General features: G+C 37.1%; 1 protein-coding gene and 1 long non-coding RNA gene across 2 annotated transcripts; both read left to right on the top strand.

The window, feature by feature from the left end:
- Nucleotides 1-38,865: 38,865 nt before the first annotated feature.
- On the top strand, nucleotides 38,866-57,761 carry LOC140150028 (medium-chain acyl-CoA ligase ACSF2, mitochondrial-like). Its single transcript, XM_072172033.1, has 11 exons — nucleotides 38,866-38,949; nucleotides 47,231-47,425; nucleotides 50,006-50,134; nucleotides 50,886-50,939; nucleotides 51,948-52,060; nucleotides 52,483-52,536; nucleotides 54,270-54,393; nucleotides 54,507-54,614; nucleotides 55,896-56,041; nucleotides 56,894-56,985; nucleotides 57,679-57,761. Exons 2-11 carry the CDS (start codon nucleotides 47,252-47,254, stop codon nucleotides 57,759-57,761), a joined length of 1,077 nt encoding a protein of 358 aa, XP_072028134.1. The 5' UTR covers nucleotides 38,866-38,949; nucleotides 47,231-47,251.
- Nucleotides 57,762-68,161: 10,400 nt separating this feature from the next.
- LOC140149710 (uncharacterized) lies at nucleotides 68,162-69,877 on the top strand. Its single transcript, XR_011858711.1, has 3 exons — nucleotides 68,162-68,222; nucleotides 68,903-68,971; nucleotides 69,449-69,877. It is a non-coding gene; the product is annotated as an uncharacterized lncRNA (long non-coding RNA).
- Nucleotides 69,878-72,089: the final 2,212 nt, after the last annotated feature.

Genomic DNA, 72,089 nt, shown 5'->3' with positions numbered 1-72,089 from the left:
CTATTTTCTCCAACATGGGTCAATTCAATTTCAATTTCTTGCTTTATGACCTTCCATGGTTTATATTTTTATATCTTTGCATGTGTCATTTATGTGTAATTTTGATATTGTGCAATATTTTATATGTATATGTGTATTTTTGCTGGCAAATAAAATGATATGATATGATATGATATGGGAAGTGACACAAAAATGGAATTGTCTAAACAATCGAAATTTATCCAGAAAATAATTAGTTACTTATTTTCTTTTGTATTTATATATTCTCTGGGTTGGCAATGCTACGTCTTCAGGAATTATTCATTTTAAAAAGATTGATAGACGATGTAATTATTTTGCTTTTACCAAATTTAAAATAACATCCGTTGAGTAGCAGTGTGTGCAGACTAATTTATTCCGTGTTAGTGGTCGCCATTTAAAACGGAAAACTAAAAACTCTATCCCGATTAAAATAGTAAGAATTGCCTAGCTACTTGTATATTGGATACTTGGGCAATGTAGCTCCATACATTATGTGAATGCAATAAAAGAAACATGCTGCGTTGTCAGCGATGTAGAGTCCAACATGAAAGTCCAGAATGGCTTTGCCATTGAAACAAACTTTATTACATATATTTGTAGCTACACACATGTACTTTAATGCATGTTCCTGTCAAAAATATGCCTCTGAAATTGGAGGAATGTCCAGGGACTATAATGGGATAAGTTTGTATATGTGGCATTTATATTTATTTTGTTGGCACATCCAGACATGCGTATGCTGATTCGTTATTATGGCAATTTCAGCGTAAATTAATATATTGAAAACAGTCTGCACGAAGCGTAAATTAATATATAGATTGATAGATGATGTCATTATTTGGCTTTTACCAATTATGACTTCAATTGAGTGGATAAGTACACCGTTGAAAATCAGTGACGTAGATTTCTTTTTGACATTTGGGGATTGGATTTGGAAAAAATTCTACAAGGATTGTGAATCCAGCACCTTTTGACGTCAAAAAGTGTCCAAAATGAAGCAAACGTCGCGCGAAGTGTGCTAAAATGGGCACTTGTTAGGGCTAAATTTGCCAAACACGAGGTTCGAAACCCACATACAGGCATCAGCATGGGGGACCGGGGAGGCCTGGGAATTGTTTAGTGGGATTCATCCCCGATCCCTCAGCATCTACACCTATGTTGGAACTTAAAATGGAACAAATTAATTAAACGGTTTATTTGGTTTTTCTTTCAGGAGCTAAAAGTATTAAAATTTTTGGAGAAATGGGTGGATAGGGCAAAACATGAAAATGGTGAACAAATCTGCAAATTACACACAGTCATGTATAACAGTAAATTCAGTGCTTTTACAACATGACGACATTGTTTCCATTCCGATTGGTTATAGAGAATACGAAATAATTTGGGGGCATCCGGGTATTTCTATTTTTGAAAATTAAAAAAAAATCTTAGATACAATAGGAATATAATCATCTTCTTAGAAACCATATTGGCAAAAATGATACTTGACATTTAAATTTACGTATCAGTTTATAGTATGAATTTTTTTTAAATCTGATTGTTGGCATATTTGTAATGTTTACACATGTCCCATTCCAACTTACATCTAAATGGAATAAGCTAAATTTGTTGTGTTCGTCAGGTCAACAGAACAAAACGACACTATGTCGTATTTAGACATGTAGGGCGAATTTCTCGACGGGTGGCTTAGCAATTGGCTTGTCTAGCCTCAAGGCTTAAGAGGTTGTAAGACCAGGCTTAACTGAAAACGTATTTCCCGAAGCACGGCTACCATAGCCTCGAGGCTTCGTTAGCCCGTGGGCCAGGCATGTAGGATTAGCCCCCAGGCTTCAGTAAAATTTGCATTTCTCGAAATCAGTCTTCTGTAGCCGTAGTCTACGCAAGCCTGTTAGACCAGGCTTACAGCGGCTTTTCTTGGCACTGCCTCAGAGCAGGTCTTAGGTCGTAAGCCTTGGTCTATTTCAATTTACAAATTATTTAAATTGTAACGCAAAGTTTATCTTTCATATTTTTGACGGTCTTTCAATTAACATGGGTAAGCAGTCGCGTAACTGGGGGGGGGGTAAGCGGGGGGGCTCTTACCCCCTCCCATGAAAAAGGTAAATTAGGCCTACTTCTGAGCTACTAGTTCCATGTTCTGAGAGTTATTAATTAACCTCATATTTGGTCATTTTAAGGTTAAATAAATTGCATTTATCCCACTTTTGTACCATTGGCCTTTATGTCACCAGCTTTAATAGCTTAAATATTGCATTTGTACCATTTTTTTTCAATCCTACCCCCCCCCCATGTCAAAAAAGAAATTATACACCAATGTTCCGGGGACACATTCCAAGCAGATCCCATAACTCCTCAGACCCACTCCACCCCATACAAACCCAAACAGCATGAACGATGCCTGCCCCTCATTTTATTATGTTTTCCCCCGCTTTCCCCCACCCCACCCCCAAATGAAAATGTCTAATTACGCCACTGTGGGTAAGTAATTGTTCGATTTAGTTGATCATTTCAGCATTTTATTTTAGTGTTCATTTGAGTTAGTTGAATTTTTTTAAGGGGGCCTAGCTGTTGCTATCATAAGACCTACTCATTTTGAATGATAATTTTTTTTCACAACGAATATAATTTAAAAAATCATCATCATCATCATTATCATCATCATCATCATCATCATCATCATCATCATCATCATCATCATCATCATCATCATCATCATCATCATCATCATCATCATCATCATCATCATTATCATGAAGACCTATATGATACCACCTGTCCCTATCCAAGCCTTAATAGTTTGATACTCGTACTTTTCATAAGTAGGCCTATTACAATATTATTTTGGAGTGCCTATCAATTATACCAGGTTGGACATCAATTTAATACAATAGAAGAAGGACAAAATTGGTAAAGATATAGTAAATATTTGACACGAAACAATAATGCATGCAGTATTAAAACTGAATTTACGGATAAGATGCATATAATATTGCTATATCTTCTACCTAAATAATTATAAATATTGTACCAACAGATAACTTCATGTGAGATCTGAGAAGACTACTGATATCAGCAGTAGATAGCACGTTGGTTGCTTTCCTTTTTAGGGGAATCACAGATTCCTTTCCATTAGGCTTACAGTTTTACCCTTTTGGGATGCAAAGAAAAAATCACGAGTATAAAGCAAAGACGTATCATTCATACAAGTTGGACTCATAAAAAGTCAAGTGGAAATAAAATAATATATAAAAGACACAAAAACAGACACAATATTCTTGCATCAAATGGTGTACGGTATAAGCCCAAGCACAAGACCGCGGGTCCAGGCTAGTCTTTGCGCCGGGAACATTGCGATAATGAGACGACAACCTTGTTAGTACGGTAAACCGTGAGGACCACAGCTTATGTACATCTACCTCCAACAGTCTATACAATTAAGTCGCTGGTTGAAAGGGACGAGGTTGTCAAGCGTTAAGCCTGCAAGGCCACTAAGACTAGGCTGAATTTGCGTTGAAGAAATCCGGCTTGAATTAAGACTCGGGCTTCGAGAGCGGGCTAGGCTTAGTAGCCTCAAGGCCACCTTAAGACTACGGCTTAATAAGACTCCTGTCGGGAAACTCGCCCTCTGAGTCCTCCATAAAATTGCATGTTAAACCGTCAAATAGCCAGTGAGGATTTTTTCACTTTACCTTACTATTTTAGCTTCAAATGGACAGAAATCTTTCCTGAAAATTATTACTAATATTATTTCAGCATTTTGAGTGAAGAATAACACAATAATTTGATGGAAATCATACATTATGGCTTCAATGATGCTAACGATTGCATTAGCTTGAATGAATAGCTTTTATTTTATTGGCATACAATTTAATTGAGGTAAAGTGGCTCAGACGATCCTGATGAAAAAAGCGTTAATATAATGGTACTATACACTTAGCCATGACGCATCAAATTAATGGAACTAATACAAACAAGCCCATCACCAACATCAATTTATTTAGGTTTATCATAGACAATATCGTCACGAGGACTACGTTCATAATTGTCATTGCACTTTTTGAGAAACAGCAGTGTAGGTTTTTTCATCATATAAAAGTGACATATCGATCACCAATCTTTGTCAAAATGGATAACTTTTCACTTTCATCTGTTGCGAATACTACATACATGAATACTGCTGATACTACTGATACTGCTATAATAGTACAAGTATGGTTTTCAACAATCATTCAAGTCATCAACGCCATTTTAGCGTTCGTTATAATTGTTGGAAATGGCTTTAGCCTTATAGTTATCATGCGAGGAAACATTAAACCCGGGGACTCCAAATATGTCACCAAGTGTTTTCTCTCTTCACTATTCTGGGCCAACATTTTTGTCGGCTTTGGATTTGTCGTGCCGCAGTCTATAATCATCCGTTGGGGTAGCACAATGGACATCACTGTTGCAACTCACATCTGTCAAGTATCAACCGGTGTTAGTTTATCAGGCGCAGCTGCCTCGGTTATTTCTTTACTTTGTGTCAATTGTGAACGTTACATTTCTATTGAATGGCCCCTCCGCTATCACCGTTGGCTAACGCGAAGAAACATTACAATAGCGATAGTCATAAAATGGATTCTAGTCCTCAGTGTTCTCATTATTTACGCAACCCTAGTTGAGCATCTTCCACTTTACGATTCTCAATGGCAAATGTGTGTAGCGTTTCCACAGTCTTCAGATATTAACAAGATCAAGATTCTAGTGGCTTGTTCTCTGTTTATTTTCACGTTCGTGGTTCTACCTGGTATGATTACTATAAGCATTTACGCAAGAATTTTGATTCTTGTTCGACGGTTGGCCCATAGGAAAGGAAAAATTACCTCTAGCCTTCCTGTGATAAACAACCGAAGAGGAGATAGAAAGGCTTCTTTGACTTTCATAATGGTAACAATTTCTTTCATAGTAACATGGTTGCCATTTTCTATTATAAGCTTTTACAGATTCACAGAGGGTGATCATTTATTTCCAGAACTAGAACTAGTTGCTTGTTTTACTTACGTGTCAAGTCATTGGTTGACAATCGTCGTGTACGTAAGCAGAGACACGTCTTTCAGAAAAGGTGTGGTTGAGACGTGCTTGTCTAGAAAGAGGAGAACTTGAAGAGCCACGAAAGAAAAGGCGACTCATTTTGTGAAGAAATTTTTTTGCCGTAGGTGTACTTTCTCATATAGTCTCAAACATTAAAAAGGTAAAACATGGGCAATTATTACAGTAGTTGCATTTGAATGACATGCACAATAGTGTGAGATTTTACTCTGAAGCGACATTGTACTGGTTCATTACAGAAACGCATGGTCGATCAACTGTATTCAGCAACAGCATTCAAGAAATGTTCTTTTTCTTTTACAGCAAATGAGACGCCGCATTGTCACATAGATAAAGAGGTCAAGCTAAAAACAATCCATCTTGGTAAGGTGGACATGGTGGATCAGATTGACAAAATTTTAATGGAATTGTGGACGTTTTGTTTTGAATCGTTTGTGTGACCGAGAAAATAATACCAAAAATCAATGGTATTGTATTTGATGATTGTATTCTAATAGGAAACAAACTCGTAAACCCTTTATAAAAATCTTGACATGGTTGTAATTTTGTACTTTTAAGCTTATTATATAGAAATTGATCCAGAACCAGACGTAGATTTATATTCTTTAATGTCATATATTCACTGGTTGACAATCGTACGTCTTTATAATGAAAGACAAAGATAAAGAGAATTTATCGCGTCTGACGTCATCGAGCACGGTTTGTTTACAAGTGTCGTGATGATAATGATTTGCTGAACGCGGATTTATAACCGGCCGCCTTATTGTTAATTTTGCACCTTTCGACATGCAAACCATCTTTATAGTAGGAAACTTTTCTTAACCGAAGGCACCATGTCCACAATGCCTAGAAAAGCTGCTTTTTGCCTTGTAAAAGTACGTAATTTTTTCGCCATTTGCTGCTATTCCTTTTCTCCGATCAGCACCAGATAGATCGGTCTTCCTTTTACGCGCTGATTAACCTGTGTAAACCAATCAAGGATTGTAATTGACAGTGACATCAGACGCGATAAATTCTGTCTTTAATTATAAGAATAATTCATATTAAATAGATGATTTCCTTAGTTTGCTTTTACCAAATTTGAGATGACATCCGTCAAGAAGCAGTGTACGCCCTGGACTAATTTGTTACGTGTTAGTACTCGGCATTTGAAACGGAACACTAAACTCTATCCCGATTAAAATGGTATGAATTTTATATGGATATTGAATTTGATATAGTAGATACTGTCATTTAGGAAAGAAACTCTTACCTCCTATTTTCCTGTATGAAACAGCCAAAAAGGAGATAAAAAGGCTTCATTAACATTCAAGATGGTAAATGTTTTCAAATTTCGTCGTGACGTGGTTGCCATTTTGTATAAGCTTTTACAGATTTATAGAGGTTGATACATTACTAGAATTAGTCGCTTACTATTGATAGATGATGTCATTATTTTGCTTTTACCAATTGAAAGATGACGGATTGTCCATTGAGTAGCAACGTATGCATTAAAACTAATTTGTTCCGTGTTAATGGCCGCCATTTGAAACGGAACACTAAAACTCTATCCCAAATAAATTGGTGATATTTTACTAGCTGTATTTTGATATTTAGGTGAAGTAGGTCTATAACAGGTGAATAGTGTGGCAATAAAAAAACCACTCCGTTGTGTGATCGATGCAGGTATTTCAGTTTCAAAGAGATTAGCTTAGATTACCTGAAATGGACGTCTCTATTTGAAATCTACACCCAATGTGTTGGGGATTAATGTCATTTCTTTCATATCGTGTGTATGGATTTCAACTGGAATAGCTCAATCAATCTTATCTGTATGTAAAGTCAGATTCAGACTTCACATCGCAGCGCGATGCGATGCTGCGATGCTTTTTAAAAACTAAAATCTGAGCCAGGTTTTTCGAGCTATATTTATAACAAAAATGTTGGAAAATACAAGCAAACAATTAATATAAATGCTTGTACCCAAAATAATAATGAACGCATCCGAAAGCACTGCGCGTAGTATGCAGATCGAGTGCGCATCCGAGCATTATACACAATGTATGGTTCGCATTTTTTAATGTTTGCTCTGATTGGTTCTCGCTCTCTAAAGGTGTATGAAACATAAACCACCAATACTAAAGAGGTGCTAATGAATAAGATTTACACATGGCTATGCTTATTTTTATTGGGATATAGTTTGAGATAAAGTTACCACGACGAACATGATTAAGAAATCGTTCAAGTTTGAGGATGTAAGCTGCACTTAGCACTCCGCTTTAAATTACATGTAGTGGAACTAAACAATAACATGATTATGACCATGACTATAACGTACATCACAATATATACTCTGCTTACCATCGACCTTGGTCAAAATGGATAATATTTCACTTTCGCTTGGTGCAACTACCACAAATGATACTACTGATCCTACTACAGTAAAATTTAGGTTTTCAACAATCATTCAAGTCCTCAACGCCTCTCTAGCGGTCATTATCATTGTTGGAAATGGGTTTAGTCTTATAGTTCTCAGGCGAACAAATATGAGGCCCGGGGACATTAAATATGTCACGAAGGTCTTTCTATCGTCTCTCTTCTGGGCTAATATTTTTGTCGGTCTCGGATTTGTCGTACCGCAGTCGATCATCTTCAGATGGGGTAACAAGATGGACAACGATATTGCAACTCGCATATGTCAAGCAGCGACCGGTGTTGGCTTATCAGGCGCCGCTGCATCTGTTCTTTCTGTACTCTGTATCAATTGCGAACGTTACATCTCTATTGAATGGCCCCTCCGCTACAACAATTGGCTGACGCGAAGAAACGCCGCAATAGCGATGGGCTTAAAATGGATGCTAGTCGTTGGTGTTCTCATAATTTACGGAACTCAAGTGGACCTGCTTCCACTTTACAATTCTCAATGGCAAATGTGCGTAGTGGTCCTGCTACCACAAAATTCAGTGAATAACCAATTCCGGATTCTGCTTCCTCCTTTACTGTTTATTTTCACGTTTGTATTTTTACCTGCTATAGTTACTATAAGTATTTACGCAAGAATTTTGACTCTTGTACGCCGACGTCTGGCCTGTAGGAAAGAAAATATTTCTTCCTTCATTCCGGTAAGAAGCAACGAAGGAAGTGATAGAAAGGCGTCCCTGACATTCATGATTGTAACCCTTTCCTTCATCGTGACATGGTTGCCATTTGGCATTATAAGCTTTTACAGGTTCATAGATGTTAATCCAGAACTAGAACTAGTTGCTTATTTCACCTACGTGTCCAGTCATTGGCTAACACTCGTCGTGTACGTCAGCAGAGACAGGTCGTTTAGAAAAGCTGTGGTTGAAACGTGCTTATCCAGAAAGCGGAAAGCTTAACAGGTTGCGAAAGAAAAGCTTAGCAAGTTTGTTGTGAAAAAATGGTTATTTAAACCAAATTTACTATGCCGATGTAATTTTGGAACATTACATGTTTACTTGGTTTTCTCACTAACATCTTCATATGTGCGTTGTGCTGAAGTCCAGACGATATTCAGATTGGGTCATTGGATGAACAAGAATTTAATTTTTGCCGCAGATGTGGTACAAAATGAATCATAATCTCAAATATTGCAAATGTAAGTTAAGGGCTGTGCAATAATTATGAGCCCTGGGGAGGATAAACTTGGGGGGGGTCAAAGAATTTTTGGCGAGTCAAAAGGGGGGGGGACAAAACATTTTGGCCAGCCGAGAGGGGGGGGGCAAGCGATAAACCATTACAACCGGAACGGTAGTTACCCTCCAAATGGCAGACATCTCAGAGATAATTATTGGCTACATGTACTTAAAGCGAGATTTGAGACTTGTGTCTGTAAAGTGTGCTGAGGCTTGTGGGTAGCCTGTGAATAACTCACTATAAATCATTGCGATTTTTTAGTTCCAGAATTAAATCATCTGTTCGAATCATGTCTCAGATACTTTCTCTGGAAACCATCTTGGAGGATAACGTATAAGGTCCCTGTTCATGCAACTTGTCCATAAGTAGAGAGAGATTAGCTAAGCTATGTTTTAGGTCAAAGCAAGAGGTTAAAAGGTCACAGATCAAACGTCATTTGAGGTATTTTTCCAGCAGTAAGTAAATCTGTATAGTATGCCCTATACAAGTATACATTTTCTGAAGGGAAATTTCATGGGGAGTTCCAATATGATGTGAAATCAAAAGTAGGGGTAGAGATTAAAAAAATTGCTTGAAAGATAAAAAATGAAAAATGATATTTAGCTGGATATTTCTAGTCTAGACAACTTTGCCCTACTTCCTACAGTTTTATATCATATTTGGATTCCTCATGTAATTTCCTTTCAGAAAATGTACATGTATACTTTTGATGGGATGAGGTGCGTATGTAAAATGTTATGTTGGTTTCAAGCTCCAAAGATGTAAATATACTCAAAAAGGCTGCGTGACGCAAAATGGTGCGAGTTCAAGACACATGGCCATGTGAAGAGGCGCGGTGTCCAGTGTCCCTCCTCCACTTTGAAAAGTGAAGTGTGCTGGGAGACGTGTTACCCCGTCCAAACCCGATTTACGCCCTTGGCTTTTACGAAATCCCAGCAGCAAGTTTCACAATAGTTTTTCTTGGGTCCTCCGGTATTGTCAAAACCCGAACAATTCAAATAATAAAAACAACAACAATTGTTCGCCATGGTGTTTTAGGAGGCAAATATTTTATAAAAAGGAAAGTAAAGACGAGCGTAAACAGGATTTTGTATGCATGAACATGTAAATAAACATAATTATGTAGTTTATTGTGTACAAAACATGCAAGAATAATGTCTAACATGTCTGATACTTGACGCACCAAGAATGTTCTTCTTGACAAGTCTGCTTTAAATACAGTCGATTTATTTTGAATGGCTAGGTCTTACACCAGTATTCAAATTAATTATAAAAAGACTTTTCTTTATTAATTGCTCAGAAAACTTGATTTTAGACAACATGTCAAGTATTTACGTCTTTTATACGTTTTATTCGTTTCGTTGAGTAAACTTTTGTGATAATAGTGCTATAAAGTACAATTTTGATTTCTAAAATAACACCATGGAATAATATCCTCACAGATGAAATACAGCAATGCATACAATTTATTTTGAATGGTTAGGTCTTACACCAGTATTCAATTTAATTACAAAACAGTAGATGCAGAAAACAACTTGATTTTAGACAACATGTCAACAAGTATTTACGTCTTTTATACGTTTTATTCGTTTCGGTGAGTAAACTTTTGTGATAATAGTGCTATAAAGTACAATTTCGTTTCTAAAATAACACTTTGGGATACTATCCTCACAGATGAACTACAGCAATACATACAATTGATTTTGAATGGTTAGGTCTTACACCAGTATTCAATTTAATTACAAAACAGTAGATGCAGAAAACAACTTGATTTTAGACAACATGTCAACAAGTATTTACGTCTTTTATACGTTTTATTCGTTTCGGTGAGTAAAGTTTTGTGATAATAGTGCTATAAAGTACAATTTCGTTTCTAAAATAACACTATGGGATACTATCCTCACAGATGAACAACAGTATACAAATACAACACGTTTTGAGGGGAAGTAGTCAAAACTACTGGTCCCGAGGTGTTGGATGATTTGACTACTTCCCGACGCGACAGCGGAGGGAAGTAATCAAATCATCAACACCGAGGACCAAGTTTTGACTACTTCCCGAAATGAAACATGTTGTATTTGTTTTACTATACCTCATAAATATTTTCACTATCACGGCCTAAAATCGTAAACAAAAGTCAAAACACACACCAATCAACGTGCCGGTCGGCATGGTAAAAGCTTAATATTTTGCTTGTAACCTGATTTTATTGCAGGATTTCTGTTCAATTAGTATTTACATTTTGACCTACATTATTCTAATTTTCTTTTTAACTTTCCATAAATAACATTTTGTTTCATAAAACGTCTAATTCGCGTGTTATTATCCCTCGGTAATCTCGGCAAAGTAACTGCAGCAGACGCCATTTTCACGATAATCGCATCTTCAGAATCGCCGTTGTGTAGCATAACGCTACGTCTGAAGGAACGCTGACGCGCGGGGTCGAGACACCGTGTGGTAGTAGGGGTGCGGAAGTTTTACTACTTCCCCGCGTTCGCGTAATTGCACAGGCGCGGTGAAGTAGTCAAAATACCGTACTCGGACGCTGGCGTTATTAACCAATAAGATGTCGGGATTACCTAATAAATATTTATGAGGTATAGTAACAATACATATAATATATTTTGAATGGTTAGGTCTTACACCAGACTCCAAATTAATTACAAAAAGAATTTTCTTACTAGATTATTTAATTGCTCAGAAAACTTGATTTTAGACAACATGTCAACAAGTATTTACGTCTTTTATACGTTTTATTCGTTTCGTTGAGTACACTTTTGTGATAATAGTGCTATAAAGTACAATATTTTTTAGTTTCTAAAATTACACTTTGGAATACTATCCTGATAGTATCCTCACAGATGAAGTACAGCAATACATACAATTTATTTTGAATGGTTAGGTCTTACACTAGTATCCAAATTAATTTCAAAAAGAATTTTCTTACTAGATTGTTTTTTGCTCCGAAAACTTGATTTTACACAACATGTCAACAAGTATTTAGGTTTTTTATACATTTTATTCGTTTCGGTGAGTAAACTTTTGGGATAAAAGTGCTATACTATAAAGTACAATTTAGTTTCTAAAATAACACTATTGAATACTATCCTCACAGATGAATTACAGCAATGCATACAATTTATTTTGAATGGTTAGGTCTTACACAAGTATCCAATTTAATTACAAAAAGAATTTTCTTACTGGATTATTTAATTGCTCAGAAAACTTGATTTTAGGCAACATGTGAACAAGTATTTACGTTTTTTATACATTTTATTCGTTTCGGTGAGTAAACTTTTAGTGCTATAAAGTATAATTTCGATTTCTAAAATAATACTACGGAATACTATCCTCACAGATGAACCACAACAATACATACGATTTATTTTAAATGGTTAGGTCTTACACCAGACTCCAAATTAATTACAAAAAGAATTTTCTTACTAGATTATTTAACTGCTCCGAAAACTTGATTTTAGACAACATGTCAACAAGTATTTACGTCTTTTAATACGTTTGATTCGTTTCGTTGAGTACCCTTTTGTGATAATAGTGCTATAAAGTACAATTTCGTTTTTAAAATTACACTATGGAGTACTATGCTCACAGATGAAGTATAGCAATACATACAATTTCTTTTGAATGGTTAAGTCTTACACTAGTATCCAAATTAATTTCAAAAAGAATTTTCTTACTAGATTGTTTTTTGCTCCGAAAACATGATTTTACACAACATGTCAACAAGTATTTACGATTTTTATACATTTCATTCGTTTCGGTGAGTAAACCTTTGTGATAATAGTGCTATAAAGTACAATTTCGTTTCTAAAATAACACTATGGAATATTATGCTCACAGATGAAGTACAGCAATATATACAATTTATTTTGAATGGTTAGGTCTTAAACCAGTATCCAAATTAATTACAATAATTTTCTTTTTAGAATATCTAATTGCTCAGAAAACTGAATTTTAGTAAGCACGTACTATCGAGTTTTTACGGATATTATTTTCCAGTTACTATACAAATTATACACTTAGTTTTATTATAATAATTATAGAATATGGATTAAGATACAGAATTGTGTTAATAACGTTCGAATTATACATCTACAACTTCCTGCTGAGATCAAAGATACAAATTGCCATATCTAGAGGGGTCTTCTGGAAACACCGATCTGATCGTCTCGCATACGCTATAGATACATGCTACTTTGTACATACGCTAGCTACCTGCTACTTTGTACTTAGTACCACGATTTAGAAATATACCTGTTGAGTGAATGTGAAAGTTATTTGCTATCATGGTGGCAAAATGTAGGAACTTTCTTAATTACGCAGATGCTTTTACGCCTGGTTAATTTGCCGGGTTATTTTTTTCGGGCTTCGATAAGTTGCAAAATAGTATAGAGAAACGGATTCAGGGCCGAATTAATAGGTAAGATAAAGGCAACAGCCCACGCGTAAAACACGGGGCTAATTACGACTACATCAGATTGCACAAATATAGAGAGAACTATAAGGGGCATCCACGTGCAGAAATCAGTCAGAACAATCACCGACATCTTCATAGCCATTCGTATTTCGCGTTTTCCATCAATCTCTCGGCTGGCGCGTCTCGAGGTTTCTCGTGCAGTCTTAAAGATGAGGACATACATGACGGCAATAAGAATAAAGCATATTGAATTGACGCAAATGAAAATAACAATAGAGAAATACGTTGCCAATTGATAGTTTACAATTTGTAAACTCGCATACAGAGATGACAGAGGTATAGATCCAGGTATTACCTTGGTATGAAAAACACTTCCCTCAATCCACCCATATCCGTCTCTACCGCGTGTAATTGCATTCACAGTATGAACATCCTCTACCTCCTTCAGAAAACCTATCCGACAATACCACTGGGATGATACTTATTATGAGCCCGACAAACCAGATAGCAATCAAATTAAGTTTTGTAGAAGTAGATTGTAGGCGCTTTGTACTTAATGGATACATCACTCCTCGGACTCTATCGAAACTAATTAAGACAACAAGAAAAACAGAGACCTCACTTGATAGCACGGATAGTGTACTTGCTAATTTGCAAACTGGACCTTTTCTCCATAGTTCTGAATAGGATGGAAAATATTCTCCATAGAACAAGTCGGCCACGGCCAATATAATCATATTGACGCCCATTAAAAAATCAGAGAAAGAAAGATGCAATATTAACAATCCTTGGACTTTGTTTGATTTGGTATCAAAGTAACGAAGATAGAAAACAACACCATTACATACAATGGCAAATAAACCAACAACCCACATTGATATACGTAATGAAATATCATCTAGCATCCTCTGACATGTAAGATATACTGGTCGAGGCAATTGAGGAACGCAAATTGCATTTGAGCCAATAAAGCAACATGTTGCACTATTATCAACAATAACATTTGTGTTATTCAACCCTTCGTAACTTACTTTAGCGATATGTAAAAGGGAATTGGATCTTAAATCGATAATCTTAATATTTTTGCTAAATGTGTCAATACCAATTTTGTCAATTACGTTGTGTGAAAAATTGATAAAGCTCAGCGATGTTAAATTATTAAATATTCCTTTTCGTAATTTTACCAATCGGTTGTTTTGTAACCAAAGGCTTGCCAGCTTCTGTAAACCCGTAAATGACGCAGAAAATAATTGTATCAGACGATTATTTGATATTCGCAATGAAATTAGCTTTACTTGTTTAATAAAAATATTAGACTTTATTTCAGTAAGATAATTAAAGCTGATATCAAGAAGTACCAATTCTTGTAAGTCGTATAGCATGTCATCAGGTATCTCAATTAAGTCGTTATGATCTAATTTAAGAATACGCAAAAGCGGGGTTGGAAATGTAATGCTTGATTTCAAAATATTTCTTCCAAAATCTAGAGAATACAAGTTAGGAACGAAATCCAAATTAGGCAGAGTCAGTAGTTGGTTATCAGAAGCATTCACATAGACTAAATTTTCAAGCGCTTTAAAAACTGTGTCTGATATTCGCTTCAATCTGTTTTGAGCAACAGTTAGGTAAGCCAGGTCTACTGTATTGTTAAACAAACCTTTGGACAAACTAGTCAAGTTGTTATTATTTAAATACAGTTCTCTAAGATTTGTTAATTGTCCAATACTCCTAGGCAAAGAGGACAATTGGTTATTTTGCAATAGAAGTTGCATTAGTTTTTGAACCGAAACAAATATGTCATCTGGTAAGGTCGTAAATGAATTGTTATTTAACCGAAGGAAGGCGAGAAAAGGCGTATGGAGGAATACATCTTCTGCTAATTGCGTCATCTCATTATTATCAAGGAATAGTTGCTGCACCTTAGAGTTGTTAAAAAGATTGACAGGGAATGACGTTAAGTCGTTTCCACCTAGCCTAATTGCGAATAGCCTTCGAGGACCATCAAACGTATTATGATGGAGTGACGAAAGTTTATTCTTAGAAAGCTGTAGAAAGGAAAGCAAGACACATCTTGACAATATACCGCCCGGCAATGAGACAAGACGATTGCTTTGTAATTGCAAGGTCTCTAGTGAAACTAAATCGACGAAAACATCAGGGGATAGCCATTGCACCTTATTGAAGGAAATATCCAATGATAACAAGTTTGTCATATTATAAAAACAATTCTCACCCAATAACGACACACTGTTATTCCGTAAATTAATCACTTGCGCATTGGGAAACCCGTATTTACCTGTACAAAACGATGTAATTTTATTGTTTTCTAAGTTCCAATCTTGTACTTTCATAAGCCCTTGTACGATCTCAAAATGAAAAGGCAACATGATTTTATTCTCCGTCAAAGAAAACTTAAGTAATGCAGACAATTCTTTGAACACCTCAGTCGGCAAATGGGCTATACTATTGTAGGAAAGGTCCAGGGCTTTCAAATGTCTTAGGTCATGAAATTGCTCATGGTCAACAGATTGAAGCTGGTTATGAGAAAGGTCTAACCATTGTAAGTGATACAAACCATGAAATACGTCAGAAGGAATAAACATAATTCTATTATAGGCCATGTATATATTCTCCAACATTTGCGTATGAACGAATAATCGTGAAGGTATAGTAGACAAATTATTGAACTCAAAAAGCATTGTCTTTAAATTAGAAAGATTACTAAACAGACCTTCTGGAAGAGACAGCAGGCGGTTTTCATTTGCATACAGATATTCCAATGAACCAAGTTCTCCAAATATATCAACGGGAAGAGAAGTTAATTTGTTCCCAGCAAAACTTAAAAATCGTAAACGAATCAATCCCTTGAACAAGTCTGCTTTAAATAAGCCTATTCGATTAAATGAAATGTCTACATGTTCTAACTTAGTTACACCTTGAAATAATGCAACAGGTAAGTTCGTCAATAAATTAGTCAAACTGCAAGAAAATTTGACAAGATTTAGCAAACCAGTGAAAACATTAGATTGTAAACTTGTCAACATATTTCCTTCAATCAAAAATTCTTCCAAAACAAGCAAATCCACCAACAAACCAACAGGTAGAGATGACAGTCGATTAAAACCAAGATCTAATTTTTTGAGCCCCTTCCCTAGTCCGGAAAACGCTTTCGGAAATATTTCGTCCAAGTTTTTCCACATAAAATTAAGCTCTTCAATACCATGTTCATATATTAAAAGGGATGTTACAGCATTAGTACCATCACATTTTTCTGTCCACGTTCTAAAATCTAGTGAACACCAACAAAGGGTTTGGCATTTTTTTACATCAAACTTGGTTACCATAGGTGAGCGATAACCAGAACTTGTAACCACCTCGTCATATGTGGAAACGTTGCACCTAGGAACAGATAACAAATGCGGATGTGATCGCGTCACACATTGGGGCAATGTTAGAATTCAAAAAATGCACAGAATATGAGCCTGACGGAATATATTCAACGCATGGCGCTAAATCTAGTGTAAATGAGACATACTTATTCATGCATAAAGCATTGGTGTTTTCAGATTCATATGGCAACCTGTGTCTTTTTATATAAAAGTACGAAAACTTATCGTTTTTTACTGTATCTAAATATGTAACTGACAGAGTACTATTCATATTTACTACGCTTAGATTCAATTGACAATTGAGTGTCACACTTTGCTCTCTAGTTGTGGCAGTGTTTACCCTTTCTTGGTCGTAGTTTGCTTGAAATTCACTTGTTACAGAGACAGACTCTGTGAGAGTATTGATTGTTGGCTTTTGAGTACCTTTATTGGTGACATACTCCATAACTCCGCTGGTGGCGAACTCATTTCCGAAGCTGAGATCCGTTGTCGTTGGTGGACCGGTAATGCTATTCATAGTGACAGAACTTTTGCCAGGAGTATTGGTTGCCAGGGCGTTCCTCATACCTGTTATAGTGGCGAACCCTTTCCCAGAAAAGGGTTGCTGGGATTGTTGCGGTTGTCCCTCTTTCCGGCATACCGCGTGCGGTGACTAACTCTTTCCATGCAGCGACTGTTGTCGGTACATGTCCCTCTCTCATGTGTGTTATTGAGGTTGGATCTGTAAAGGGATTATCGGTTGTCTGCTCTCCTCCAAATTCCATATATGTTCTGGTTGTAGATTCTTCTCTGGGAGAATCCGTTGATGGGTGGCGTCTAATGCTACTCATAGCTGTAATCAGTGGCGGATTTAGAGGGGGGCGCACGCGGCGCGCGCCCCCTCTATTTTGTGCAGATCGGCGCCTGACTCTGTGTATTTTTGCAGAGTGGCGCCTGACTTTTGTGTGGGCGCCGAGCCGCGGCGGCGGTGGCGGTGGCTCGGCGCCCCCTCTATTGAAAATTCCTGGATCCGCCCCTGGTAATATACACAAACTCATCGCTGATGACAATGTCAGAAACAAGACATGCGTCTATAATAGAACTATTTTGGCGCGCTTTGCTTACTGATATACAAAGCAAAAGCACCAGAAAACGTACATAAGCCATTTTTATATCAAGACTAATTAATCAGTTTTACATTAGTGTTTGTACATTATATTCATCACATGTAGAGCCACATATAGCCAGGCGCAGCAGGCAAAAACGTGGTAAATTCTAGATTTGTAACCGTCTTTGGACGTATGCTCTTCTTTCCCTTACGTTCTGACCAGCCCTTTTACCTGTAATCATGATTGAACAAAAAACATGAAAGATGAAAGAGATAAAGAGGGAAGAAAAGGGAGAGAGACAGAGAGTGAGAGAGAAAGAAAACTCAAACACGCAACATGCCAAACAAGACATGGTGGTCATGAAGATAGCATAAGAGCCCGCTCTCTTAATGTAAAAGAGTGGAAATTCACTCTTTTAGAATGAATTTTCACTCTTACAAAGAGTGACTCTGGGGACCAGTCCTTGAAGAGTGAAAATCATTCTTTGTAAAGAGTGAAAATATTTCACTCTCAAAAGAGTGCTTTCTCACTCTTAAAAAGACAGAAACCCATACTCAAAAGAGTGGAAATGAAATGACTCTCACTCCAAAAAAGTGGTAATTCACTCTTAATTGAGTGGAAACTAATCAATCTTTTTAGACTGAATTATATTACTCTCTTGTCACTCGAATATGAGCCAATTTTACTCGTTAAGAGTGAAAATCAGTTCACTCTTGACAGGGAGTGAAAATGTCACTCTTTTACATTTAGAGAGCGGCATAAGAGAAAGGGAGGTGATACATCAACGCTGGTAAAAGGCATTGTGGTCATGCACTCTTATTTCAGAAGTTAAGATTGCGCTGTTTATGACAAATAGTTTACGATTTTAACAGTTTAAATCCACACACTTTCTTTTAAACAATTTGGTTTAACAGGTTTAAACAAGGTTTAAACAGAGAGGATTAAGATCCGTTAATTGTTCGTAAGTTAAAGCAATACTGTGTGATTTGCATAAATAATAGATTCCTATTTAAATGTTAGTTTTCACTGATAGCTACTGATCACATTGTCCCCTTTTAATTTCGAGGCAAACAAGTGAGGTAAAACGAAGAAAATTGCTATTTTATTCCAGCCCCTATAATGCGTGTATCAGCTCGCTGAACGTATTATTGTCATGAATATTGGCGTAGTTGTACACAGCTAGGACGAACAAACAAGACGTGAGACGAATAGCGATATGCAAACAGATTATATATCAAGACGGACAGCGCTTACGATGTGTGTATAATCTCGCCGATCGTAATATTATCATGATTATTGACAGAGCTACAGCTGGGAGCTACACGCTCATGTCATGTGATGACCAAACAAGACATATAACGAATAGCGATATGCATACAGTTTATACGGTACGTAACTGATTCAATAGTAAGCACTCGATCAGTGAGCCCATGGCATTTGTGTACACCAATGGACATTACCGTATTCACTCGATAGTTAGCACATGTGCTTCCTATCGAGGGCTTTTGAAAACGTGCAAAAACGAAAAAAAATGAACAGCGCCATCCACAAAAGTGACAAAAGTGTAAAGGGTTTTGAGCAAATCATCGATACACATAGCTATATACGAACAATTAAACCTACAAATTTGTGTGTTAACTACATTAGCTCAGTTGGTAAAGCGACAGAATTTGAATCATCTTAAGAAGAGCGAACTGAGCAGGAGTTCGAGGCTGGTTATAAACTTTTCCGTTGATTAATTTTTATTTTGGGGTTTGAGCTTTTCTTGATAAATTTAATCTTTTTTTTTTTTTTGTTTTTCATTTTGTTTCTTTATTGTTTCTTATTTGCTTTATTTTGTTTTGTTTTTTCTTTTCTTTTCTTTTTTCTTCTTTCTATTCATACTGGGGTCATGGGCTGTTTATTCAACAATGTAGTTGGGTATGCCCTCAATGTTAAAATGAGGTGGTCATGGTCCTCTTTGCCATTACACGCTACATAAATTCCATATTTTTCAAAGGCTCTGATGATGGTTCCCTTCTATCAAATGACTATCATTGAAGACTGAGTTCCGCAGTCTATTTCAAAATACTGACTTCGTTTTACATCAAGAAGGACACAATAACTGCGACTTAAACGTGATATGGACATGCTTTTTAACCGCAAAGAAATCTTTTGCATTTTATAATTTTAACCTTATCCATTATACTTTTATGATTTTGTGCAATACGAAAAATAAAAAAACAAAGAGCGTGTTTATAGTGAGCCAAATTATGCGGTATTTAACTGGACTGCCACGCAGTCTATATTTGTTTATGTTTTACTAACCATTGCAAATCTAGACTGCGCGGTAGTTTAGCTAAATAACGAAAAGATTGTCTCACTATAAACACGCTCATTGTGTGTAAAATCCCGCTCCGATTCAATTGTGCCTGTTACATTGTGTGCTTTATTGAATCAGGGACCTTGTATAGAGGCCCTGCATGAAATTATCGATTGGCTCCAGACAAAGGATTTGAACCGGTGTCCTTCACCGTAGTTATAGCGGAGTGCAGTCCATTCAATCAAATGTTGTCATCAACCTATTTGATCGTAGTGCAGGGTTATGTGTGTGAGACGAACTGTCACGGTAGATTGCAATCATGCTTTTATTGAATGCATTTGAGTAGTCCGCCATATTTACGGGATGATACGTCACATGCAAGGCCTCTATATGGAGGGACTGTAAACGGCTTCCACCCATTGTACCATGCGAGTTGCAGGTTTACAAATTATCCTCAGTTGAGCAAGCATGAATAATACGTTGATCAATAGTCTTGTCTTGTACATTGCGAAATGAGCCTACATGTTTGCCTATAATGACAGACTCTAGAAATACCAACATAAATCTTCAAAGAACATCATCTTAAGAATTATTTCAGTATCGAAATCAGTAGGAATACCAAGCGTACGGTGTACACATTCCAGAAAAAATATAATTTTGTTTGTTCTAGCATTCTGTATCTCCACAAAATTATCACATTTTGTCTTCAAAATCCTATGTAAATGATTTTCCATGCTACACAGAAATTGTGTTCGACAAAGGATAGACATTTTACACAATTTTACATAACTTAAAAAAGATATTGGATTTTTTTTTTTTAATATTTAGTAGGGCAACATGAGTAAATAATAAAATTCAAACATAGCGCACTCTGCGCAACTCGCATACAATCGAAGGTCGAAAAGATAATCTGATAACAATAGCTTGACAATAATCTGTTTCCAGTCCCTGATTAAATGGCCAAAAATACGCCAACAATGACATAACAGCAAGCCAAAGACGAATTCTGATCACCAAGTGGGTTGGAGAAGTATATGGAAGGACATTACATACAATGAAGGGAACCAGACATAGACCTACTGTACATATTTCGATGAGCATAACAAACACCAATTGGTGTCGTATGACCTTTGACATGCATGCATTCTTTTGTCGAGAGTGACAATGTCTTTCAATTCGTGCCGAGTGTCCTTGTCAGACTTGACTATGCATCAGTGGTCATGAAAGGATTCAATTAACCTCTGCCCCAGTAATCCCAAGCAATTGTCTGAAATTGCTCCTCGGAGATGTATCATGATAGTCATATAACGACCAAAAGATAAATGACTGACTATCATTGAGGACTAAGTTCCGCAGTCTAGGTGAAGCTGAGTCCTATCAAAATCAAACAGGAAACAATTTCGTGCCTAATTTTAACACCGGGATTTTTTTCAAATGCATATCCAAGAACTATGTTTTTATTCAACATTACTGAAAAAAAAAAAAGTTTTTTATTTGACCGAGAATTTTCAAAGCAAAAACGCGTATTTCTGAATTGTGCTGAGTTCAACATGTATCGACCGACTTTTAGCACGACTATGCGTAACAATTCGCAAGGGAAATGTTACGTGTAATGCGATTATCACTGTCAGCTGGATCACGCTTTTGAGTTCTGCACCACGATTGATATGATCGCAACACAAAGTCTATGGCATTCAACGCCATTTATTGTTCTATTGTGTCCCAGCAGCTATGTCTGCCATTGAGGTGTAGCATGCATGTGTGTAGAAATGCATGAAATTGGATGTAGGGGTGAAATTTTAAAGTTGATCCAATTATTCGCCAGCGAAGTGTTACGTGTAATCCGATTATCACTTTGTCTATTAGAACGAAATGAGCGTATTTATTTGCCTTCAAAAAGGTGCGTGATCCAGTTACCAAGGAGTTATGTAACCACTCCACTTTTAATCCAAATCTAATTGTTCCTTTGGTAAAAATAAATAAATAAATAAATAAAAAGCCCACAAAAAACCCTTCAAGAATTGTCAAATGTAGGCCTATATTCGTAGTTAAAAAAAGACCTGTAAAACAAACATGGCAGAGAAAAAAAATCTAAATAGTGAAATACTGAACAGATTTGAATTTCATCGAGTCTCGAAGTCCGGCGTTTTCCAAACTGAGCTAATGGGGTTCAGACATACATTTGCAGGTTGAATTGTTCGTATATAGGTATGTTTTGAATAAATAACCCATGACCCCAGTATGAATAGAACAAAAAAGAAAGAAAGGGGAAAAAGAAAAGAAAAGAAAAAACAAAACAAAAATAAAGCAAATAAAAAAACAATAAAGAAACAAAATGAAAAACAAAGATTAAATTTATGAAGAAAAGCTCAAACCCCAAAATAAAAATAAAGCAACGGAAAAGTTTATAACGAGCCTCGAACTCCGCTCAGTTCGCTCTTCTTAAGATGATTCAAAGTCTGTCGCTTTACCAACTGAGCTAATGTAGTTAACACACAAATTCGTAGGTTTAATTGTTCGTATATAGCTATGTGTATCGATGATTTGCTCAAAACCCTTTACACTTTTGTCACTTTTGTGGATGGCGCTGTTCATTTTTTTTTTTTTTTGCACGTTTTCAAAAGCCCTCGATAGGAAGCACATGTGCTAACTATCGAGTGAATACGGTATATTACAATGGTGCAAAAAGTAAAAATCACAAAAAAAAGAGGGCGTTGCTGTGGAGCAAATCACACATTATTTTATGGCTTCAAAGCATCGCGAAATTTAACCAATATTATTGTTTAAAATGACATAAGCAATGGCGAACCACACATGTGTGTGGATCGTGTTGCGTGAGCTTCCTGAAACTTCATTCAAATAGGTATAGGTTTTAAGTCATTTAATTCCATTTAAATTTGAACCGAAGTCGAGATTCGTTTTATAAGTTATGCATGGGCTTCTCTGGGACATTAAAGATGGATTTTTATGGGTCCATTAGCTAGATTTTGGCAACATTGGAATTGACATTTTAGCGCCCGTATATACGTTTATCAGTCAGTGCATAACAGCAATGTGTGTTGTGTGTACATGTCGAAATAGCGATGTTCAGTATAATAATAATCTACGTACAATATAGACGTGATGCATTGACAAAAGACTTCGATAGGCTGTACCGAGTTTTGGAATTTAGGCTTGAAGCCGTGAGCTGGCAAAGCACTGTACTTTGGCAATATATCGTAATGCATGCGAGAGAGAAAGGTATACATTGAACATTTAAATAGATTTTAATTTTTTACTCGGATACACATCGGGTTGAACTGATAAAAAAGAAAAGAAAATTCTTTGTCCATGGATTTGTATATTTGTTGAACGAATTTCGCAGTTGACCAAGATCTGATGACTTGAAATCTATCATGAATTCTGTTTCAGCATAAAATAAAACAGAAAGAAAGAAAGCCCCAATCTTATTGACCCACTCATATGTTTTAAGCAATTATTATTTAAGTCGCGCGCATTTTAAACAATAGTCGTTTAAAACGTTATAAACAGCAAGTGGTTTAAAGTCTTAAACAGGCAGTTGTTTAAAGCGTTAAATCATTCCTTTAAAAGGTTGTAAACAGTAGCATAGTTTAAGGCTTTTAACCAATTATTAGAAGAGAGGGCCTCGTAACCAGCGCGATTTTTGTTTAATACCGGTTAAGGATTTTTATATCGCAAAAATAAGAGTGTGATGATAGCATAACAGAAAGGAGAGGTGGTACATCAACAACATGATGGTAGCATAAGAGAAAGGATAGGTAGTATATTTTTTTTTACATCAACGCTGGTAAAAAGCACGGAGGTCATGATGGTAACATGACAGAAATGAGATGAAGAAATGCATGCATGCAGATAGTAAGAAATATATATTTGTTTTATAATCACGTGACACTTTTTTCATGTTGTAAAATCTTAAACTCGCAATGCTACTAAGTCAACAAGAATCTTATAAATTTTGTGTAAATGTTAAGGGGGTACTACACCCCTGCCCAATTCTGTGCCTATTTTTGCATTTTTCTCAAAAATTATAGCGCATTGGTGACAAATAAGATATGTATATTATAGGGGCAAGGACTACAACTGCTGCACTGGAAATTTTATTTCAGCACAGACAACGGTTGTGGAGTACAGTCATAAATGAGGGAAAACCAATATTTGATCAATAAATCAATAACTACTTGCCTTGAGTTGATGAATTTTCAGTGCAGTAGTTGTAGTCCTTGCCCCTATAATATACATATCTTACTTGTCACCAATGCACTGTAATTTTTGAGAAAAATGCAAAAGTAGGCACAAAATTGCACAGTCCCGCGGTAGAGATGACTTTATAAAATAACGCATGATTATAAAATATAATTTAAAATGTTGACATACGCTTACCTTAATAATGTTGAAATGGTTAGTATTTGCTTCTCATCAAAGCCCATTGCCATTGAGAAGCCATAGCTCCATCTGACATTCATTGCTATGATCTGATACCAAGTTGAAAAGAATTGTTGTGGATCAATCAAATTTATATTTGGTATAGAAAATATCAATATCAAATTTACGCCCTCTTAAAGTGTAGAGAGAGAGAGAGAGAGAGGGAGGGAGGAGAGAGAGAGAGAGAGAGAGAGAGAGAGAGAGAGAGAGAGAGAGAGGAGAGAGCTACAATAATTAATGAACAATATCTTCAAAACTACATGTATTAGGGATGAAATCAAAACTCAACCGCCGATTCCGGGCGGTTCCTTTCGGTTGGAGTTTCTATTCTAAACTATGGAACGCGGTTTAACCTACGGTAACCGACGGTCAACCGGCGGTCGAGTTTTGATTTCATCCCTAATTAAATATCATGTTTAGCGCCCCGCCTCTTCAACAGAATTTTCCTTCCTTACAAAGGCAGGACGCTGAATATATTTTTGTTTTCTTTTCCTTATAATGAGTAAAATACAGCGTTAAAGCCATATACAATTTCGGTCAAATTTTACTTTTGTTGTTCTTTGCCAAACAATTATGAGATATTCTGGTCAATTTAAGCCAGTAACTAATAAAGTAAAATGAAAGAAAACTCACGTATAGTATCTTAGCCGCTTTTAAAACGATGAGGGATTTAAATTCACATTTATGACTTTAATTCAAACTTGCTCCGTTGTCCTAAATACAAAATGAATTTGGCTAAATCCAATTAGGTGTAAATTCATGTGCAAACATTACAAATATATCAAAATTCAGTTTGAATAAAATCGACCATTGACCAACTCATTTTAAAAGATCGTACATTATGTTTTTAAAGCTTAATTTCCTCGTTACGCATTATTGTGTCTTTATGACAAAAACTTAATTAACTTTTTCCCTCTACCCCTCTCTCATTCACTCTCTCTCCCTTCCCCCTCATGGGTAGCACTCGGTTTTAAAACCAGAGGTTCTGAAACCCCTGATACCCCAGAAAATGTGGGGGCGCAACCTGAAAACCAGGGGCTTTTGTTTGGCGAACCTGTTTTAGGTGCTTTTTATCATGTTTAGCCAGAAACCAACCACATGCCAACCCTTACCAAAAACGTAGTCCTAATATAACCCTAACTCCAACCTTCACCACCTAAACCCCTACCATCATACTAATATCTCAAGTTCATTCTCTCGCTTTCCGCTGCACTTTTTGCTTGAAGTGCTTTCGCTAAATTTAAACCACACACGATCAAATTTGTTACTTTTTATAACGCCAATTTCTGAACGCAACACTACTCCGCGTGTTTGCAAAGAGCTGAAAGACAATTCCAAGTAACTTGTACTACTCGCTCTTTGTAGCTCTTTGTTGCTCCAAGTTTAGAAACAACACACGCGATAAAAATTTGTTCTAAGTTTAGAAACAACACGCGCAATAAAAAATTTATTTTTATGCAGGCAATCTCTGTACGCAATACTGCACTAACTTCTAAGATTTAAAAGAATTTTAGTTGAATCATCTGCATTATAGCGGCACTTGGCATGCTCACAGCAGATGCCGTTTGCAATAGTACACCACGTCAAAGGCAAAATGTATTGCATTGAAGAGAGCATTGACTTTTTACAAACTTTTAAAATTGATAATTTATTTTTGTAAAAAGTACACTAACTATGTATAAAAAGTTTTGAAGATTACATATAAGATTTATTGCAGTACAATGCCTCGTTGAAGTTGACAAAGTTTGCCATATATATTATTTTAGTCAAAAAATGCTAGTCACAAATCGACAAACATACTATTTTCACATGATTGGAGTCCGGGGGAGGGGTTCTTTTTTACGGGGATGTGCATTGGTCTCCACTGAAAACACACCCATCGATATACCAAAATTGCTGAAAAGGTACCCCAAAACCGTGGCATATCCCCGTATACCTTCAACCAGGGAGAACCCCCACCGGGATTGGAGTATTCAATAAAGTCTAAAATGAAAGCTGAACCTTGAAGAATCGTTGCATTCCTGACACCGTAGGCTCAGAATTACAGAGTTCTATACAAACATTTAGATATATCCATTTTAAATTCACAAATAAAAAGCAATAGAAAACGAAAACGAACATTTTTTATTCTTTAAAATATACAGCTTATAACCATTACTACATTACTACATTACTATCTCGGCAATGAAACATCAGAGTCACCATTTTCAATGCACTTTCGGTATTTTAGCATACATGTATTTTGGAATTAACAGATTCGGATTTAAGGAAAAGGGTCCTGTCAGTAAAATAGCCTGGGACCAATAGTAAGGAGTTAAAATCAAGGTGTTTACAGAATATGTGCGTATATTTAAACAGTTCTAAGAACAGGGAATATTTTTATGACGTTGTCAGCGGGGAATTCTGACCGCCCGGCACGTCACTGATTCAAAATGATGCACGTAAAGGGTTCAGTGAGCGCAGTGGCGCGAAGCCGTATATGGGTGGGATCCAGGGGCTCGGCTTTAGAGCCTCTTTCGGGCCCCTGGAGGGTCAATGCAGTGGCAACGCCCCTTCGGGACCTAATGGAGTTGAGCCTTGTTGAGCATAAGCCTACCCCTGCCAATGTATTATACTCCACCCGAGACACATATGTACACGTAACATATGTTGCTCATTGTTTTTTGTATTTGCCGTTTGTAATTATTGTGTTTTTCCTTGCCTGAGATCTTTTGGTTAATAAATAATTAATTTTGATAAAAAAATATATTATTATTGTATCATGACGAACGCATTCCGTTGAACTCAAAATTATACTGATGTTTATTAAACATGTTAAAATTAAAGTGTTCAATAGTAAAATGGTCATAAAGAATTTATGTAATTAGATGATTAGTGGCAATAAAAGTTATTGAAAGCAAAATATCTTGCATGATTATAATGGCTCACTTCGATACTAAACAATTATGATTTTGGAATCTACCAGTTTATTGACCGCGAAAGCCCGAGTAAAAAAATCCGACTATGTACTTTGACTTCTAAGCAGAACTTTACCCCGGGACTTTGGACACACTGTCAATCATACTTGTTTATCAATCCAATTAACTGCAAGTACTAAGCATGGTAGTATATGATGCGCTAAAATGTACGTCCATGCATTACTGAGAGTCAAGGTCAAAGGTCATATGGGGTCAAATGTTAGAGTACTGAGAGTATGTCCAATCGGGCTTAAAAGTGGTAAATAATCCCCAATATGACGGGAACATGTCAAAAAGTCAAAAGGGTTATCAGGGGTCAAATAGCGTTTCGACGCATCGATGCCATAATTCGGATATGGATAGGTACCGGGAAAAGCATGTCCTTCGGGTGGCTTTAAAGGTCATCAGAGGTCAAGGTCAAAGGTCGTGGATTTTAAACTTTGTCCGATCAGGCTTAAACTTGTTGGGTGGAATCCTGCATATGAAAAGACCATGTAAAAATATAATCAAGGTCATCCGAGGTCAAAGGTCATTCAGAGGCTAAATTTTAAACTTCGCCCAATTTTTGGGCTCAAACTTGGTGGGTGGAATACTTGATACCAGGGGAATATATGTGCGAAATGAAATTGAGGTCAACCAAGGCCAAAGGTCATCCCGGAGGGGGTCAAATTTCAAACTTTGCCTGATTGAGCTCAAACTTGGTGGTAGAATCCCTGATACAAAGGAAATATATGTGCGAAATAAAATGAAGGTCAATCGAGGTCAAAGGTCATCACGGAGGGTTCACATTTCAAATTTCGTCCGATCAGACTTAAACTTGCTGGGTGGACTCCTACATATGAGGGGAACATGTAATATATAATTAAGGTCATCCGAGGTCAAAGGTCATCCAAGGGCTAAATTTTAAACTTCGCCCGATTGACGTAACCTTGGTAAAAGTTATTCTCCATATTACGGGAGCATGAAGCAAATCAAAACGTGGTAACTTGAGGTCAAATGTCATATGGGGTTAAATGTTAGAGTATGCCCAATCGAGCTTAAAAGTGGTAAAAATAAATCCTCAATATAACGTGAACATGTCAAAAAGTCAAAAGGGTAATCAGGGGTGAAGTGAAACAGTATCCTATCAGTTGCTCTCACAGCTACATGTGATATAACCGGGTTGGACAACTTTTCGTGATAAAAAGATTCATATCATTTGATTGGTCAATTACTATTGATTATTTTTACTATTTTTAGAAAAAGACTATTGCACTCTGCGTGGGTGCAATAGTCCATTTTCCATTGCACTCATGCGATGATACCTTGGCAACGCTGACAAACGCGTGCGTACATGTATAGCGCGCACCGGGTGACCACCTCGATTCGCCGATTATAGGTGTGGGTGCCGCTTCTAAAATAAATACAATTTATATATTTTTTTTAGTTCATTTTGTTTTCCTGTTTTATTGATGAAGTTAAGTGGAAGAAAAATAATTTATATATGAGTTATATAAAACAAATATTGAATGTTTTTATTCGTTCAATGGAAAGAATATTTTCATTCGCTGACTGAAATATGAACTGTTCCATTCCACTCGGCAAAGCCTCGTTGAATGGAACCGTCAATATTTCATCTCGTGAATATTCTCATTCAATATTTGTATATTGATATATACTTCTGCGGGAGGAGCGACGCACGTCTCGCCTGCGCGACGGATGCGTCCCCCGAGCAGCGGGAACTTTGTCAAAATGAAGCTCCAATTAAAGCCATTTGGTACGCCATATTTACCCTATTATTTTGTTATTGTAAAACCAAAATGTAGACCTCCCTATAATAAAGTACCGAGTTGGAAAACTTTTCGTGATAAAAACTCGAACGGTGGTGATGCATTTGGAAATTGCATTTTTGCAAAGCAAATCATACACCGAGTTACGCTGCACATTCACCTCATTTTTTTTCAATCAATCATAGCGATTAAAGTCGAAAAATTAGCAAAACCAGTCTATAAAACATTATCCAGGGTCCAAAAAATACTGTACGGTTACTAAGCTACGCGTATCTTAAACATCACTGTTTGTGCGTGTCTGTACATGTTTGGCGACAAACAGTAGAAAATGAATACGTGAACACATACAGTAAGTAAAAGACGCGACGTAGTGAAAGACAAATTAAAAAGCACTAGCGGAATGCCCTTACTATACGGGAAGATGAATTGGTAGAAGGAAAATAACAAAATAGGTAGAAGTGCAATGTAGAAAAGGTTAAAGACGTAGGAAGACTTTCATTTTGAATTAAAATTATAAAATATAAATAGCATCTTACCTATGCCTACGGGTAAAGAAGTAAACAACGTAAAGACTTTCAGTTCGTAAATTAAAAAAAGACTAGCAGAATACCCATACTAATACGTGAAGAAAAAGACTAGCAGAATCCCCATACTATATACGTGAAGAAAAAGACTAGCAGAATCCCCATACTATATACGTGAAGAAAAAGACTAGCAGAATCCCCATACTAATACGTGAAGAAAAAAAATGGCAGAACAAAAATATGGAAAGATGAAGAAGTAGAAAAAGTAAACGATGCCGAAAGATTTCATTTTTCATTAAAATTGAAAAAAATATAAACCTTCATGCTGAGAGTAGCAGTGTTTTCAAATACTTTACAGTCAAAGAATCGATATTCATGCAAGAACCAAGTCGAACTTTCCCATTATTGAAAGATTCTATATGCCATACGCAATAGTCACCTTCTGTAAAAATATAAAGTGAATCGCGGCTACCGTTTAATTTTTATGAGTCCTTTTGCTGCGATACCCAATTTCGTTATTTGCCCACGAGGACCATGTATTTTGAATGAGAGCACACCATGCACGGTAAAGGCACCAGCTCTGAAACTGACTAAATACGGTTGGTGTTTGCGTTATTTTAATTTTTTTTTCCGGTTCAAACAAACTTTCTAACATTATTTTAAGTCCTTCATACCTCACTCGACTCCCAACTCCAGTGTTTTGTAATCCCAATATGTCCAACTTACTGGATAATTTTTTTATTTTTATTTATTTATTTATAACAATAGGCTAGAAAGCCTGGACAAACCCAATAGTGAAATCACTAAATTAAAGGGATGCCCATTACATCAAAAAAAAAAAAAACAAAAAAAAAACCCCACATAATTACGACAAGGACAGGTGGAATGGGGAAATAAAAGGAGACCAAACGAAATGGCTACACGAGGTGGAGACAAACAGCAGATTTAAAGGCTTTGTAATTCACTCCACTTCAATTTGCGCGCATTTCATTTTGACATTTAAAAAACCCGCCGAAAAATCTGTATGTTTTTGATAGAGAATAAACAAAGTAAAGTTAAAATGAAAATAACAACACAAATAATATTTCTTCTCCTTAAACAAGACCAAGGGTAATAACACTTTGGCTGCTTCATTTTATTTCAATGCCAACGAGGTTAAGAAAATAGCAGTTGTTCCAAAGCTACCTTACACAGAGTTGGCTGATATTCAAATTTTAGATGTCTCTTGGACAAACATTAAAATCGGGTATCGCTATCAAATGTGTCATAAAAACAAAACGGTAAATACGAATTCCTTGATTTTTTTCACACAAGGTCACTAATGGATATATCATATATAAAATGTTTTAAAACCTAAAAGGTTCAACTCGGTTCTTAAATAAAAATGGATTATTTTCTCTATTGCACTTTTTTGACTCAAGTTGTGAGTGATAAAGTTCGTAATGGTTTCAATCGCCACACTATAGAATACAAAGTAATATAAACTGCGTCGACAGTTAATGTAGAAAACAAACATCACGAAACAAATAATATAATGCCGTGAAAGAGAATTTAATACACGAATTTTCGGGCCTCGCCCTTCATCTAAATGCTAGCGCGAATGCATAGGTAAAAGTGTAATAAGCGACACGCAAACAAGCGAGCAAAGCGTATAAAGTGAAGTGTGAAGGTGTTGACCCCAAATAAAAGATACCACATTATACAAGAATTCATGTGTAAACATACCGGCTCTCTGCTATGTTGTTCCTGGTTAAATTGTTGACGGTATTTGGTTTTAGACCGGAAGTAACCCTATAATGACCTCTGACACCAAATAAAAAATAGTCACATTTACACTCTGTAACAAAAATTTATATGTGAACATGTCGTCACTGTGCTATGTTTTTCTTGGCTAAAAAGAATTGTTGAAGGTATTTGGTTTTTTACCGGAAGTAACCCCTTAATTACCGTTGACCCCGAATAAAAAATACCACATATACATTGGGTAAACACAATTCATGTTGCCCAAAAAGGTCCAAATTTTTAAAATAGGTCCACTTTTTCAAAATCAGCCTCCCTCCCAAATAAATCCTGGTTACGGGCCTTTGCAAAACAGGATAATATTTTTTTTAATCCCAAAAGGTATAGTGCTGTATTTTTCTGCAATAGTAATAATCAATGTTTATTATAGTTTTTACTTGTTCTATGTTCATAAAAACAAACCTTGTATTATAAAAGGAATGGTAGGCCCCATACAGATCACCAGTTTCACTTTAACGTTGCTCTGAACTTGCGATATGGCAAAATCGTTTGTACTTGGTTTTATGGGTGTGATGTGGTACTATTTGGAGTGCAAAATCCTTAATACTGACATTAATTGTGCTATACGTGCGTATTATGTATAGTTATGATAGTGTGTGTGATATTGGCAGCCCAACTAAATAAGAAGAAACATTAATTGCTACAAGTTTTTGTTTGACGTAAAGAAGGTAAAAAGTTTATATTTTATTATTAAGTTAAAGCCATATTATAACATTTGCAGAGGAAGGACGCCCGCACTGAATTTTTCAAATTCTTTTTTTTCACACGATTATATTGTACTTTATTAAACCAATATAGTTTTTACCTTGCAAAAGCAAAAAGCAAGACTCTAGGTGCTGTAGTTTTGTCAAAATCCGAGATTTTGAATAAAACGCCGGAACCGGCGTTTTATTATTACGATGGAATTATTACTCGAACGCATACACGATGTTCATAACACACAGTGCGTACACGGCGTGCGGGACGGTGATATACACAACAAAGGGTCGTACCATAACATGACCGAAGGAGTGGTACGTATTGGCGACATGTGCGCTGGTAGTAAATTCCAATTTTCTTTGCTTTGCCGGAGTTGTTCGGCTCAAAAATAGAAGGGGATATATCTGACAGTAAAAGCTAACATTTTATGGCAACGAAATGCTAATCCATTTTGTTTGAAAATGTTATAATATGGCTTTAAGCAATGTTTTAGTCATATGAGGACAATATATCAGACCAAATACACATGCATTGATTAGACTTATTCTCCGAAACAGTGATTTATTACAGCTACAACATGGCCGTCAAATGTATCGGTATCAATACACCTTAGCATAAAGTTATCTTCTAATGGGCGAGGAAATTTTGCATATTAAAACATGGACGTATAATAGAGCACGAAGTGCAATGGACTTGCAACTCCGTTCGTCGATGTGAGGTCAGCGATCGTCACGCTTGCAACATGTGGACGTAGATGGCAGCAGCATTTTTCTGTCATTAGCATAAGTCTCCACAGCACTACGCAGTCTATCGTAGATGGCAGCAGCATTTTTCTGCAGTTTTCAGTAGGCTATCGCACAGGGTAATACACAGGGGAAGCCGAGGCTGTCGCCATCTTTTTGTATTGCGCTAGTATAGAAGTTGCAACGGCCTGATTAAAATAGACCCAAAATGGAGATAAAAGCTCATCCAGACGATCGTAAAAATGATTTTGAGATTTTGGTACCATGTCATTGACATAGATGTGCTAACATAGCCTGCAGATGGTGTCGCATTGCATTCTCTAAATTCAGTAAATTTTCATCGTCAACCGTGTAATTGAATGGGATTATTTTGAAATTTTAAAACGCTTGAAATATCACAAACAAATAGGCCTATGTTAATAAATAATATAAATACAACTACCGTTGGGGTTCGATAATGAACCCCACAAAACTAACCAAGTATATGGAAATGCCATACGGCCGGGCAGTTTCACAAGTTGCCGGCTCGATCATGCCATTCGCCGCCTGATAGCCTGCTAGTGGTTAAGCTGCGCCGGAAGCCTACGGAAACTTTCGGGCCTCATAACTGCTAAATTGTTGGTCTAAAGTATATAAAATTAGGACCCTATACATATTTAGAATAGCAAAGACTTGATCAATTCATCTATGAGGTCGAATTTGGACTAAAATTTTTGTAGAAAATTTCAAAAAAAACATTTTTTTGGCCCAAAATTGTTGGTTCAACGTAACAAAATATTCTTGGGCCAAAAAATGGTCTATTCATTTTTTAAACTATATATATATAGATGAAAATATCTAGGAACGGTTTCTTTTTTTAAATTTTGACCAACAAAAATCACTGGTCAAATAATAGTGATCATGGTCATAGAATGTAATATTCGGATTCTTATTATACGAACCATACAGTAGTTTTGAAAATATGATTTTCTCATAAGTGCTAGAAGTCCTTCTTTTCGAACGTTTCTATGCATATCATATCTTTTATGCAACCCGAACGAAAGTAATTCGTTTCCATTTTTGATTTCAACAGCTTTAAATTCGCATTTTATGTAAGATTGAAATATTTTGTTCTGAATTATCATAAATTTGACTTGTGAGAGCGATTTTGATTATTATCATTATCACTCTTTATTAACTCAATCATCTAGTAGCCAGGGACACCTGACCTTATATTATGAAAGTCATGAGAGTTTCAAATTTCACAAACGATTCAAAACTAAAATAACTTATTATGTGTATACCGGGGTGGTAAGTTCTTAAATGTTTTGCCAAAAATTGCTTGCCCCCCCCCCCCCTTTGGCCATGCCAAAATTCTTTTCCCCCTTTGACGTGCCAAAAAACCATTGTCCCCCTTTTGATGTGATCAGGAAGTTTGGCATATTTAACGTCTTCCTATAACGTTTTCCTACCTTTTTAGGGTAGGCCTAAATACTAAGTATAGGAACGGTGCCCAACAATCGCTTGTCCCCCTCCTCTTTCGACCTATCAAAATCGCTTGACCCCCCTTTTTTCGACACCCCCCCCCCGCTTTTAGCCTCCTAAAAGTACGAGCTACTTTTGGGCCGGGCTTTCGGGTTATAAAGAAGTATAAGATAGTTCAAAATCAGAAATCCTCAATTTGAGAGCTCATTTGGGACATTTCCGTGATTTTTCCTTCATTTAAATTTGAAGTTCCAGGCTTTTCAAGTGGCATTAGCACCTGGAATTCCAATCGTTTTCAGAAAGCAAACTTGGAAATCCAGACATTTCTATGATTGAAAAGTTACTCCTCTATAGGGGGTGTGCCCTCATTTTCTGGGATAGCCCAATACTAGGGCTGATATGGGCAAACCGTTAACCGTGTATCTGTGTTACTGTCATACAATGGGCAATTCCAGAAAATAGATGCACACCCCCTATAGAGGAGTTCGGATTTCCGGAATTTTTGTCCAGTCGTGATTGTTTGAAATACAGACTATTAAAGTGTCCGAAAGCGAAAAAATCCAGCATAAAAATAGTTCAAAATCAGACATCCTCAATTTGAGAGCTCATTTTGGAAATTTCCGTGATCTTTCCTTCATTTAATTGGATTTCCAGGCTTTTTCAAGTGACATTTACCACTAGAATTCCAGTCGTTTTCAGAAAGCAGACTTGGAAATCCAGACATTTCTTTCTGAAAAGTTACTCCTCTATAGGGGGTGTGCACTCATTTTCTGGGATAGCCCAATACTAGGGCTGATTAGGGCAAACCTTTAGCCGTGTATCTGTGTTAACTGTCATACAATGAAGCATTTAACAGGCGGCGAGTGGCATGATAGAGCCGGCAACTTGTGAAACCGCCCAGCCGTATGGCATTTTCAATATACTCGGTTAGTTTTGTGGGGTTCATTATCGAACCCCAACGGTTTTAGCTTGTATTTATATTATTTATTAACATAGGCCTATTTGTTTGTGATATTTCAAGCGTTTTAAAATTTCAAAATAATCCCATTCAATTACACGGTTGACGATGAAAATTTACTGAATTTAGAGAATGCACGGCGATCACCACCTGGCATTTAATGTGTCAAGACAACAATGAGGAACAAACCAAAAGTCTTATAAACGAAAGTCCTTTCGTTAGGCAGGGAGAGGTTCAAAAGTCCGATTACGTTTGTAAAAAAAGTAGTTAAAACATCGGTCAAAGTTGTTCTTTTTTTAAGGATTTAATATATAATTTTACAATTGTATTATTTTCTGAAGTACGATATTGACATTTTATACAGTGGTTGCTTCAAAATGATTTCAAATTAATATAGAGTGCAGTACTCGCAACCTCAGTGCAACTTGTTCACTTTTTTTAAAGCAGCTGTACCGCACTTTGATTCCTTTTTCTATTTGAAAGTCCTAATTATTTTTCGTGCCAAAAAAGGTATAAGAAAAATATTTTAAAAATAAAATAGAATATTTTTTTTCTTCCATAAACTTGATCAATATCCTAGCATTGTCGCACCCACTGACCTCTACACAATTCCAGCCACCATAGCGACGGCCCTGTATCCTATTCATGAACACGGGTTGCAATTTCCAATATTTGACACTTATGTTGGAGAGAAGAGAGAGGGGTTAGCCTTCTAACGAAAGGACTTTCGTTTATAGGACTTCATCGAACTTTTGGGTTGCTCACTAAAGTAGCACTTGGTTTCTTCAATGAACGCAGGTGACAAAGCTAATTATAAAGGATCCAAACTTTGCGTTATACCGAGTTGTTTCATCAACTGATCATAAAATAGTGAAGACCTTCTCGATATTCTTATATATTGTTCGTAGGCCTACAGGGCCTACAAAACATTTTTAACCTATATCTTGCAATGTAACATGGATAAAAAATTATTTTAATATATATAATATTCAAATAACATTATATATAGTAAAAATATGATATATACATGATATAGGCTAGGCCTATATCGGTATATCGAATCATAAATCGAATAATGTAATCTTATTTATCTTAAGGGACCGTTCACAAACACTTGTTAGGGGGGCCTGGTGCAAAAAACATTTAATCTCGAAAATTTTCGGGCCCCCCATTTTGAGATTTCAGGGTCAACCCCATAGAAAAAACTCAATTTTCCCAGGAAAATTTGTGGTCATTGTGGCATGACTTTGTAAAAAGCTTCTAATTTCGGTCTTGCTAGATTTATTTCGCAACTGTATGACCAGCTTAGAAATAAAAAACATAACTTGCTTGGTTTTGATTTTGATTTTATTACTGTTTACTAATACGCATTGAATGCAAGTAAAGTAGTTCTATATACAGCGGGAATTAACGCTTGAAATGCGAAATTAATTAAAAGGCCTTTATGTCTTTTAAAAAACGCTTTTGAAGAGATGGCGCTATTACGATCACAGAGTAGGCCTGTGATCCAGGTGAAGAGCGACATGATTTGATTTGATGCGGCATTAATCCAAAAAGCTGCTTTGTCGATCAAGGAACCAGGAACTTCATCGATAAACATGGTTTCTTATTTTAAAAAACCAAAAAAACAGGGATGGTCTCTTATCCCTGGAAAATCTAGCGCGGTAGTTGCAATTGACATTTGACATTTGTTGTAAGTGTTATCTAAAACATTTACTTTACAAAAATCCTTAAAATCCCGTGCGTATAGGCTTGTCATCTTTGTTTGAAATACAAAGCTGGCCACAAAACAAGTTTGAATGCTCTTACAATATCCGCGGCACCTTTCCGTTTGATCAACAACCAGGCATGCAATATTGTCAGGTATTACAACCGACAGTTATATCATAATATGGAAAACAATCCTTAAGGTTATTAATTATTTTAAACTGTTGTGATTTGGTAGTTCGCAGCATCTTACGAATGGTATTGAGCTTTGGCAAAAACTGTATTGCTCAATTCATCATAGCGACTGAGCGTGTAGAAGAATTAAAATATCACAGATATACTTTTATAGGTGCTGCGGTTCTTGAGTTACGTTGTAAAGAGGGCTGAAACAACAAAACTTTTGTAATATGTAAATAACTCATTAACAACAATAAATTAAGCAAGTTTGCAAAGTATACGATTTGTAGAATGAACTTTTGCAAAACATCAAGGTGTTAATTTTCAACAATATATTGATCTAGATAATGAAAATCGATTTTTAGGTTGCTTCGACCTACCCTTAAGAAGCAAACCTATATATATTCTAAATAAAATCATTCTGCTCCAACAACCCTCCACAACATGATTTGCAATAGTAATCGAAATGGTAAGATCTTTATTCCTTTTTATTTGAAACCACACCCTCTTCCATCCCATGCAGTACGATTTTACACCTCTCTCACTGCAATAAATATGCTTTCCTTTTCCTAATCATTCTTTGCGTACTATGCTAATGTTACATTAGTATTGTACACAAACGGTTACATTTCAGCCCCGGCGGGTGGCACTTCAATATGAACTTAAATATATATGGGGTCATTGCAAGAATGCAAGCCTGAGAGCATGATTTTTTGGCATTCTGTGAGAATAAAAATCAGTGTACAAAATATGGGGTCACTGGGTGAGAGACCCGGTCCCCGCACTCCGTGCATCCGCGGGTATTCATGCTTGTCGGTGAACTTTAAAAACACCCCCTTTTGCATCTCATTTCGCGAAGTTTTTAGGGGAAAATCACCCCTTTTTTTAGCGATTTTGCGAATTATTTGCCCTTTGAAAATACCCCTATTTTCGCTCAAACACGAACGATATTTCTAACATGCCCTTTTCTGGCAAAAACGCGTAGGCTACTCGATGAAAATACCCTTTTTTCAATTTCGCGAACACGTGGTTTGAAAAACACCCTTTTTTGTGTGTTTCGCGAATCGCGTTTCTTCATCTGAAAACACACCTTATTTCGCGAAATTTTCGACGAGCATGAATACCCGCGGATGCACGGAGTGCGGGGACCGGGGTGAGAGAGAGGCCGTTTGGATCAAAATTAGGGGGGCATTGGGTGAGAATATGACTTTTTTTAAATGGGGTCTTTGGTTGAGAGCCAAAAGAAGAAACGAAAATCAGTGATAGACGACTCGTTGCTGTTCAGATGGAAATATTAAGGTCTAAGTCTTTGGGTGACAGATCTAAAGGAATATGGGCACGGTCTTTGGGTGACGGAGCATGTGCTGGTAATGGGGTCTTTGGGTGACAGCGATGGTGAAAAAGGGGGTCTTAATAGCCCTACATACGCGTCACGTCCAAAGTGGGAGTGCCCACACGGCCCCACCCCGGAATTCAGCGCATATCATAGCTCCCATTGGACGCCCATTCCCTTTTTAAAGGAATTTTTATTGGACAATGGTCAAGGTCCAATGCCCTTTCCCATGGCCCGACGTGATATGGAATCAAGGTTTTGGGGTTTTAAATTATTATAATGCGGAATTATATACATGTACGAATCCCGGTACGAATATGCGTAGCTATGCGTAAATACGACCTTGTCCTTTTGAACTTACCTGATAATTTAGAGCTACCTCTGCCTGCATGGGATAGACCTATATCTCGCTGCATGTAAGTATTTACTTTTTCTACATTTTGTGCTAAATATTTTGTAAACATCTATTCAGCAGTGTTGCGTACTTCTCTAATTTAATATCGTTTCACACAAAAAAAGCTTAAAAAGTCATGATATCATTATACAACTTTTTAAAAGACGTGTATCTGAGCTTATCTGAATCAGATCCGAGACCAGGATGCTATATGAAATATATGCCATAGTCCCGGGCCATAGTTCAGTAAACATTTCTACCGTTTTGTGTGCTGAAGTGGCCGGAATGACCTAACGTTGTTGTTTGCACTCAACTAGAGGTATGGTTTCATAAGGGATCTGGAATGAGCGTTCAGCGTTTCGACAGTATTTTTTGTGGGACATGAGAGCACATCAGAGTGACATATCGAATTGCATTCTGAATACGAAGAATGTCTTTCTGATATCTAATAATTCCTTTTTTTGAAATTCACGATAACATACACATTTTATGACAAATTATTAAAATTTGATATTTTTCACATTTTTGATATATAACTGTCCTCGGAGGAAAAGCCGGCGATCAATTGAAAATTATGACCTTTCATATTGAAGATATGGATTTTTTCCCCCAAAAGAGTTTTAGACCTAATTTTTTTGGTGTTTTGGGAAAAAAAATCAATATCTTCAATAAGAAAGGTCAAAATTTGCAAATGATCGTCGGCTTTTCATCCCACCTACATACACTTTAAGTATAAATCATCAGATTTATAAAGTTTACTTCGATTACTATTAAATATCAAAAATATCAATTTTTAATCATTTGCCATAAAATGTGTATTACATTGCGAATTAAAAGAAAAAAAATCAAAATTATTTGATATTAGAAGGACATTCTTCGTATTCAGAATGCAATTCGATATGACTGGTGTGTTCTGTCCCACAATAAATACTGTCCAAACGTTCATACCCCATCCCTTAAAGGCTAAAGCCTTGATATTTATGGGGTGTCATTTCCACCCCAATGTGCATGATATTTCTCGTGAGGGGAAAACGTCCAAAACTATCGTTTTAATAGAAATATTAGCTCAATACCTACGACCGGGACCAATGAAATAATGCAAGTATTGGCTTCTTCGGAAGGGGGGGGCAGACAAATAAGAAAGAAAAATAAAGGGAGGGGGTCATTAAATGTTTGATAACCAAAAATGTAGGGAGTCACAAGATAACCACAGATAGTGTGTTTATTTTATTCAAAAAGACTGATTTCAATACAATTTTAGAGCTTTTTAGTCTGTTTAGGGGTAACGTGTATCGGTGGTGGTGGTGGGGAGGGGGGGTATACAAAAAATTGCCCCAATGCAGCGAAACCATACAACATTAATCTTTTGTTAAATGTTGTCAAATTTAGGCCTAATAGTAAAAGATTTGCATGAAAAACTTGTTGCCGAATATTTTGTCAACACTTAGGCCTACACATGAAATTATGTTAAAATATTTTGCTGCAAAGTTTCACAACAAATTTGATTGCTAAGGATACGTTACATGATTTACCGACAAGTGACTCATTTCGGAATGTGATCATGAATTTTGAAGAAAAAAAAAAGTTTCCACAGGCTTCGTTGGGATTCGAACCAGCGATTCGGAAGTTCCTTTGATTACGCGTCTAGCGCTTTCCCGCTCAGCCACGGTGGCAGTTTAGTGGAGGAGTGTAATGATAAATGATACATCTCATAATGCCATCTTTAGCCTTTTGTTTACTAAAAAAAGACGCGTTTTGTAAAGATAGATTAGCCATTTTATGCATAAAGAGCACGAACGTTTGGGAAAGGTTTCAAACAAATAATAAAGACGCTGATGTGATGATGAAATTGCGTAAGTCGGGAAATATCTGCGTCGCAATGTTTTGTTTTGTTTTAGGAATTTGACCTTAAAATTTACGACTTCATGACATTATCATTCGAAATCAACAAAAGATATTTCAACAGTATATGGCCTCATTCTTTTTCTAGAATGTTTTGTACATGTATGTGAAATAGCTTCAACAATGGTTAGCTGCATAATGGTAAAAACAGCCTTGACCTAAAAAAGGGCGAGAGGTACCATATTTACCGATTCAGGCTAAATTTAAAATTGATATAAAACGTTGTTTTTTGATAGATTACAAAAATTAATTTTTGTCATATAAAGAAATTGTGTCTGGCGTGAATTACACTACAGTTTTTTATTCTTAGGGCTCTTTAACTTCTTCAAATAATTTTTTAAATGATATAGTGAATCCCCTGGCCCTCTATAATTACGCACAAAAGATCGAGTCCCCTTAATAAAACGTTGTTTACTCTTTATCACCCTTTACATACCTTAGGCCTATAACAACCTTTTGTAACCAATTCGATTTTGCAAACGTTTTGTATTTACTGGTTTATACCATGTTTATACCGAGCACTGATCTGGAGGGGGGAGGGGAGGTTATGGCACTTCAAACGTGCAGGAGGGTGCATAGGATTACTGGCACTATTATTATATGCTACAAGTGAAGACCTGAGCGCAAGAAGAACGTAAGTCCACTTGGCCCCTCAACATGTATATACTAAAGTTGCGTATAGTTTCGTACATAGTTTGGTAATGTTTTATACATGTTCAGGGGCCAAAACAAATCTTTCCAAACCTTTCATGATGTTTTCACCCTAGAACATGTATTAAACATTATAAAACCCTAAGAAACTATACGTAACTTGAGTGTGTACATGTTGAGGGGCCAAGTGGACTTACGGTCTTCTTGCGCTCAGGTCTTCAAGTGCTTGAGTTCATGTACATGTACCTGTGTTAGGGAGTGTTCATAAATATTTTGATTGGGGTTGGAACATATAGGGGGGTCAAAAAATTAAAGTGAACTTTCATGCACATCGTCAAAGATTTCAGAACAAAAACAATGTTTTTTCATATTTTTCTTCACTTTAATTGATATTTAATATGATATTGATTTCAAATTTATAAATTAAAATACCACTTCAAAATATGCCCTATTGTTTAAAATTACTCATCTGAAGAGCACCGACCAGATGGTTCATGATTCAACTTAATTCAGTCCCTTTTGTTACACGAAGACACCAGTGGCGTAGATTTCTTTTTGACATTGGGGGGATGATGTTGGAAAATTTTTTGAAGTATAGTGAATCCAACACCTTTTGGCGGCAGATTAAGTTTATTGAACAAATGCGCGCGAAGCCCGCGAAAAATTTTGCCATTTTGAAGCTAAACTGAAAAATTTGCAATTTTAGGGCTAAAACGGCCAAATATAAGGTTAATTTAATCAGAAACCCATATACAGGTCTCAACATGTGATTGTATGGACCACCCCCCCTAGCAAAATATTGGGGGGATTTATCAGTCGGAATTCGGAAATATTAAATTAACAGTTTCTTATAGGATAGTAAAAAGCATTTACAAAGCTGGATTTTGCAGAAAACCCCATTGAAATTTAAACAACCAATTCCAAAGATATGAGCAATTAAATACTTTCCAAACCAATAGGAAACAAAAGGAAATAATTTCTTTGTTTTTTTGCCAATATCTCAAAATCAATATTTCCGAGTTCCGACTGATTTTGCTTGATCGCATCACATTATATGAAAACCTTTATTGGAGGTGAATCCGCAGAGCGCTTTCAGTGTCTTTGAAACTTACTAATTAAATTAATTTAACCCGAGATTTAACCCCCTCTAACGTAAACAAAACCAAAAGTTTACGTTTTATTGGGGTGCGGACGATCCTATTCTTCGCATCGCAATTTTTTTTTACCCGAAATATTATGTAGCCCGTAAAAGTTTTTAGCCTTTTTGTCAAACTGCAAAACAGATGTTCATATGCCTTGTTTTGCAAGGGGTTGAACAAGAATTATATAATGCTCAGTACTTTAGAATGAAGTTTGGGCCACTTCGTTTCCTTACCAGGCGTTTTCGCCATTTGCCTTATGACCTTTCAACCTATAATATACCCTTTATACTTATTTGATTCCCCTGTCGCTTTTTCGGATATAGGCTATTTCTGTATGTTACAGGCTTTTTGTCACCCACATTATTATTATTACCTAGGTGGGTTTACACCCACCTAGGTATTCTTTTTTAGTCCATTCCTTCCGCTGGCAACAGAGACTCAGAGAGGGTTAAAGTATGAAACCCAAGTTGATGTCATGGAAAATTGTTTTGCCTTTGTTTACTAGAGGCTGTTCCTCTGTGGTAATAGTGTGTGTTAGAACCTGTGAGGGTTAATATTGTGGGCAGTCTCGGTGTGACTTGCAAAGAAAGTTTAGTAAAACCATAAATAACTGATGGCACCTCTGGGATAGCTGCTATGAGGAAAGTGGAATTTGTTTTGTAATTCTTTAACATGTCTAACATCTGATGTTTGTTTGCAGCAGCTATTATCATGATGATGCTCAAATTGTTGAGCCGATTCAAGTGATTTAATGCTTGTGGGTGACAGTTTGGAATTATGTGCTGTGGTCCAGCTTTCTGAAAATAAGGACAAAATAACTTGTTGCAAGTATTTGTTCTTTGCTGTAGCTACTTCAATAGCTTTTCAGTCAATGCCCCAAACATTTGTAGATTGGTTTTTGATTTGGTTTCTAAAATTTAAAGATGTCTTTTCCAAAATTGCACATATTTGCTAACAAATCGCGGCTTTGCAGCAATTGCAGGCATACTTGTAGTATGTCTTTTTGAATTTGTACTCATTTTGTGGGACAGGGACAAATAGCATAATTTTGAGGTTTACTAAATACTTGCTAGCCCAGCCAGGGTACAATGACATGAACGATCTAGACCCAGGGTCTTTGATGTGAAAATAATGGCATATCCAGTGGAGTAGTTTTCACTTGGAAAATGTGTTTATACCCTCTATATCACTGAATCATGAAAAAAAATAATAATACAAATTCATGTAGGCCTATACAAAATGTCCCAATTGAAAAATCTTGTACAGATAGGCCTAATACTGATATCAGAGACATGGCACACTAATTACCTAGGTGGGCAGGCCCGTAGCCAGCCCTGTGAGTTAGGGGGTTCGTTTTTGCAGATTTCTGCTAACTATTATTAACTGATGAGTAATGGCCGCGTAGTGGGCATCGCGCCGCGGAAGCGCGGCGCAGGGGGGTGTCTGAGGGGGGATGTGCCCCCCTCCGAAATGGGAGAATTTTGAAAAATGAAGTCCCAATTGAAGGCATTTAGTGCACCATTTTTACATTATTATTAGAAATATATGGTTTCAATTTATTATTGAATTGGAAGAATTTTGAAAAATGAAGTCCCAATTGAAGGCATTTGGTGCATCATTTTTACATTACTATCAGGAATATATGGATATATTATAGCAAAGAGGGAAATTAGCGCAGTTCAAACAAGAAAAAGTTGCAAATCAGGTGCGTTATTTCATCACAAATAATATCAATTTTCTTATTTCACTCCCTTCATCTCTGAACTAAGCTTTTTTTTGCACACCAAATAATTTTTAAAGTCTTCAAATCTAGATGAGACAAAGAGCCAAATAATTACTCTACTGTATTTCTAGCATTAAATTAAGTCATCATTTATATTTTTCACATAGGCCTATATTACTGGGCGTCGGTTTTTTTTCAAATCGTCAAGCTAATCTGATCTAGGGTAGGTGCAGGTAATATGGGACAGCAGGTAATATGGGACACCTGTTTTCATTTTAACAAAAAGTAGCTTAGAGAAGGTACACACTTTAAGTTGATTTGTTAAGTGTTTAGAGACATCAATTGTGCTTCTAGAAATGCAGTTTTGGAGTCTGTGTATCAAACTCTTGGAAATCAATGCCAAAAGAGTGAAATTGCCCAAAAATTTACGTCGTTTTTTTGGCCTGATATAAAATCAATGACGCCACATTTTATGATTGTGTATCCAAATACTCTGGTACTGAGGGTGCATTTGTCACTTTTTATGATCTTTAGGTGATGGGTTAAGCTTATCAGCAGGTAAAATTCCACTGAAAAGTGGCACTTTCCTTTATAAATGATTATTTTCTCTGATTTTCAACTGAATGGGTGCAGGTAATATGGGACACATAGGAAATTGTGTGCATTGTCAATGCGAAAAGCAAAACTATTTAGAAAATTGAATTTTCTTGTTGAAATTTGCATTTAACATTCAAAATCATGTAACAAAAATGTTTTTAGAACAAAAGAGTGATTTTCTGAACAGTTTGATTTTCACCATAGAGATAACACAGTGTCCCATATTACCTGCACTAAGCAGGTAATATGGGACACTTGACGATGACGTCATTTTGACGTCATAGCGTCCAAACAAACATAAAAACAAGATAACATTGCCTGTTTTATTAATCTTTGTTCATCATAACAATCTCTTTTGGGCATATCTTCTATAGTTTTTATGCACATAAGCTAAACGTCCTTAATGGTCCCATATTACCTGCAGGTACCCTAATCCAAAATTAATGGGGAAAATTCGCGCGAAGCGCGAGAAAATATCAATTTTTGTGCTAAAATGACCATTTCAACCACATTTACCATGTTCTCCTTTCTTTGTGTCAAAATTTTAGGGGGTTCGATCGAACCCCTCGAACCCCCCCTGGCTACGGGCCTGGTGGGTTTACACAAACCTAGGTATTAGAATCAGTCGTGTTGTACTTCCGCTGGCAACAGAGACTCACCTATCATGGCCCAGTTCTTGAACCCCAATATATTTGTATATTCATTGAATAACCTTTGACAAATTGGGGTACAAAAAAACTCATACTCTGTAACAAATTCAAAATGCTATGTCACTTGCACATATAATCATGGAAGTATACTATATAGTGAGCATGGTCAGAACAGAGATCAAAAGTAGAATCAGACTTGCAGCTGGAAGTTGATTCCCAATTGGGTAATAAAACCACCCCTTGCTGCAACCCAGTCACAACTCTAATTTCACTGACCTCCAAGCAGGTGATGTCAGCCACTTACTCCGATTTCACCATTCAGAAGTTCACTGGCGGTTGTCATGGTTGTTGTGGATATTATAATAATGTGCAGATGATGAGCATTGATCATGTTGATTACCTAGCTGGGGATTTACAACCCCCCCACCGAGCTAGGTACTGTTTTGCTATTCGATCTTTCTTACCTATCTGGGAGGTTTACAACCCCCCGAGCTAGGTACTGTTTGCTATCCAATCTTTCTTTTTTCTTCTTCTTTCTGACAATAACTTCAAATTGCTTCTCCTCCTACATGTAATTGAGGTCAAAGGTCATTAAGAGGGCATTTCCGGTATTTAACCAAATACCTTCAAACTGCTTCTTCTGTCACATATTATATATAGTACAATGATGTCATTTGCATATAATGCATCGGCTATACCACACGCCTATAACTTGAAAAAAGAATTGGGGTCAAAGGTCATTAAGGGGTAAAATCTTACAATTGTATTATCTGGATATCTGTAAGGGGTATGGGGCTCAAAGTCGGTGACGACAAATCTCATGACAAGGGGAACGTTTTGCAGGGGTCAGGGCAAAGGTCATGCAGATGTGAAATTTTAGAAATGCATTTCCTGTACATCTGTAAGGAGTACGGGGCTCAAACTTGGTGACAACAAACTTAATGATCAGGGGAACATTTTGGGTCAAAGGTTATCTGGGGATAAATCTTAGAATTCACTTTCTGGATACCTGCAAGGGGTATTTATTTATTTATTTATTAGATCTTATTTTGCCTGGGAAACCCAATCAGTGTGAACACTGTTTTTCATGGGTGCCCAGGGTCAAACAAAATACATCAAAATGGTTAACAATTTACAAGAATAATAAATATTATATATTAAAATACATTCAAAATTACAAACTCTGGAACTAAAAGACACTTAGGTACAGATAGCAAATATATATTAAATGTATGGGGCTCAAATTCAGTGACAACAAATCTCATGATCAGGGGAACATTTTGCAGGGGTCAGGTCAAAGGTCGTATAGAGGTCAAATCTTAAAATGTCTTTTCTGGACATCTGTAAGGGTACAGGACTCAAACTCGGTGACAACAAACTTGATGACCACGGAAACATTTTTGAACATTTTGCAGGGGTCAGGTCAAAGGTCATCTGGGGTCAAATTTTAAAATTGCATTTTCTGGACATCCGTAAGGAGAAAGGGACTCAAACTCGGTGACAACAAACAACATGACCAGGGGAAAATTTTTGGAAAATTTTGCAGGGGTCAGATACCTCCACAACACCAACACGCCCCACCTAGGTTTGTGGTCTATGACCATCATTTGCCACTAGTTTAATATTTCTTTTTCTTAGTTTTCGATCGCAGAACCAGCAATGTCTGTTGCAACCCGTCAGTTAAGCTACAGCCATGGGACCGGCGACATCCCGTTACTTCCCTACACTATCGGCCAAATGTTAAACAAAACTGCACAGGAATATCCAGACAACGAAATGTATGTCTTCTACGCAGATAAAGAGAGATACACTTTCAGCGAATTCAGAGATCAGGTGTGTATGCAACTACAGACTTGACATTTAATATGGAATATTTTTTCGCAAAATTCCAAGAGTCTGCATAAACCGCACGGGCTAAATATCAATTGGGTGTGTCGGGATATGGTGTAAAATAATTGTTTGATAGAAAATGTGCTTTCCATAAGTTGAAATTATGGTGCTCATAATGTATCAAATTTGCCTAAAATGGCGAATTTAGGAAAGCTGAATTTGAGCTTTGTGGGGGACACAATTTCGGACTTCATGCAACATTGTTCTGTTATTATCAAATTTATAGGGGTTTGAGGTGATATTTCTTAAATTTCGTCAGCAATTGGCATTCATCACAGCTGAAATACACTTGCAATGTGCCAATTTTTTTTAACATGGAAGGAGCTTAAAAATAGGGCTCTGAAAAGTGGTACGTGCTCAGAAAGTTTGAGTGGTCCCCTGGAGTCAAATGTTATATAATTATGGTACAAAAACAACATCGCGGATCCCTGGTTGTCAAACGAACCCACGCTGTTTCTTTGTGTACAGCAAGTTTATAACATTTGGCCCCAGGGGATCATTCAAACTTTCTGAGTGCGTACCACTTTTAAGAGCCATATTTTTTAAAGCTCCTCCCACTTTCAAAACTGGTAGATTATAAGTGCATTTCAGTTCTTACGAACACTTATGGTATTTAGGTTCGGTAAATATCGCCTCAAACCTCAATACATTTGATAACATCCAAATAATGTTGCTCAAATGCAGACATTTTACCCCCACAAAAATCAAATTTAGTATCCGTAAATCCGCCATTTTAGGCTAATTCACGACATTATGAGTGTCATAATGTAAACTAATGGAAGGTACATTTTCTGTCAAACAATTATTTTACATTATCTTTCGACACACACCAATTAATATTTAGCCGAGCGATTTATGCAGACACCTACCAGACCCTCAGAATTTTGCGAAAAAATATTCCATATTAAATGTCAAGTCTGTATATAGCGCAGCTTTGTAAGAAATTATGCTATAGTACGTGTGTCATATCTCAAGTTGAGAATAACGCCATGTTGGATTTTGCAGTCGCAGATTCGAGTCAGTGCTTTTACAGCGTACGGACATAAACGGCTCGAGCGATTAGGTTATCGCACGCGATTGGAATCTGCCATTGCAATTTGCAAAATCCAACATGACGTTACTTTCAACTTGAGACGAGACAGGCTATAGGGTATACGACGACGTTTTTGTATATGTTTTACCCAAGCGGTTGAATATTAACACCGCGTTTTCCGTTCACTACCGCTAGTTCCGCTAAATAACATTATTGTCAGGTGGCGGCGTATGCGATATCGCCAGTTTTGACGTCGCCATTCGATTAACACATAAACATGAAATCTTCACAAACAATTCTAAATGTGTTATGTGGTGTCAAAGAAAAATTATGTTATTCTAAAACCGTTGGGGTTTGACAAAGTACCCCACAAAGTATGTTGTTTTTCAATTTGTAACTGCTAACCGTCTATTTTGAATGGGGCCGTCAGCCTGTATCTTCGTCAGCCTCGTACGTCACGTGTCGCGTGTCCTATACCGCCTGATTATTGTCGTATAGACTGGTTCTATTTTGGAAAAATCACGTTCCTAGCGGCAAGTTTGCGCAAGTTGGCAAAATCTGTTGTCTGCCAAGCAATATTTTGAGACCGTGACACTCAAAAAGACCTCCAAAATCCCATAAGATCGCATTTTAAATTTTTGCCCAAATATACATGCATGTGTACTTACCGTTTTCAGTAGTTGCCCGTTGGGACAAAAATCAATATCTTCAATATGAAAGGTCAACATTTTCAATTGATCGTCGGCTTTTCCTCGCAGCTACATACACTTTAAGAATATATCATTAGATTTATAAAATTTACTTTGAGGACCGTTATATATCAAAAATGTGAAAAATATCAAACTTTAATAAATTGTCATAAAATTTGTATTATATCGTGAATTTCAAAAAATGAAAATTATTTGATATCAGAAAGACATTCTGCGTATTCAGAATGCAATTCGATATGTCTGATGTGCTCTCATGTCCCACAAACAATACTGTCGAAACGAACGCTTAAAAGGCTCATTCCAGATCCCTTAAAGGTACTAAATTCATTTTTATTCAAATTATTCTATAAACGTTGCTTTGTTAGTCCCACATAATGTAACCAAACCAAGACACCTTATAGACGAATCCAACGAGCCAAGTGATGGTCAGAATGTAGTCGGCCATCCCCGGCACGCCACACTGGTGTTGTTACTGCCCAATTGGGTGGATTAAAGCCGCTTAAAAATCGATGTTATGTTGTATCGTGTTGCAAACTTTCATCATTCTATTGTCTACGTGTAACACAGGTGATGAAATGCAGTTTAAATTCCCCACCAATGACGCATCATTTCATATTTTAGGTGGGATATATGCGGCGGGGACCCAGCTATGGCTGCCGTTGAGGTGTAGGAATGCGTGAAATTGGATTCGTCTATTGACCGAGTTTAAAGGAGAAACTAATGTGGTTTTCTTTCTGGCATTGAAATAAAACTAAACCAGTGTAGTTTTCTTTTCAATAGACCCATCAGTTTGCAGCAGGACTCCTGAACCTAGGATTACAGAAAGGAGATGGAATAGCGGTGTCGGGGTTAGCTCACAAAGAGTATCTGTTGACGTATCATGCATGTGCGCAGACTGGATTAATTTTGGTAAGAAATGTGACCTGCTACCACGAAATGTTGGTAGCTTCGAAGCGCCATGGTTAGTGCGTTGATGTTCCTTGTTTTACACGCATCGTTTCAAGCCAGAAGTATGTATGTATGTCCTTTGTGAATGGGGCACAATGGGTCATTCACGAAAGACATACTGCTGGCTTGTAATGTACGCGGCAAACAATTTCATCATCTTCGCTGTAGCAGATCACAAATGATGATACCCAGAACTATTTTTTATTACGCTCAGTGACACAGCGACTCAGTGCACTGTCATTTCAAGCCGTTAAGTTACCTTGGGGACCGTTCACAAACACTTGTAAGGGGGGGGGGGGCTGATGCAAACAATTTTATAACGAAAAATGTTCGGGGCCCCTCTTTACAGACCTCGAAAATTTCAAGGCCCCCCTTTTGACATGAAAATTATGGGTCAACCCCATAGAAAAGCATATAAATCAATCAATTTTCCCACGCAAATTTGTGGTCATTTTTTTTCAGGGGCCCCTTAGGAGGGTCAAAATTTTCAGGCCCCCTTTTTGCATCAGGCCCCCCCTAACAAGTGTTTGTGAACGGTCCCTTACCTTATCTTAGGTCTAGACAATAGGCGCCATTTTGCAGGATGTTTAGAGTTCATAGGGTTAACGTTAAAGGTTTGGAAGGTGCTCTCTAAATCTTGGTATTTGGATATCTCAATTGCTTACTTCTCAACTTGTTCATGGAATTGAACTTTCTATCCCATTCTCTATAGGTGCGACTTGTGTCTCCTCCTGTAACTGATCTTAACGGGCAACTACTGAAAACGGTAAGTACACATGCGCGTATATTGGGGAGCTTTAGGTGCGCCAGCTACCGTCATAAAAGCAGGGGGCGACAAAAAGGGGTGGAAAAGGGATTATTAAAGATGAGAATCACAAATTGATTATTTGATCAGGATTGAATCATGTATTCTGATCCTTGATCCTCGCATAAAGATAACTGTGAATCGCATTGTCTTACGCCCTTCCAAGTTATAATACAAAACGAAACGTATAGGCATACGTCACATTTTGTGAATTGTATGATTTTCTGAAAACTTATTAGTTTATGGGTCCATTTAAGCTGTGTACATGCATGTATATTTGGGCACATCCCATTAGTCAAAAAGGTTAAAGTGGATTAGGGATATGGCCAGGCCTGAAAACAAGAAAAGAAATCCAAGGGTCCTTATGATATTTCAAGGGTCTTCACCAATTTTCAGGGGTCCGACCCCGGACCCTTGCCTTTGAAATTTCAAGAGAGAGAGAGAATTAGCTACGGGGGTTACGATATGTAGATTGTAGAAACTTGATAACCCGGGGTGAAAACTTGATGGGAAACTAAAATGAAAGTGTACTCAGGGAGTTGGACGTATTGTGTGAACCAGATTTTCCAGTGGAACTACAAAACTAGGATTTTCAACTCTTTGCTAATTGGTTCAATTTTTACGGGTACGCGGACCCGTACCGGAGGAAATTTGTGGCTCCGCGCCTACTTTCTCGGGTATTTGACGCAATGAGTCGCCTTATTTCGAACGCTGGATATGGCTAGGGTTAGTATTAGGGTTAGTGTTAGGAATAGGGTTAGGCTATGGTGTTATAATAGGGTCAGAGTTGGGATTAAGAGTTAGGGACATGTTTAAAGTTAGGGTTAGTATATAGGCCTATAGGTTTAGGGTTAGGATTAGGAATTTTGTTATAGGTTGTGGTATGGGTGAATTTAGGGTTAGGGTTTTCGGACTAATGAGTGTTTGGAATATCAATCTGACATCGAATACTTTACTGTTTTCTTGCAGCTCGGTTGTAAAGCTCTCGTTATAAACAGGACACCAGTCAATGGTTATGAGGAGGTGTGTAAGTTGGTGCCAGAGCTGCCAAATTCAGAGCCAGGGAAACTGAACAGCGGCAGGTAAAACAGTTGAACCTATTCCATTGTCATCCATATACATCAAGTATGGTCCATACCCCTTACTATCCTGTTGCTTTTTATGATTTCACATCACGAAACAAATTGTTCACTGACAAGAGATGACCTATACCTAGAGAAATAGAGAGAGAGAAGGATGGAGAGCGTGAGGGAGAAGAGAAATACAAATAAAACAAACGCTCGTAGGAATTCAATACAAGGAAACAACGTTAATTACAGTAATAAAAGAAATTGTCCTAACCTGTAAGACAACAGTATGTTTGTTCACAATTCTATTAAGGTTGCATTCAATAAAAATATCCACACATCCACAGCCACACCCACACACCACCCATGGCCAAACACACATGTTCGTTTCTATAATATTGCTGTCTATTGACATACAATTATGTTATACTTTCAAGTCTTCCAGATTTAAAAATTGTGATCGGAGCAGAAGAAACATTTTCAAACTGCAAGTACGTATTATATAGTAATAATAAACCCTAACCCTTATTTCCATTAGTGTAGCATATGATTAAAAACAATTGAACACCTTCCAACAAGTATTATAATTACCCCCCCCCCCTCTTAATGAATGTCCATTATTCAAACACGGTTGATGGCATACCAAACCAGTCGAAGTAGAATTTTATTTCTGCGCATTCTGACACTTCATTTGTTGCAATGGTCCCAATATTGATGTTGCAGCATGCATTTAAATGGACGTACCCCAAGATTTGAAAGTTGCAGCAAAATCCTATTGTCTTGTATTCAGTATCCATTGAAGGAAATCTTATCAGCTCTCATTTGGATTATCCTTTTTGTTTCATGCATTTGGAGAGGATCAAATCATGTAATAATCAATAACAGCTGTCATTAGTCACATCAGTGATCATTGTTCACGTAATGTCAAATTGAAACATGAAGATTTCTATTTTTTTCTGTCCAAAGAGGGTCGTAAATGGCCTACAATTCGTCGGTCGCAACACATAGTGGCGTACGTGAAGGACAAAATAGGTCTCCAAGCAAAACGTTTTTGAAGGATATGCTACTAGTAACTGAGTCGATACTCGTCCACTGTTATCTCTCAGTGGCCCGATTGCATTTGAAATTGAAGTTTAAGGTTCAAACTATAACACTGTATCTTTAATAGTAAACAAGAAATAACTATTATAGGATAATAGCTAGCTCTAAACCTGTACGCCACTATGTGAAACGGAAAGTTTGAAAAATCACTCTACGCCACTATGTGTTGCGACCGACGAATTGCAAGTTGTCCTTTCAATGTGGTAAACTAGACTCAAAATTCCGTGATTGGGAGGTGTTACCAACAGATGTAACCCTGGTCTTCCACTTCTCGTGACCTCCTTGGTCCCAGAAAACATTGAACTTGTCATGTTTTAATATGGGATTAAGTAAGCAATGACAACTGGATTAATAATTATTTTTTTTATTGATTATCAAATGTTCGACCTCCTCCAAATTCACGCAAAAAAGCAAATTGTGTGCCTATTTTTGCATTTTTCTCAAAAAGTATAGCGCATTGGTGATAAGTAAGATATGTATATTATAGGGGCAAGGACTACAACTACTGCATTGAAAATTCAGCAACTCAAGGCAAGTAGTTATTGATTTATTGATTAAATATTGGTTTTCCCTCATTTTTGACTGTAACTCCACAACTGTTGCCTGTGCTGAAATAAAATTTCCAGTGCAGTAGTTGTAGTCCTTGCCCCTATAATATAAATATCTTACTTGTTACCAATGTTTTATAATTTTTGAGAAAAATGCAAAAATAGGCACAAAATAAAGCAGGGGTGTAGTACCCCCTTAAAGCCGAAAACATTTCCTTCCGTGGATACTGAATACAAGGCAATAGGATTTTGAATTTTGGGTTACTTTCATTTAAATGCACACTGCGACATCAATATTGGGACCGTGGCAACAAGTAAATATAAACCAGCTCACTACAAAGGCACTGTGTCAAGTTCGAACGCGGCCCGTGATGTCCGACATTTGAATTGAACGCTGAAAATACATTCTGTCGACCTTCACAGACGTAGACCGCGATGTGTGGAGATGAGATTGCGAGATACCCCGGAAATAGTGCATGATGGGATAAACGGGGAAAGGTCAATAACATAAAACGCATGCTTGTCGGAATGAAAATCACACTCACACCAAAACTCTTGTGTTTGATCTTATTTAGGGGTATCCTGACTGTAGGCGACGTGATAAAGTTAGGAGGATCATCTACGGAGGCTGTAGAACGTATTACTTCTTTGGCATGGGATATTGACAACGAAGATGATTTCACTGTCATCTTTACATCGGTAAGATTGATGTGGCATCTTTATCCTCAAATCTGACATTTTCTTTATTTTCATTTCCCCGTTTCTCCAAATTCCAGTATCAATGTGTCCAAATTATTTGTCTATTCGTACAGGGGAGTACAGGATTACCAAAGGCTACTACACATTCCCAGGGCTCTATACTCAACTCAATTCGAACAGGAGTACCTTACAGGAAAGGAACGAATTTTGAAGTTGATTGGGTAAGTTAAAGCGACGGCGCTGGGGGGGGGGCAATGTTAGAAAAGTGAACTGGCGAAGGGAACATTTTTACACTTTGGCCCAAAATAGGGCGAATGTGGCTGGCAGGACGGGATGTGGGCAAATAATAATTTTAGGCGCGGGGAGGAGGCAAATTTCCCTTGATCTTGCCCCTCCCCGTGGCTCCGACACTGTTTGTTCAAAAAGCCTGTCTGTATTACGGTTACGCAATGTTGTTCAATGTACCAAATTAATTTCATATTCGTTGCAGTATACGAGTTATGGGCCTTATCATAATTATTGAGGGCAACAGAAAAACAAACTTTACGCATGAATGACTTAACCTCTTGTATGCGTTTTTGAATACGATTGCTTATCAGCTTTGCGTACAATTCCTAGAGTACTTCGCGTCGCAATGTTGTATGCACCTGCTAAAGTAGTTATGTGATTTGCATAAAGAATACCGGTAGATTCCTTTTTAAATTTTCACTGATAGCTACTGATCACATTGTCACCTTTTAATTTCGAGCCAAACAAATTAGGCAAAATGAAGACAATTGCTTTTTCATTCCAGCGCATAAACCGTGTATCAGCTCGCTGATCGTATTATTGTCATGAATATTGGCGTAGTTTTACACAGCTAAGACAAACAAACAAGACGTAAGACGAATACCGATATGCATACAGATTATACGTCAAGACGAACAGCGCTTACAATGCGTGTATAATCTCGCCGATCGTATTATTTTCATTATTACTGGCAGAGCTACACGCATGTGATGTGATGGACAAACAATACGTAAGACGAATATGCATACAGTTTATACGGTACGTCAATGATTCAATGTACACACGCACGCGATGTGTTTATCCAGCACTCGATCAGTGAGCTCAGAATAAAACCGGAGATCTCCGGTTTATTATAAATGTTAAATTTTACTGTAATTAAAGCACCTCAGGCTTAGTCTTTCACGTGGCATTCATGTACACCAATGACCATTACAAATGGTACAAATGGTGCAAAAAGTAGAAATTCGAAAAAAAAATTGAGGGCGTTGCTGTGGAGCAAATCACACATTATGGCTTTAATTGCGGAATCGTGTCAATTACAATGCAAATGTTTTATTTAGAAAAATAATACAAACCAAAACAGCGTTAATTTGCCCCGACCTATGCAATATGTTAGTTCCTTCATGGCAATACGTTCATCTTTTAATGGCAACTTGCTGTGAAGAAACTTTTCAGTATCGTACTCTTTCTAGTCTTTAATGTGCTGTTTTCAGATTTCAAAAGTTGCCATAGTTTTGCCTCCAGCAACGATTGGCCCAGAATATGGAGCGGTGCAACCGGTACTGACCGGCCAAACTACGGTGTATACATGTCCAACGTATGATGTAGAGCTTGTGCTGAAAGCAGTGCATGAAGAGAAGTGAGTCGAATAATAATGTACTTATTCAAGCATATCTTTTATGTATTCAAATCTTGACATATCCAAGAACACACGGGTTAGCAGGTAATAGAACGTTAAAAATACATAGTTCAAAAATCTCAATTTTGATGGGGGAAAAACAGACAGACAGGTGGTATGACATGCAAAAAGGCTTCGAATGAGGCCAAACCTCTTACAGTAATTGGTAAACTACAGTAAACCGCTCACGTTATAATGACGTTCATTTTATGGGGCGCCCAATGGGAGCTTTGATGTGATGTGCTGAAATAGCTTGAAATGTAACTGTTTGAATACAATTTTCTTCTTTAAAACAAGTGTAACATTAGCATAGTAAACAAAGAAAGATTATGAAATGCAAGGCATATACCTTGCAGTGGGAGAGGTGTAAAATTAACCCATTAACTTTTATTCAAAAATAACCATTGTTACACAGAGGGTTTTAATTTTTTTATTAGACGTGTTAACAACAAGTAAGAAAGAGGGAATTAAGTAACAATAACACTATTAACAGCAAACGTATGTTGCGTTTTTATTATGGTAAAAGGCGTTTTCATTAATTTCAAGGGTAAATGCCCGCTGTGTATAGAACTACTTTACTTGCATCCAGTGAATATTAGTGAACAGTAATAAAATCAAAACCAAGTCAATTGCGTTATTTATTCTAAGCACGTACTTTTAAACAAAACAAATGCGAAGTAAATCTAGCAAAACCAAAAATTGAAGCAAAATCCAATTCCAAGCCAAGCATGAGACGGGGCTCCTCTCGTATTAAAAAGGTTGTCCCAACAACTTGGACTTTTAACGGTCTTTTGATATTTTACGTTTTGACAGGTGTACGGAAGCTGTCATGTTGATTCATCATATTTACGACTTACTCAATCACCCTGACTTGGATACATATGACTGGTCTTCTATGAAGTGTAGTAAGTTTAGCTGATCATTTTTGGTTTCTTATCATAGAAGACCTAATGAGAAAGACTAGTTTGCATCTGACGTCAGGGCAAAATAAGTTATGTGAAGTTATATAAGTAATGTGTTCTATATTAGTCCTCTCTGTGGAAACAATAAAGTGTAGAGCGCGAAAATACTGACTGTAACTGCAATTTGGGCAAATAAATAAAGCCATATTGTACGATTTCTATAAAAAATAAATTAGTATTTCTTTTCCGTAAAATGTTAACCGTTACGTTATATGTGATATATCCCCTTTTAATTTTGAGCCGAACAAAATTGGATTTTTCTACCACCGCCAATGCGTGTTACTCCGTCGATCGTGCTACGGTACGATCATTTGAATGTGTGTATGACCGTCCCACACGCACTGTACGTATTGTGCTGTGAACAGCGCATACACATTCCACCAATATTTCCATAGTTATATGAAACCGTTTTCTTTAGACGGTTTATGAAATTTCTTAGTTTACTAAAGTACATTACAATCGTATAAAAATTAAAAAAGGATCGAGGGTGTCCTCCTCAACATATTAGAATTCATAACCCTCCCCCACCCTTCCACAAGAAATTAATTTAAGTATAATTTTGTAGCAGTGTCCATATGCATAAAACCCCAAAACAACGCAAAAATCAACTTCTTGGTATGTTTTGTTAATTTCTAGTACTGACTGGAGGCAGTGTTATACCAGACAGTATCATGATACCAGCCAGGAAAAAGCTGTCCAAACACGTCATGGTAAGCTGAAATAATTTATTCCAACGTTAGCCCCAGTTTGTGGCTCTCAAGACCTTAGCGAACGCGTAGCGCGAGCAGCCAAGCGCGGAGCGCGAGGCGTTCAACCAAAGCTCTCGGTTGCTTAGTACACAACCTCTCTGGATATACGAAAGCAACAGAGCCCGGAAGTAGTACTTTTCAAATGTGTATCTGGGCATAATGGTTCGTAACATTTGATGTTTCGTACTGAGCTGATTAGTTTACGTTTCGTCCATTTTCAAGCCTTGGGATCTCCTCGCAGAACCCATACCATTCCTCTTGTGTGTCAGCTGTATTTCTCTCAATATTTGAGTGTATGGAAACACCGCTAGGTCATGCTTGCCCCGACCTACCTTAAACCTTTTACCAGTTATGCAATTACACAATCAGGTACGCTTGCACACGGTATATCGACATTAATTGTTCAATAATATTAATATCGTAAAAAAAAATATATTCCTTCAAAGGCAAGCAATAAGCATGATGAAGAAAGTTAAACAATAATACTCAAAGCTTACTTTGCTCACCTGAGAGCATTCGGAATATATCACTATTCCTTGTTCACTCGGTTGATGGACTGGAGAATGATGCTTGTTACTGGTCAGAAACCGTCAGAGCGTTACGTGAGTCACGTGTCTGGCACTGACGCAGTAAGGTGTTGTTAGCTCCAGAAATGTAATCATGGCAAGTTAATAGTGTGGTTAACTGCCAAACCCCAACGGTTTTAGATTTCAATAATATTATTTAGTAGTGAAACGTATTTAAGGTTATACTAAACTTTGTAATGATCGATCCAGAATGAGACTGCATGTAGCCCCCTTTAAAATGATCTATTTCTGGAAATAAATATCGTAGAGAGAAAACGCAAACTACGTCTAAAAGCTGAAAGTGTAAGGGTTATTATTATGCTTGAATTTTCCACTTGGCTCAAAAAGAAATGTACTTTTCAAACATTTCAATTTTTTTTCAATATCCGGAGCATCAAGATTTTTTGGGAACAAGGCCATAATTTCTCAGTGGAAGTGGCGATTTTGTTGGGAACTACGACGCACATTACAAACAAGTCAATAAAAGAATGTGCATATTCATTCTTGATATTGCTTGTCTCGATTTGTTTTAGTAAGCTTACATGTTGGCCGAATTTGAAGTAAAATGGCCTCCACTTGTATGTCGTTTTGTAACCAGTAATAATAATTCCGTGCACGATTTCATAGACAAAATTCTGACCTACATTATTTCTATAAACCCTCTTCTATATGCAGGTGCTATTTAAATTTTTATTTCGATAGCAGAAAATTGAGATATTTGCTATTTTTCCGACTCGCTGCTGTCAAATTGTCTAGTTTCGCGATAAAAAGATACAGCGAAATCAATATTTTTTTAGAAACATTTCACCTCGTTTCGGCTTGTGCTTTGAAGTACAAACTTCAAAATTGATATAGTGATTCTATATTTCAAGCTGCGTCATACTGTGTTTTTCTTACCTCTGATTGTCGCTGCTCAAGGCCAAAATTCGAAATTTTTGGACAAAAGTGGCACTCTCATTTTTTTTTTTTACACGCTGTTTACGTACGACATGTACGACGGGCTCTAAAGTGGAGTTGCCGCCGGGTGTTGCCGAGTTTGGATTTTAAAATATTTAGGTATTTTCTAGCTTAAAATCTAGCGCCAATGAACCTGGTGCATGGGAGGGAAAATGTGGGGGGGGTAGTTAGGGCGCGAAAAAATGTGCACATTTTCATGCTTGCTGCGCTTGCAACAGGTAGATATTTAGAAATCCATTTAAGGTATGGGTATGGAAATTGGGGATCCCAAAAAATTGGCATATAGGCTAGGCCTAGGCATATGCAAAGGGGGTGGGGGCATTTTTGGCAGGCCAAGGGGGAGGGGGCCACAAAAATTTGGCAGTCCAGGGGTGCGGACAAGCGATTTTTGGCTGGCCGAGACGGGAGGCAAGCGATTTTTAGCGAGTCGCTTGGAAATTTTGGCTTATAGGCCCTAGGCCTAATTAGTAGGCTAATACCGGTACTGATTGCACAGCCTTTCGAGAAAGCAATTTTGGCAAGCCGGGGCCGGGGAGGAATAAATTTTGGCAAGTCGAAAGGGAGGAAGAATGACTTTACCTAGCACACATTAAAGGGGCATTTCGTGATCCACAGCCTCATACAACCCCATAGGCCTACGTCCTTTCTCACAAGTTAAGATTTTTATACCACTCATCCTGCTCTGGCCACATGTTTAGGCATTTTCACGCAGATCAATTCGTTAAGCAATGGAAAATATTGCCAAATTTGAATTTCGTTTTAAAAGCCTACTCCCCATTAAAAAAAAACCCACTAATTTTGGTAGATTAAAAAAAAGTTCTGTAAAATGAAACAAAAGGCTGCCTCAATCCTAATTATTCATTTAATAGGCCAGGCCTTCATTTCTGAAAATAGCGGGAGCTCAGTTAGTCACTCTCCTATGTGTACTGAGGAGCTTGACAAGGAGCTCAATTGTATAATATCAATATTAAACCATATAATTTTCAAGAAGTGAGCAGCTCAATAAATGCCAGTGGTAAAATTATTAGGCCTACGATATTTTATTTGACTGTGATCCGTTTTAATAGGCTATAATTATACACTGTATATACCTTTAAAATTTCTAAAATTGGTGGAATTGAACAAGCTCTAAATTTCTCATACGTCCAGCATAACCAAGGGCAACTGGGGTGGGGTGGGAAAGCCCCTAGCTATGGCCATACCCGTAGTGGCGGAACCAGAATTTTTTCGCGGGGCATGGGGGGACGTGAATTTGAGACGGGGGCACTTGGAAATCATTGCACTAAATTGCCGCAAAAAGTGGAAAATTACATAATTGTGGGGATTTTGCCTAAAAACTGAGTGGGAAAGAAAAAATATTGGGGGAAATACTGCCCCCCCCCCCTAGCGGCGCCACTGCATATCCATCCATGATGCTAGAATGACGGAAGTTCTGGCGCTGAAATTCAATTTCAATATCACGAGTTTTTATCAGGATTTTACCAAGGGAAGGCGATAGGTGTAGGATTTTGCTGATATATACCAGGCAACCCGAGAAAGGAACAGAGGTGTGGCTAAATAAGGGAGTGTTCATTATAAATATTTTCCATTTTCATACTTTCGACGCCGAGAGCATAATTATTTGAAGCGTAGGCCTACATCGTGTCAGTCACATGGTCACATATTTTCTGTTGAAAGAGAAACGCACATGTCTCTGATTAGCTCGGGGATTAGCTACTGCGCGCTGCGTGCTGGCCTGTTGTTGTCGAGTGGAAATGGGAAATTTATGAATGAACTTCCGCAACTTTGCAACATCATCACGCAGCGGCGTAGCTGGGATTTTTTCCAGGAGGGGCAAGACTGTAGGCCCTATGGGGCGGGGCCCAAATCCACCAAATTTTTCCCACTGGGGGCGGGGGGCCCAAATAGACAATTTTTGCCAGGCTTATTGATAAATAATATATGGTAGGCCTATTGAGCTGTATTGCATATCGTTTGGATTCCCCATCTCTCTGCCCCTCCTCTCACCCTCTCTTTTTTTCCCCCCCCCTCTTCCCCCCTTTTTTCCTTGCACTAGGGGGCGGGGGCCCAAATAGGCAATTTTTGCAATTGCCCCCCCCGGCAGCTACGCTACTGTCATCACGGTAGACATACGCGGTAGCCTACAACTACAAGAAAGGTTTACAGACAAATATAGGCCAAGTAGGCCTATCAAAATGTTATAGGCCTATTTTTATATTTTCTGGTGGACTCGCGGAGAATATCATGTCATGGAGGTCCCGGCGCTGGGTTGGGGGGGGGGGGGTCTCAAGGCATTTTGGTATGCCTACCCATGCTTGATTCCGGGAGGTTTTTAGCAGGCCCGACCATTTTTTTATAAAAACACCTCGGGGCGGGTCTCTTCAAAACATTTGTACCGCGGGGATCCAAGTCACCCACATTTGGCCTAATTTGACGCTTTTTAAGGGCACTTTTGCCAAAATGCGCCCAAAAGTTGGTCTTCGCTGTAAACCCACCCATCATAGTCGTTGAAAAGGTAGGCCTACCCCAAAAGTGTGGCACATCCACGAACCCGAGGGAGAGACCTCCGCGGGTAAAAACACACCTCTAGCGGGACCAGATTTATAATTTAAAATAGGCCTACATTTTGGAAGCCAGTCATCACGACAAAACGGGCCATGGTAGTGTTAATGGTATTAACACTTTGATTTTAGGCTTACTAATGATGAGTGTAGGCCTATAAATTGCAAATTTGCACACACCCCGGGGGAACCTTCTCAAGTTGGGTAAGGATGCGATTTTAAACCAAATTTGAATAAAACAGACCCAAAATTGTATCAACTTTTGGACTGAAAAAAGTCGCAAATTTTTACTTTTTCGAGAAAATTATTGAAAAATACCCTTCTTAAACCTAATTTTCATGACACTGAGGGTCAATAAAATCATGGCTAAAAATACAACAGAGTCTAAACTAAATGGCTGAAAATGCACCCCAAATCTGCCGCACATCCCCACGACACATTTCACCTTATAGATTTTGAAAATTGTCGCAATAAAATAGGCCCGAACTTATCCCAAATTATCCGGCCCCCGAAAAAATATTTTTTTGCAGGTGAGGTTGGAGTCTTATTATTTTTATTCTCAGAGAGGATAGGGGTTGATATTTTTAGCAGGGTACAGTTTGTCTTGTTTTTGTTTTGTTTTTTGACGTTGAAGTTCCAGATTCTTTTTCTCATATATAAGTATTCATTTATTATTTATACCCAGTACGGGAGAAAAAAGACACACTACAGCTACAGAAAAAAAAAAAAAAAACTCCTGTGAAGTGCATGAAAATGCCCCGAAAATGTGCCAACCGAAACACCCGAACAGGAAGATAAAATAAAAAAACAAAACCAAAAAGCCAGGACATTTCCTGAAATAAGTTCCAAATTCTTTGTCCCCCACTAAAATATATTATGAACACTCCCTTATGAAGTCTGCCCTCTTCCGGCTATTCTGGTAGTAGGCGTTGACAATTACCTATATTTTTGAAGCATGTTTGAACCCGATTTGTTCTCTATTCACATTTTTAACGTTGCAAGTAACACTTCAAGACCTCTATTTGTGACAGGTATTTAATTATCTTGCTAGAGATGTGCCTAAAGTTGAAATTCAATATTTCGGATCGCAAAGATCGAGAGATATAAAGTTGCTGAATATCAGTTTAACACCATGGATCATATGGGCGTCTTATATGAACGATTATGATAGCTAAGCAAAAATGGCTGGGATACAGGTTGTATAAATACTACATGAATATTCATGAACTATACAGATTCCATTCTTCTCTAATAATAAAGATGTCAATCACTCTCCTTGGCGACAGTTGCTTGGCGCTTGTAAACAAATCGAATAATAGTGCTTGACAAGAGCTAAAAAAATAGGCTAAAAACACATTTTCACACATTTTTTTCCGCATTTTTTTATTTCACATGATAAGTAGACATATTTTCTTACGTATAAGGTAATAATATATTTTTTCTGGCGGTAAAGCCCTTCAACACTTTGTTTAACCTTAATAAATTAATCCCATTCAGTTACCCGGCTGACAAAGGAAAATTCCTAAAACACCACTTAATAAAAAGTTAATATCCGATTTAACAATAGAGGCCTTGCATTCTTTTATCGATTGGCTCCAAACAAAGGATTTGAACCGGTGTCCTTCACCGTAGTTATGGCGGAGTGCAGTCCATTCAATCAAATGTTGTCATCAACCTATTCGATCGTAGTGCAGGGTTATATGAGCGAGACGAACTGTCACGGTAGATTGCAATCATGCTTTTGTTGAATGCATTTGAGTAGTCCGCCATATTTACGGGATGATACGTCACATGCAAGGCCTCTATAATAGAAGACAAACAAATCTACGTCAAATTATACATAATTATGTAATATTTCCTTAATCAACAGCTCGCATACGGATCCACCGAAATGTGTATAACTGCCATACAATGCCCTATAGATAATCCAGAGAAGCTTTCTTCCGGGGCCATCTATGCGAATCCACACGCTGAGGTTTGTATTTTTTCAAGTTCTATTTAACATTCATCACCATTCAGACGCATAAAGCAGCTTGGTCGCTCATTTGAGGATGAGTGAACATGGTATTTGGAAAAGCTGTCCCCTTTTCCCCAATGCACGGGATCCTTAAGGGGGTACTACACCCCTGGTCAATTTTGTGCCTATTTTTGCATTTTTCTCAAAAATTATAGCACATTGGTAACAAGTAAGATATGTATATTATAGGGGCAAGGACTACAACTACTGTACTGAAAATTCAGCAACTCAAAGCAAGTAGTTATTGATTTATTGATCAAATATTGGTTTCCCTCATTTTTGACTGTTACTCCACAACTGTTGTCTGTGATGAAATAAAATTTCCAGTGCAGTAGTTGTAGTCCTTGCCCATATAATATACATATCTTGTCCCCAATGTGCTATAATTTTTGAGAAAAATAAAAAAATAGGCACAAAATTGGGCAGGGGTGTAGTACCCCCTTAAAAGACTGATATAATGATATAATTAAAATATCGTTTTCACTGTACCGCTTTTGCCTTGATATGAATATTCGAGTGGGCAGTCTATTTCCCACCTGAGCCTACCCACCTGTGGTTTAAATTTGTCGATAGTTCATGCGGGGGAAATCCAGGCTAAAGTGTGAGAGTACATAGGGATAATGCCGGGTCACTATCAGGCATGCGTTTAGACACATGCAACATCCATGGTTGATTACTAACGCATGTGCGTTCGTCAACTAGCTTCGGTAGTCTCCTCCGCCACCATGACCACTTCGATTTGATCACACTCACTATGTAGAGTGAGCGGAATCAAACGGGTGGCGGAGATGAATACTAGAGAGGTCGCGATTCCCAAACGCCGTGATCGTACGCCCGTCTATTAAATATCGCCCCTTGTGATGGATCGATGTTGCTTATTTAACCAGTATTGAAGATTATGCACGTACGAAGCTTCCTCAGAAAATGCACTGAAGTTGTCCGTTCAATATTACAGTCGAGGATATTGAACATACGAAGGAAAGTCAAACTATTAACAGGGACTATTAATACATATTTTGTTTGTAATGAAATCAATATAAAGCAGCAGTAAGGTGTGGAAATTCACATACGTGCAGATTGTCTAATGAAATGCGTGTGATATCGATGTATAAAAAAAGTGTTTGCGATTTGCATCTTTTGTCTAATGAAATGTGTGTGATATCGACGTATAAAAAACAGTTTGCGATTTGCATCTTTTGTCTAATGAAATGCGTGTGATATCGACGTATAAAAAAGAGTTTGCGATTTGCATCTTTTGTCTAATGAAATGCGTGTGATATCGACGTATAAAAAAGAGTTTGCGACTTGCATCTTTGACACAATCGTCCACATATAACGCCCGAAAGGCATGGAATTGAGAGTTTTGTACTGCCTCACGCGGTGTAATTCCCCCACGAAAAAGTAGTTCCATATTGCCTTCTCATTGGTATCTAAATGTCCTTATCTAGGTGTTTTCAGACCCCTGCTATTAAAATATATGCAGCGTCCTTTTTACATCAACTCCCAAATGGGGAATGGTACTATAAACTTTGCACGTAACTATTGTTTACGACATAATTATTACGTAATGATTAATGACGAATGTAACTTTGTATCGTACAAACTCACGCAACAGATCAAAATAGTGGATGAAAACGAACGCATCGTTCCAACCAACACAATCGGGGAGATATACGTGAGGAGTCCATATGTCTTCAGCTATTACTGGTCTGATGAAGAAGCTACGCGGAAGAGTAGGAATCCAAACGGCTGGATCAGAAGCGGGTATGAAAAACATGGGTTGTTCTATTACTCAAAGGTTTAGTCAAAAAGATATTTAACAACTTAACATGGTAAATAAGAGAGCGAGAGAGTTTGTCGACAACAAGCGTGTTTTATAGTGGAGCAAATATACGGTACCTTTACTAGAAATTGTCCGGAAACTCTTCACTATAAACACCAGCGGAATGTTCCGTACATCAGTATCCTTCTAAACAGATGGATATTGGCGCACCATAAACACTCGAGGATAAATTTAGTACGGTATTTCCGGAAATGGTACATTAATGACATTGTTTTGGCACATCAGTTTTTAGATATGCACCACAAATTTAACGCACAAAATATTCCCTCAAGTGTTGAATGACCTACGCCGTATACCAAAGTCATATCTTTAAAATACTGTGTTATGTGTACCACTTCCGGGACTACCGTACTAAATTTATCCCGAGTATTTATTATGCGCCAATATTCACCTGCTTAGAAGGATATCAGAGGATGATTTCAGCACTACCCATCACGCCACTGTGTTGACTTGCGGTTTGCACAGCTGTGTGAGTGAAAATGACACCACTGCTCGCACACTGCATAGACGTGCATGGTTAAATTTGAATTTGGACTGATATATTTACAATAAATACACATTCAAAATGCTAGTCGATGTCACATTTTATGTTATCTACAGAAGGTGTGAATTATTCTTTATGCATACATCACTTTTGTTCTGAAATCGAATCGAAAAGTAATAATGACACACACACAATTCTTAAACACCATCTTTTGCACAGAATTCAATGGGATTTGAAAAGTAAAGTGGCAGTTGAAACTCTAGTGATAACACTTTTGCAGTGCATGATGGGGCTTCCTTAAATCATTCTCTGGAAGGATATACGGCAGGTGTTTATACCCGTAGGGGTTCCGGGCAATTTCTGAACGGACCGAAGATAAGTTATGTGTATATGTTTGCTGTTCTATATGACACAGAACAAAGCATAGTTAGTACCGACGCCCGGTTTTTCGGGGAGGGTACAAACAAAAACACGGATGTTGGCCCAAAAAAGAGTGATTTTCTCTGTCTTGTCAAATGTGGCTCTGATTTTATCAAGACTGATGTTTTAGCTAGGAAAATATTAAATACAAACCAAAATAGCGTTAATTTGCCCCGACCTAACGTAGCGATTCGAACACCACAAATATAACTCGTTTATAACGTACGTTTGTAAATATCATTTGTTACACAGAGACCTCGGGGTAATGGATAATGATGGCTTTTTCTGTTGCCTTGGAAGACAAAAGGTACTCAAAAATTATTTTCTTTGGAATAAAACAAAACTCTACATTTATATTTAAATTCTTCTTATTTATTTTATTGGACACGATTTTCTCCGTTTTTCTGTTACTATTTTTCTTTAATTTCATTTAATGCAGGAAACAATCTCCAAAGGTGGACTAAATTTCTTCCCCAAAGAATTAGAGAAAGTCTTGGAGCAACATAGTGACGTGTCTAAGGCAGTGGTAAGTGCGTTGTTGTCTGATCTATGGCATCTAAGTGCGTTTTATTGCCTAAGAGTGTAATAATAATTTACAGATTTTTGTTGACCACCGTGGCTCAAGACACATTTCAACAATTTTTTCAATCAATCGGGGACGCAGCTCAATATAAACACAGTCGCGTTGTCTACCTACATATGAAGACCTGAGCGCAAGAAGACCGCAAGTCCACTTGGCCCCTCAACTAGTTTCGTAATGTTTTATACATGTTCAGGGGCCAAAATTAATCTTTAACATCCTTTCATGTTGTTTTCACCCTGGAACATGTATTAAACATATAAACCCCTAAGAAACTATATGTAACTTTAGTGTATACATGTTGAGAGGCCAAGTGGACTTACGGTCTTCTTGCGCTCAGGTTTTCATATAACAATCGCAGCCAGGATTAGCCCGAGTAACGAACGGGTAGACCGAGATATTTAGGCAGCTAGCTACTTATCCATGGTAATTTCAAGCTGGCGTAATTATTTTCATAACATTTTTTCAACCTCACTCGAGTCGAACTCTGGACCTCTTGAACGGAGGTTGGATACCACGTCAACAGTATGGTGCTATTAACTTGACAGTAATAATAAATATTGTCGCAATTTTGTCATTTGTTTAAAGGTTTTTGGCGTACCTGACAAACGGACGTTGAATGAAGTTTGTGCGTGTGTCAAGTAAGCAAACTTGTATTGCTATCATAAACTTACATAACGTAGTGATCATAATCATTTTATTCGGCAGTATTGAATAATAATTGCTTCCATTGATCATGGAAAAACCAAAAAAGAAAACAAACAGACACAAAACAAAACAACAACAACAACATAATGCTGCTACATTTCACATAATAATGAGAGTTAACAAGAGTCAGCACTATCATAAATAGTACTAATCATCAGAACAACAAAAATTCTACCAGTTTTATAGCATTATATACCAAAATAATCTTAAACATTGTGTTATGATTTGTTTATGCAGGATGCAATCATCGACTGATACAAGTCCCACAGATTTGATTGATTTCTGTAAAGGAAAGGTACATATTTTTACATTCTTAACTTTATTTGTTATGTATGTATATCAAAATGATTTATAGTAATTTCATTACTTCTTTTTGTATATACACTCACTGATTCACCAGTTTTGTCATGTACAGATTTATCCACTTTTTCCCATCATGCATACGTTACTATTACATTAAAACACTGATTTGTATTTATTTGTATTAGTCACATTACTCCCCCTGTTTGCTAGCCCCAAGTGGAGTTTTGACTTTCGATTGTGATTAATGTTAAACCTCTTTTTGAGACCCCCTGTATGTTGCATTTGCTATTAAACATACTTATACTTAATTGTTTACTGTCACAAATTATATAATATCTAATTAGTGACAGTGAAAACAAAGATTATAAACCTTTCTATGACTATTTATTGAACACTTGGGATAAATATCTGTAAAATGTCGAGTTCAACTGAATGCGTTCATCATGAATTTTTATTTTTTTTATTTGTCAAAAAGTCTGTGATATCATGATATATTCTTCTTTGGTACATTCCTATAGTGGACTGGTGTCGGTGTTTGAAGATTCTTGAAGTTGAATATAACGACTCCCACTTATACGGCATGTAACAACAAGTATATACTAAAATCGTTTGCACCATTTTCGTCACAATATTTTAAACACATATAATTCTTTCTCTTTTGATTGTATAAAGGTACATGACCTACTGGTACCTCGATATGTTTTTATCATCTCAGAACTTCCTACAACACCAACAGGAAAGGTAAAAAAGGGTTATTTCAGTTATCTTTGAATAATATTTCGAAAGGAAAATGTATTTTCAGCATTGATACTCTCATTGATTTCAATTAAAAAGGTTGTTTTTTCTTTTTGCTTAAAAACCGGAGTTTCGCTTAAAATGGGTACAAATACGGCTCACAACAATTTGGACCCATACTTGCCTATATGGTAGCCCATATCAGTAACTGCAGCACCATTAAATTCGGTTATTGAATCGGCAGATAGTGATGATATAATGTTATTCCGGCACTTGTTGTATTTATGATGATGACGTTGTTGTAGTGTGGTTGTTGTTGCTGCTGCTGCTGCTGCTGTTGTTACTAATGCGATGTGGTGGTGGTGGTGGTGGTGGTGGTTATTATGGTGGTAGCGATGTTGGCGGCGCCATGGGTGCATTGGTGGTGATGATTTTAATGATGATAATGTATTTCATAAAATGTATCATTCATTTACTTTCCAGTTTCATCGCAAACAACTTCAAGACTGGGCCATTGAACAGCTCAAACTTAAATCATAGAGTGACCTGATTCAGTAAAAGCAGTCGTCGATCCACTTATCACCATGTATGTATTTTTACATGAGTGGCGTGCTTCTGGTCAGGAGGGTGAGAGTTCATAAGAGCAATACCGGACCGGGTCAGTGGGCTACAACAATGCTGGACCAAGGATACATCATTGTTAACGTATGCGCGTTCGTCATCACAGCTTTAGTCTCCTTCACCTTCGCAACACGCTATGTGGAGTGACTGGTATCACTCTGACGGCGGAGGAGAATACTAGCTGGTCAGACGGTCTAATTCTATCAAGCATATAATACCCCAACAATCACCGTCATTTGATCGATTTACTACAGAATATATTGTTTGCTAAACGTCATAATATTTAAATTATAAACCTGTTTATATATTTTATACTAAAGTATAACGACACGTGAATAACATCATGTACGAATCAAAATGTCCTCTAATGGCTGCCTATTGTCTAGACCTAGGCTACATCATCCGAATTCGTCACGTGATTTCAGTCGCCCATCCCATCGTTCATTATTCCTGTTCTGGTGTGACCTCTACAATGATATGCTAAACCCTGTTCTATAACTGTTTGATTAGACCAACGTGAAGAGCGAATAGTGTTCGACTGAGTGGAGTCTTGGGGATAGCCATTTTATGGATTTTAGTTATATATTTCCAAGCGAATTATTTGTGATGAAACCAGATAAACAATGTTGAAGGAAAACATTAAAAACTGAAAGTCCCGAATAAATAAAAGCAATTATTATACAACTGATATGATTATTGATCATGTTGATAGATGTAATATGATCACAAATGTGAGTAAAAAGAAATCCGAATGATCGAAAAAGTTGTCATTAAGGGATCTAGAATGAGCGTTTATGGCGTTTCGACAGTATTTTTTGTGGGACGTGAGAGCACCTCAGACGTATCGAATTGCATTCTGAATACGAAGAATGTCTTTCTGATATCAAATAATTTTCATTTTATGAAATTCACGATATAATACAAATTTTATGACAAATTAAAATTTGATATTTTTCAAATTTTTGATATATAACAGTCCACGGAATAAATTTTATAAATCTAATGATATATTCTTAAAGTGTATGTAGCTGGGAGGAAAAGCCGACGATCAATTGAAAATTGTGACCTTTTATATTGAAGATATGGATTTTTTCCCAAAAAGACCTATTTGTTTTTGGTGTTTTGGGGAAAAAATCCATATCTTCAATACGAAAGGTCAAAATTTTAATTGATCGTCGGCTTTTCATCCCAGCTACATACACTTTAAGTATAAATCATCAGATTTATAAAGTTTCCTTTATGTACTGTTAAATATCAAAAATATCAATTTTTAATGATTTGCCATAAAATGTGTATTACATTGCGAATTTCAAAAAATCAAAATTATTTGATATCAGAAGGAAATTCTTCGTATTCAGAATGCAATTCGATATGTTTGATGTGCTCTAATGTCCCACAATAAATACTGTCCAAACGTTCATACCCCTTCCCTTAAGTGAAGTTTGGTACGACTTGAAAAGTTCGAACAGATTACGCAGTGTTGATATTGCATAGCCTAACATGTTCCAGTCTTCTGACGTCAGTGGTGGTCAGTGTGTGCCATCAATTGGTAACTGACTATGCTGGTCGATAATCATTAAAACGAATCCTTTTACACAGTAAATGACGCTTCAAATTTTTAATCGCGCCAAATGTCATTCATTTCTCGGTCATTCCGATTTCTTGTTTAATGTTGCAACTTGCAGCTAACACAATTGGGCTATTGCAGAAAAAAGGCACACCCCCTAGAGGAGTAACTTTTCAATCAAAGAAGTGTCCGGTTTTCCAAGTCTGCTTTCTGAAAACGACTGGAATTCCAGTTGCTAATGTCACTTGAAAAGGCTTGGAAATCCAATTAAATGGAAGAAAAATCACGAAAATGTCCAAAATGAGCTTTCAAATTGAGTATTTCTTATTTTGAACTTTTTTCTGCTGGATGTTTTCAACTGTGGGCACTTTAAAAGTCCGGATTTCCAACAATCACGACTGGACAAAAAGTCCGGAAATCCAAACTCCTCTATAGGGGGTGTGTATCTATTTTCTAGAATAGCCCATTATTTATACACAAATGGATTAGCTGTGCTCAAAATTATGACTACCAAATCAAGTGGAAACTTTTTTTTTTTTTTTTGATGTGTTTATGATATGTGATTTGGGAAATATAATGTCATGCGATCAAGCAAATCAGTTGGAACTCGGAAATATTTCCTTTTGTTTCCTGTTGTTTTGGAAACTCTTCCTGTTGTTTTGGAACGTCTTGTGGCTTTAATTGCCATCTTTGGAACTGGTTGTTTAATTTCAACGGGGTTTTCTGCAAAATCCAGCTTTGTAAATGCTTTTTACTATTCTAAAACTGAAATTTAATATATCCGAGTTCCTACTGATTTTGCCTGATTGCATCACATATGTGTGCCATATCTTGCCAATACAGGTACATGTATTATAGTTTGTTCACAAAAATCAGATCACGCATACTAGTATACAAATAAAGCCAACAACAGCAATGGCTAAAATAACCCGGGCC

The sequence above is a fragment of the Amphiura filiformis genome, chromosome 4, assembly GCF_039555335.1.
Source record: "Amphiura filiformis chromosome 4, Afil_fr2py, whole genome shotgun sequence".
In the NCBI taxonomy this organism is placed as follows: Eukaryota; Metazoa; Echinodermata; class Ophiuroidea; order Amphilepidida; family Amphiuridae; genus Amphiura; species Amphiura filiformis.
Note: the sequence above shows the minus strand (reverse complement) of the source record. Positions and strands in the feature narration are given on the sequence as shown.

What these genes read in the sequence shown, in the direction of transcription:
- LOC140150028 (XM_072172033.1), top strand. Translation starts at nt 47,252, where the DNA reads ATGTCTGTTGCAACCCGTCAGTTAAGCTACAGCCATGGGACCGGCGAC. An exon ending in GAAACATTTTCAAACTGCAA is followed by an intron (nt 52,537 to 54,269) that starts GTACGTATTATA and finishes GATCTTATTTAG; the next exon opens with GGGTATCCTGACTGTAGGCG. An exon ending in AAAGCAGTGCATGAAGAGAA is followed by an intron (nt 56,042 to 56,893) that starts GTGAGTCGAATA and finishes ACGTTTTGACAG; the next exon opens with GTGTACGGAAGCTGTCATGT.